The sequence below is a fragment of the Ctenopharyngodon idella genome, chromosome 7, assembly GCF_019924925.1.
Source record: "Ctenopharyngodon idella isolate HZGC_01 chromosome 7, HZGC01, whole genome shotgun sequence".
Taxonomy (NCBI): Eukaryota; Metazoa; Chordata; class Actinopteri; order Cypriniformes; family Xenocyprididae; genus Ctenopharyngodon; species Ctenopharyngodon idella.
Window position 1 is genome coordinate 30,089,744 of NC_067226.1, and position 72,089 is coordinate 30,161,832.

A 72,089-nucleotide genomic window follows, 5' to 3' on the forward strand; every position below is an offset into this window, starting at 1 on the left:
TGAGAAAGAGAGAGAGTGTGTGTGAGTGTTCAAGAGAGAGACACAGTTCTCAATGTTCTCTGTTACAGTCTTACCAGTCTCACATCTCTCTCTCTCTCTCTTTCTCTCTCTCTCTGTGTGTATGTGTTTACATGTGTTCAAGAGAGAGACAGTGTGTGGCTTTTGCGTTTTGGACCCAATGTCTCCCCTTTATTTGATCCATTGATTTCATTTCACTTATTCTCAATTTTCTCTGTTACAGTGTCACATTACTCTCTGTGTGTGTGTGTGTGTGTGTGTGTGTGTGTGTGTGTGTGTGCTCGCGCGCTTGTGCCTGTGTGTTCAAGAGAGAAACACAGTGTGAGACTTTTGCATTTTGGATCCCTGTTACAGTCTCATATTTCTCTCTCTCTCTCTCTCTCTCTCTCTCTCTCTGTGTGTGTGTGTCTATTTTGCAATCTTGATGGCTTACAGTCTCATGCTTTCATTGCTGTGTGCTTTTTTTCTTACTTTGTGGTTAAATAATTGATTTTATTTCACACATTTTCCAAAATTAGCTTTTACAGTGACACACGTTCATTTGTGTGTGTGTGTGTGTGTGTGTGTGATTATGTGTATAAGTGTGTGTGTGTGTGAGTGTGTTTTTCTGTTTTGCACTCTTGATGTTTTAGAGATTTACCCCTTCACTGTTGTATACTTTTTTAGGCTTTTTTTCTTACTTTGTGGTTAAATAATTGATTTTATTTCACACATTTTCCAAAATTAGCTTTTACAGTGACACACGTTCATTTGTGTCTGTGTGTGTGTGTGTGTGTGTGTGTTTATGTGTGTATAAGTGTGTGTGTGTGTGAGTGTGTTTTTCTGTTTTGCACTCTTGATGTTTTAGAGATTTACCCCTTCACTGTTGTATACTTTTTTTTTTAGGCATCGTGGCTGATTTGTAGATTGTACGCACAAAAAAATCTCTGTATTTTCGTATTTTTGCCAATTTCCCATTTATTTCCTATGGCGGTCACTTTTGACCGCGAAGACCCTGAGTGTGACTATTTTTTTTACGACCACTTAGCCGTGTCAAATCCTGTCCCCAATTTTTTTGTGTGTTCATATACCAAGTACCATAAAAGTCACAAAGTTTCGTACCATTCCGATGAAGCTACAATTTTTAAAAAAAAAAATTGTGAAATTTTTCGGTCAGAAGTGACCGAAGAACCCTGTTTAGCATTTTGGTTAGTTTTAAAGCCTATTAAAACAATTAAGCAATCATGTCTCATTTCCACACCTTGAGAGTACACAGTCCTGAATATATATTTATGTAAAGGGCTATATAGACATCTAGTGGCTACAGAATGGCATTACAGATTATTTTCTTTTATTTTTAACCAACATGTACAAGGAAAATTTATAATTATAGTTTACACACAACATTTAAAAATTCTACATATTTATTTTAAAATAGGCCTACATGTTGACTAAAACCGTGATCTTTCTTAATTTGCCTGACTGAACTTGGGGCGTTGGCGGTGGAAGTTCCCCTACCTAGACAGCGAACATCCCGTCAAGTGAAAGGGACATTATGGGTAGGCTACTCTCCTAATTTCTACAGATTCCAGCATTGCTAGAAAACTTACAACTGCGATCATACAAACCACTGCATTTTGAAGCTGTAATAAACACTACACTTTAGCTAACATGTTTTATGTGCTAGTCTTACCTGCAAATGATGTCGAGTCCTTTGATAAAGACAGTGTTTTCGTATCTGGAAGGCAGAGTTTGCACTGTACAACCATGTTGTTTGCATTTTCTTCTTTAAAAACAAAAAAGCAGCAAAATTTCCATGAATTAAAAGTGTCTTTCCCCGCGGGCAGCATTGTTAGACTAGCAGCATTGATTCAATCTGCGTCTGAGGAGATTTTAGACGGGTGTTATTTGCGCATGCACCAGCGGGTGGCTCACGTGAGTCATCAGGACCAGGAACTACTGTATAATCAAGCAGCGCTTAATATGGTGTTATTATGGCAAAATAATGACTTATTTAGTTTTAAATGAAACCATTGTAATCCTAATAGTATTCCCCCTTTTTTCAAAATGTAACTGTAATCTGATTACTATGTTCTTTGATGTAACTGTAACGAATTACAGTTACTGGATTTTTGTATCCTGATTACGTAACGCCGTTACATGTATTCCATTACTCCCTAACCCTGATTCTGTCTTAAGTGATACACTACACGATTTTTGGCTGTCCCAGATGAAAGATTGCCATTGTGAAACAATCGTGGCGATTTCTGTGATTGTGGCTCTTAATCGGTGGTCCTATGTCGTCCCAGGTGAAAAAAAAGCACACTTCTGAAGTGCTCTATTTTCGCGCACTAATTTCATACCTAATATACTAAAAATTCTGAGCCTGAGCAGTGTGAGGTCACTTTGCTCAGAGAATCAAAACGCTTGTCTAATGCAAGTACAGGTCTCTGCAGGACAGTAATAGGAGTTACCAGATCAGTGGGTGCGAGGCCATAAACAGAGGGGCGTTTTTGAGAGCGTTACTTGATTTGCCCACGTCAGAGTGTGGGTAGGGTTTAGGGATGGGGTAGGGTGAAGGGGATCATTTTCATGACAATAGAGCATGAATTGAGCAGTTAGAAGACTAGTTAGAAGGCTACAAGTATGTGTTTACAGGGCAATTACATAATAACATAACATACTACATTCACATAATATTTCTATACATTTGAAAACACTTTTCCACTTTGAAACAGTCCATTTTAAATGAACCTTGGCTCACAGGACACAACGATGCTTCTGGACCATGTTCACATATGGCTTCCTTTTTGCATGATAGAGCTTTAGTTGGCATCTGCAGATGGCACGGCGGATTGTGTTTACCGATAGTGGTTTCTGGAAGTATTCCCGGGCCCATTTAGTAATGTCATTGACACAATCGTGCCGATGAGTGATGCAGGCCAAAGGTCTTCGGCCTTGTCCCTTACGCACAGAGATTTCTCCAGTTTCTCTGAATCTTTTGATGATGTTATGCACTGTAGATGATGAGATTTGCAAAGCCTTTGCAAATTGACATTGAGGAACATTGTTTTTTAAGTATTCCACAATATTTTTATGCACTCTTTCACAGCTCTGCCCATTTATACTACTGAGAGACTCTGCCTCTCTAAGACATCCCTTTTATAGCTAATCATGTTACAGACCTAATATCAATTAACTTAATTAGTTGCTAGATGTTCTCCTAGCTGAATCTTTTCAAAATTTTTGCTTTTTCAGCCATTTGTTGCCCCCGTGCCAACTTTTTTGAGACCTGTAGCAGGCATCAAATTTGAAATGAGCTCATTTAGTGGATAAAAGTGTAAAAGTTCTCAGTTTAAACATTTGTTATGTTATCTATGCTCTATTGTGAATAAAATATTGGCTCATGTGATTTGAAAGTCTTTTAGTTTGCATTTTATTCAAATTTTAAAAAAACGTCCCAACATTTCCGGAATTCAGGTTGTAATAACAGTCTGAGTAATTCTGAGTCTTGAACTGTAAACTCTCAAGTGTTGGCTTTCTAAATATATGTTGGTTATGTGTCTTGAATTGAGGCTTCGGAGCTTGTAGCATAAATGGGCGTGCCAGATGAAGCCTCGATTCGAGGCTTGTGTTGGTAGCGTAGAAATCACGTGACCAATGACAAACGAAGCCTCACTTTCTGTCCAATTCACTTTGAGTGTCGGAATGTTCAAACCCCCAGATCTTACTTTACGAGTAGATTTTCAGTCAGACTTATTCATTTGTTTTTTTAAATACACAGTCATACAAGTAATATGAAGAATACAAATTATTTCAGGAAAATAAAATATTTGACATATGCAATTCATATAGGATATGTGTACATTATTCTTCTATTACATCATTTTGATATTCATACTGGCATTAAATGCCACAGTTTAATGGGTAAATGAATTTATCACAGAGAGAAATTCAACACACACAACACGTACACGCACTGTACGGCTTTTATTTGAGCACGTAACATATCTACTATGGAATGTGTGGTGGCTGCTGTCTCGCTTCGTCCAACGAAGCTTCTTTCACAGGATTTTGGCTGGTTTATTTTTTACTAAACACCAGATGGCGCTGTTTTCGACACTCTCGAAGCTTTGAATCTTTTCCCGGAACAATGACGGGAAAGCCTTAGTGCTTAATGAGGCTTCACTTGCCCATCACTACCTCCCGTGTTATTTATCTGTACAGTACTTAATGTTAGATCTGCATTATATAGTGTAGATTTAAAACATTTCTCAAGGAACATGTACAGGCATGTTTATCTAGTGAGTTAGACGCATACGCTGTTAACACTACATGCACTGGGCATGCAGAGCAGTAGTGTAATCATTTGTATAAAGTTTGAAAACACTGTGAGAATGGATATTGATGGTGTCCAGCGATACGCTACTCCTCTGCTACGTGACAAGAACATGCCCTGTCTCTATGCACCTAAGGAAGCTGTCTTACCGCAGTTACGGGGAATTGAGAAACAGCTTGATAAGGACAGGATCTGGCTGCAGCATACAAAGAGGAGCTGGCCAAACTAGTGCAAGCTGGGTGTGTTGTCAAACTTAGTCAGGAGCAGGTGGACAGAACAAAAGAAGCCTGGTACATCCCGCACCACATGGTGCAGCATAATGGGAAGAACAGGGTAGTCTTTAATTGTTCATTCTCATACCAAGGGCACAATCTGAACGAGCTCCTATTGCCTGGTCCAACACTTGGTCCGTCACTCCTGGCAGTCCTTCTGCACTTCCAGGAGCACTCTATTGCCATCAGTAGTGACATCCGTGGCATGTTCCATCAGGTACGCCTCTTGCCAAAGGATAAACCACTGCTGAGATACATCTGGAGAGACATGCAATGAGACAGAATCCCTGATGCCTATGAATGGCAGGTGCTGTCTTTCGGGACCACTTGCAGTCCATGTTGTGCTTTGTTTGCTTTACAGAAGCATGTTCTAGATCACAGCCAGCCTGGAGAGGACACACCGGTTTCTGTGGAGAAGTCATTCTATGTTGACAATTACCTTCAGAGCTTTGCTTCCCCTAAAGCGGCTAAGAAACTAGTCCTAGCATCTGGCGGCTTTGAGCTATGACAATGGGCTAGTAATGACCCTTCAGTTATCAGTTATCAGCCATCTGCCAGACTCCACTACAATACTGACCTGGCTTTTATCAGATTCTTGCCGCTTTAAGGTTTTTTGTGGGGACCAGAGAACCAGGACTTAACTGAATCTGATACCTGGCGCTATGTACAGCCGAGCAACAACCCAGCGGATGCCATTACAAGAGGAAAGTCTCCCTTGAATCTCACCAAAGACAGCAAATGGTACCAAGGCCCAGCTTTCCTCAGACAGACACCAACCAGCTGGCCAGAGATGCCACCATTAGCCCACGTAACCCAAGACAGTGAGCTGAAAAGGTCAATCTTCTTTGGACTGGTAACTTCTGCTTTATCATTACCAGATCCTCATTAATTTCACACCTTCTCAGACTACCTAAAGGCCCTCATACAATCCTTAAATGAGAGCTCACCCTCAATTGCCACTGCAGAAGACTATAAAGAAGCTGAGCTCACATGTATGTATATATATAGTTTTATTATAGTTATTATAGTTAAAATTTAGTCCTTTTGTCAGAATAATGATTTGAGATGAGAAAGTCCAAAAGTCATTAAGAAGTTTTATATATTAATACCAATGTAGCACAGAATTACAGATAATTATGACTTTAAAAATTATGTTTTTGTTGTCTGACTGTACATAAACCCCAGTACATCTGTCTCTTTTTTCCTTTGTTCTTTTCAGTCATGTGACACGTTTCATAACCCTAGTGCAGTGATTAAACGTTACTGTATTGTTATGCCTCATAACATTAGACACCATTTATTACCATTTTTGCCCATTCATTGTTTTATTTATAATATTTCAATATCCAGGAATATATAGCCTATATAACTTGTTCATGTTTAAATGTGATTGCGGACAGGCAGTTTAATCAAACAAATGACTAATCTAATTTGTGTTTGCACTGCAGTTCTTGCAAATATTTGCTTGTCTCTCCGATTTTTTTTTTTTTTTTTTATCTTTAGCGGTAACACTTTACAATAAGGTTTCAATAGTTAACATTAGTTAACTACATTAGTTAACATGAACTAATAATGAACTGCACTTTTACAGCATTTATTAATCTTTGTTAATGTTAATTTCAACATTTACTAATACATTATAAAAATCAAAAGTTGTATTTAACATTAGTGAATGCACTGTGAACTAACATGAACAAACAATGAACAGCTGGATTTTTATTAACTAATACTAAAAAATATTAACAATTACTAACAAATGTATTGCTCATTGTTAGTTCATGTTAGTTAATACATTAACTTATGTCAACAAATGAAACCTTATTAAGTGTTACTGCTATAACTTTACTTGAACAGGTTTCACAAAGTAAGAATAAAGTGCATGTTAATACTGGAGAGTGCATGTCTTTACATAAATTGATTTACTTTTTTGTGGTGTCCTGTAAATCCTTGACTATGGACTGCATATTTATTACTTCTCTTACTCAGACTTTTATGTTAGCTCCGTCTTGTCGGATTCAGTCTTTATAAAGAACATTCCGACGGAAACTTTTGAGCAGTGATATACACAGACAAGCCAAAAGCACAAAATCACAACACATTGTATGCAGGGGATAGTCAAATGCACAAATCTAAAGTAAAGCTTTTTCTGATCTAAAAAGAAAATCGATTAGTAGAAATGAAGAGTAGTGATCTCACCATGCATGAACACTGAAGCATTTGACCAGCCAGTAAAACATACCCCTGTTGAAAAAACCAGCATATGCTGGTTAGGTATGTTTTGCAGCATGGAAGCTGGTTTGAGCTGGTCAAGTGCTGGTCCTAAGCTGGTCCTGAACTGGAGCTAGTTGCTTAGGACCAGCACTCGACCAGCTTAAACTAGCTCAAACCAGCATATGCTGGGTTTTTCAACAGTGACACGTTGGAATATAAAATTGTTTATACACAGTCTAAAACAACTGTTGAAATAACCTGATTCAGATGAATGCATATAAATAGAACAATACCAGGCTTGTTCATCACAGTGAGAAAAGCAGCAGGAGCTTGATAGTGATGAGTTTGGCCTTCCATCTCTGTCCTCTGATCCTGATCAGATATAAAGCTGATATGTATTTAAAAAGTGACTGCATTTTTGGTGTAACGTATTTTACACCAAAAATGGAGATACACATATCTACATTAAGTCATTAAATATTACATCGCAGCAATAACAATAATCCTACTCGTGTTTCATCAAACACATAGCAGTAAATAGCACCACTGGATTAAAATACTTACAGCCAACATCCACCAATAATATAGCTAGATATAGTAGTGGGCGGGGCTACATAAAACCTTTACCAATCTAGATTTGAATCAAGCACAGTTTATTTCTGTCCAAATCATGGCTAAATGAAATCAATTTTCAGGAATTTGATCACAAAACATTTCATCATCTTTTGATAGAACTGAAACTGAAACTAAAAATGTTGCTAGGTTGCACAAAACCTGTGTTTGATTTCAATTTAATTAGAAATAAAACAACTCATCTCTTCAAATTAGTCCTTTTTCCACAAGAAGTGTTGTGGAGTGACTTTTGCTTGACTTTTCTACTTTTCTTCTAAGTTGTTTGTACTTATTTCCATCCATGCATTTTATGGTCAAGAAAAAAAAAAACATTTTGTTGATTGTTTATTATCTATGTGTTACAGAATTATTACTATTGTTACTTACTGTTACAGAATAACTATTTTTGACTAAACATAATATAATGCACTGGTAACATGCTTCAGTATGTTTATAGAGTACATGCTATGCTGGAGTTTACATGATATTTCTCTTTGGTCAAAGACTATAGATGTCTGTTTCTCAGCTTCATTCTTTGTGGTGTTCATTGTTGGATGGTGAGCTCAGTCTCTCCATACACCTGTCTGAGAGCAGCGCAGTCTAGACTGGCCATCAGTTTAGTAGAGCCGGCCCGGCGGGGACTGAATGTCTCCGTCCACGTTATAGAGGTGCCTGGAGCAATCAGACTGAAAAACACATCACACACACATCACAATGACACAAAACATGCAGTACAGATTTACATTCATGCATTTGGCAGATGCTTTTATCCAAAACAACTTGCATTTCATTCAAGGTATACATTTGAGTAGTTCATGCATTCCTGGGAATCAAACCCATGACCTTGTGAATCTCACAAAGAACATGTTCATGTCACATTTCACTCTTGCAAAAAGAAACCATTTTTTTTGCACTTCACACTATTCTCAACACTAATTAGTGTAATAATTAGGGTAATTTTAGCTTACATGTATAGTATTTTACTTGTATGTATTACATTTAAAAAAACGTAATATGTACAGATGTGTACAATTTTGATGTAATGGTGTCGGTCTGACAGTGTTCACCTGTACTGCTTGCGTTTTAAGGCCACGATTCCAGGACCCTCCATACGCAGATCCACATTCTCCAGATCGAACTTAAACGAGTTGGTGAACTCAACAGACACATACATTTCCTCGTTCACTCTTGGAGAACCGGTCACCTACAGAGAAACATTGTAAAGAGCCAAGAGAGAGAAAGAAGAGAGACATGAACGAGTCTCTAATCTACCAGTAAAGGGCAGCAGATTCATTTACATTCAGTTATCAAAAGCAACATTCAACTTTCAAAGTCCATTCAAACATTTTTTCAGTATGTGTGTTCCCTATGTGAAATATTAACTTAAAATCTCAGGAGTACCTCAAGTATATTTTAGGTCAAAGGGGTTTGTCTCCCCCAAAAAAGCAAATTAAATTTAAATGTAATTAAAATTAATACCAGACCTAATACAGTTTAATATGATTAAATGTATAATATTATTACACTTATTAAATTTATATTGTTTTTATATTTATATTTTATATTTAAGTTTAATAATACATTTAACATTATTAAACTGTATTAAGTCTGGTGTTTAATTTATTTGTTTAAACTTTTTTTGTCCACCAAAACTCTTTAACCTAAAATATTTACTTGAAGTACCCCCTTTTTAAGTTAATATTTTAATAATTTAACAGCACATTCACGTTCACAGTTCTGTTATGTAGATCAGTGGTCACATGACATGCATGTAAACAATTAAAAAAAATTTAAGTATTTATTTTTATGATTTAATTATTTCTTAGCTTTTTCAGTTCCCTCATCAATGCCAGTTTGTGATACCCTGGTTCTAATGTAAAGGAGAGGTACAGTAATAGAAGTGTACAAAGTCTGACCTTCACAATGAGTTTGGGGTTGTGCATTGTGATGACTTTCATCGCTGTTATGATCTGTCGCGTCTCTTTAATCTTTCCTGTAGTGATGAAGTAGATGTTTCCCTGTTCTACCAGTTTGTGCATGTAGTCCTCACCGCGCACCAACACTTTCTCCTCCTTACCTATCGCCAGCAGGAGGAGCATTTAATGCATGAGTATTGATACAACAATCATATTACACTCTCTCCTAGGGCTGGGTTGACAATATAAATTTCTCGATTTTAATCAGATCTCATTACTACATACCGATATAACTTCTAAAATCCCAAGAAATGACCTCAAAGTCTCAGCTTTTAAATTCTGTCAATTGTAATTTGTATTACAAAATTTAGCGTTTTGGTGCTCTTTAATGTGACGTGACAGATCGATGAAGCACCTCAGTTCAAGTGGCACTTGAACCAATCATCTTTTCCTCTTTACTACTAATTACAGCATGAAATAAACATGAATGAATCACTCAAGTGTTCAACAACTTGTGAACAATATACCAGGTAATGTTACATTTCCTCAGAAAAGCCATTCAAATTTCATTAACTTGATAGTTCGCTCAGTGTTCAACCATGGAAATACAACCAAAGTCCCTTTAAGACAAGTCATTTCACTCAGCGGCCATCTTTGAAACGCCTCTCGGGCATCCAAGTGCAGCTCCTATCTCTTTGAATAGGGAAACATCAAATTCTCTAAACCTGTTTGCCAAGCTTTCGATTAAATTTCGTATTTGAAATCACCAATGAAATCTGACAACAACGGTCTCATAATTTTTTTTTTTTTTTCAAATGCTCGAATCATGACAAAAAAACTGTATTTTTTAGGCGCGCTAAATGCGCGTCTCTTGTGCCTCGTTTCGGAGGCGCGCGTCTGACTGTTTCTATAGAAACCGGTGCTTCTACAGGCCGCTGCAGTGACGCCAAGACGTTGCCAGTTGGCGATTGGCTCTTATTTTGAAGGCGGGACTTATCCCGCCATATTGTGCGTGACACTTTCTCCCATTCAAAACAATACGTCTTGTGTTATTCTATAGTCTTTGATACAACTTGTGAACAATATACCAGGTAACGTTACATTTACCTCAGAAAAAAATGCTGAGTTAGAAACAACCCAAGTTGGGTTGAAATGGACAAACCCAGCAATTGGGTAGTTTTAACCCAGCTAATGGGTTGTTTTAACCCAACGGTTGGGTTAAATGTTTGCCCAACCTGCTGGGTAGTTTAATTTAACTCAACTATTGTTTAAAAATCACTGTATTGCTTGCTTAAAATGAACCCAAAGTATGTTGGAAATGAACATTTATTAATGTTAAATAAATGAACATTTATTAATAAGTTTAATGAATAATAATTAAACAATAAACATTTATTAAATTGCTTATTAATAAATGTTCAAATTTTGATTATTATTGTTGCCTCTAGTAATTATGTCTGAAATAAACCTATTTTGGGTTCATTTTAAGATAGCCGTGTAGTAATTTTTAAACAATAGTTGGGTTAAATAAAACTGCCTGGGTCAAAACAATCTAGTCGCTGGGTTTGTCCATTTTCAACCCAACTTGGGTTGAGTATTAGCTAGAAAAAAGCACTCTAGAGAGAAGCATTTTGCTAAATATATGCACTATATTACATATTCATTATATTTTCTTTTACTTCTTTTAGCTCTTCAAATCTTAATGTATGCTTGTAAAAATCCATCATGAAAACAAGTTATGACAGCCACTGTGTAAATGTTTATATTTCAAAAAATGAACTGGAGTAGAAACATAATTATGTCATTATTACTATAAAGTAATTACTGCTATAAAAACTGCCTTATGTTTAATTTAAATGTTAGTATACAAATCAGGTGTTAATTTTAACTTTAAAAAATTGTACCAACTGACAGGATTCCCGGTATAGTTTACAGCATTAGTTGAGTTTTTTTCTTGACATGTAACTGATAAATATCCAAATAAATCGATATCAAAATGAGATCTGAATTGCAAACTTGTGAATCAAAATTGAATCGAGAAATTTGTGCACCCAGCCCTACTTTCTCCTATGTTTACTCACTCTGCTGTGGCTCTAGTTTCACTTTGGGTGTATTAAACACAACCTCAGCGCCCGGGACTCCGGTGTAATACACCACAGTCCCAATGATGTACATGTCTACAGTGCGCCGCTGGTCACTGTGGTTGTTAAACTGCAGTGTCACGTTAAAGTTCTCCCCTACACGAACGTCCAGACTAAGGATCTCCACATCTACATCACCCTTAGAAAGAGAGGATTTCTCCCTCTGACAGCCAAACTCCTCTGCCTTCTCCAGCACAGTGCGCTCCTCTGGGGTCCCTGAGGAAATAAAGCTCTAAATTTGAAGTCGATCCTGGTTATCTGGCATTTATATCCAAGAGCAACTTCTCTCACCTTCAGGAAACTTGTATTGATTGGTGATGTCTCGACGTCCATTGTGCAGCACGGCTTTGGTCAGCACCATGCGGCCCACGTGAGTTTGATTCACCTTCGCTACGTCCAAAGTGCCATCTTTACGTCTATGATAAAAGACCACGTCACTGTTCACCTGCAGGAACAGTGATACAGTGATTGCAGTGGTTCCCCAAGGGTTAACAGCAAAAAGGCTCTTTCACATTGTTTGCATTACCTCAGCGAACACAAAAGGGGCATCAAACGGGTAGCAGATCTGGCCGTTTTTAACGGCAGCTACTGATGCAGGTCCACACCTGAACATACCTGACAGAAGAACAGCCTCAATAACATCACAGAACAGCAAACTGATACCGCGTGTGTGTTTGTGTGTTTGTCCTACCATCGCTTGTCTCCTGTGGCGTAGCATCCACAACCTGCCATCCTCCAAAGCCAGAAGGCAGATCGGGTCTCGCCATGTAGCACTCGTTCCAGCAATGATAATTCCTGCAGATGAAGATAAAGCAAGTCATCTACTGCATAACAAGTAGTCTTTGAGCAGTAGGGTTGGAGATTTACGTGGCCTTGGGATCAAAATACCACCAAAATGAACAAAAAATGCTCCTCAAATTCAGGCAAAAAAAGCCAGTGTACAAATTAAAGTGAAATGAAATGAATGAAGAGCGTCAATTGCAGCATTACATTTAGATCTACTCACATTGCATCACAATGCAGGGCGTAATCATTATTACAATATCAATATTATGCAATTGTGTAAATACATGTGTGCCATATATAAAACATTTGATCCAAAACAACGACAGTTCTTATTTCGTCCCTGCCAAATGTGTTACTATGACATGTTGTATGTAATTTTAATTCACTATAATATTTTAACTCATATTTAGTAAAAAAAAGAATTATGAAAGAGCGCAAACCAGATGGAATCCTTGGTACGATTCCGGTCCAGTTTTCCGTTTTCATCCAGAATGATGTCCATCTTCAAGTTTCCGTCATTGTCGTGGGCAGAGAAGAAGTTCGTCACGACCCTGCTGGGGATCCCGAGACAACGCAAGACTGTGGGGAGGAAGGAGATAAATCTTATTACACAGCTCTCTGAAATGCTCAGTTCTGATTGGTCAGTCGCAACAATCCGAGGTCAGTTATTCGCAGTGTTGGGGGTAATTTATTACAAATAACTCAAGTTACATAATCAGATTACTTTTTTCAAGTAACTAGAAAAGTAATGCATTACTTTTTCAATTTACAACAAAATATCTAAGTTACTTTTTCAAAAAAAGTAACACAAGTTACTTTGTTTTTTACATTTATTGACTGACAGCTCTCCTGTCCCTATGTTGAGAGAAATAAAGTGCAGAGGTATTGTGTGCACTGTGTAGTTAGTCTAGAACTACAATAACCGTGATGGGTTATTGTAGTTTTAGACTAAATGTGAATATGCATTTACTTATCTCACTTGCACAAAAACATTCAGTATTCCTCAAAATTAATTAAAAACAGTAAAATGCAATCTCAGAATTTTACACAAACATGTAATAATTAACTATACTAAATTACACAAATATACTTTATGTATTTAATCTCACTTTATTAACCAATGTCTTTGTGGCTGACCTTTAATGATTCAATTCAACCATACTAATAAGCAAAAACTACTTAGAAATAAGAGTGTTGAACTTCCTTCTCCTGTATCCTATTCTTCTTTAATCCAGAATGTCAGCACAGCTGAAAGGTTTGTTTGAGCTGCGCCCTCTACTGTACAGATGTAAATATGCATTTCCTTCAGCCTGAGGATTATTCATTTCACTTTTGGTATGAAAGGGCATTAACCAAAAACAGAACTTTTTTTGTTGTTATTAACCCTCTGGCGCTGTTCGTTTGGGGTCGACACTCGTGCTGTTTGGGGTAATTTTGTAACAAAATTATTATTTCTTTTTTTAAGAAAGAAAAAAAAAGTTTATCAATGTTTTTACTCAACATTTGTGGAGTTTTTGGAGAATTTATGATTTTTTTTTTAAATTTATATAAATAAATTAAAAAATATTTTTTAAATAGGTTTTTATACAAAAGCAGCTTTTTATGTAAAATTCACTTTATAAAAGACTCACATTTCTAACATTCATTCATGGGGATAACATGGATAATTTGACATGGTTTAGTGTAAGATTTTTGCCCATCTTTTGGACAATGCAGTTTTAAAAGTAAAAAAATTATCAGTTTATCAGATGGCTGCCGAGCTCCACTATTTGCTATGTGCTATTTGACTAACTGAAAGACAAGTTTTTTTTTGTTGTTTTTTTTGCAGTTGGATTTATATCTACATATTATGAAATCACACTTATAACAATAAAAATTTCTTTTTGTCAAAGTTTAGCATTTTTTTTGTCCTGAAAAAAAATCAGTTATATTACATATTGAGTAAAAATACTTGACATGAACATCAAAATGCAATGAACTGAACAGCAATAACAAATGAGCAAATAAAGCACATGGATTCTGTGTGTGTGTGTGTGTGTGCGTGCGTGTGAGCATGATCATTTTGCATTGTGGATGTTTTAAAGTGTGCCACTTCATTTCTGTCTGTGTTCTGCATTGTTTCTGATTTTGAGGATGAATTTTGTCCATTTTCTAAGCGGGGTCTCTGGAGACAACATGTAATATAACATTATTGAAAAACTGATTTTCTTCAGTTCAAAAAATGTTAAACTTTGACAAAAAAAAAAAATGTTATTGTTATAATTGTGATTTCATAATATTTAGATATGAATCCAACTGAAAAAAAACTTGTGAAAAGATGTCTTTCAGTTAGTCAAATAGCACATAGCAAATAGTGGAGCTCTGCAGCCGTCTATTGGATAAAGTAATTATTAATAATAATAAAGATAAATAATTAATAAAGATAATTTTTTTACTTTTAAAACTGCATTTTCCAAAAGATGGGCAAAAATCTTACACTAAACCATGTCAAATTATCCATGTTATCCCCATGAATGAAAGTTAGAAATGTGGGTCTTTTATAAAGTGAATTTTACATAAAAAGCTGTTTTGTATAAAAACCTATTTAAAATATTTATTTATATAAATTTAAAATATATCATAAATCCTCCAAAAACTGCATAAATGTTGAGTAAAAACAATAATAAACAGAGTAAAATTAAATTTGTTAAAATAAAAACAATTATTTTGTTACAAAATTACATTTTGTTGCCTGGGGTCTCCAGAGACCCCGAACAGCATGAGTGTTACTTTTTTTTTCACACTAACATAAAAACTGAGCGGCAACCTCCCCCAGTTTCTCTTGAAGCCAATACTAAAGTGACTTAAACTGCAATTCCTCGACTGGCCGCTAGGGACAGGCTCCAAAAGAGAGCAGAATCTCATTGAGCCCCATGTTAAAATAGCCAACTTTACAGCAGAAAAAATCGTTTACAGCCTGGATCAAATTGTGGTTTTGGTCTATACTGCTAATTTTGCCCTTTATGACAACTCTGAGGGGGGTAAAAATTTTTTATAACTCATCCGTTTAAATTATATTAAGCCTTAAACTTCTGCATAATTAAGGGCGTGGTACACTTGAGTGACAGGTGGAGTGCTGCTGCTGTCTGTGAGCCGTCATGTTACCTCAGCTAATTCCAGCTGCTGAATTTGGCATCTCTGCCATGTTTGTGCTTTTTTGGGGGGGGGATTATTTTATACAATTATAAAATAATAATATATACAATTATAAAATAATATGGCTTGCTGCGTTAATGGTCGAGACTCGAGACAGATGTGCGTCTGTGTACATGTGCACGCATGCGGAGGATAAACAGAATACACGTTGTTGGATCGTGGCATTGGCTAAAAGTTTTGTTCCTGAGTCTGAGATTTACTACAGTGACAATGGCGGGAGGATATAAAACTCTGACAGCACTGCTTGGATATTTAACTGCTGCATTGTGAAAAATTATACTTTGGACGCGGACTCATTTGTTTGTGACATATATACGATCATTACAACATAAACGCTGCTCGGGTTGCATCATTTCTTGAAGAACTATGATAGAAAGCAGATCATTCAGAAGAAATGTGATGCAAACAATGGATAATATATCAATATTTCATGGATTTAATGCTTTTGTGGACAAAAAGTACTGTTTTTTGTTTTTCAATGGACACTCATGGATATTTTACCCAAGTGCCACGGATTAGATTCATCTCGCGATCGCTATTTCATTATAAAGGTATGAAGTCCCGTTAGATTTTTCATGTTGTTATTTGCACACCCGACACAAATTACAATTACTGGTGGTGGAACATCTAAATCTTAAAAAAGACACTGTATATTGACAGTAAACATTTAGAACTTTCAAATGATGTAACTTATCTTTATTAACATTTTAGATAGTATCTAAGATAGATAGATAGCTTCTTAGCCTGCTAACATGATCACGTCGAGCTAGGCGGGCGTGGTTTCAGTAACCAGGCACCTCAGTTCCAACCACGTCCCGCCTCTTTGCCCATTTTCAGTTATCCAGGAGTGACGCGCTGCTAAGATGGCAGCGGCCTCATTTTTGCTTCAAAAATGCTCATCAGAAATCTACGGGTGACGTCACGGACACTACGTCCATATTTTTTTTACAGTCTATGATAAAAACAGATATCATTCCGATTTATATTTTTATTTGTAGATCTAGAAGGGTTGACAACCATACAAAGTCTCATGCCATTTAAATTTCAGAAATCATCATTGGGGGTCAAAAAGACCCCAAACAGCGCAAGAGGGTTAAAAAAAAAAACAAGCAAGCCTAGTCCAGATGAGGAAAAAGTAACACAAAAGTAATGTAACACATTAAAAAGTAACTAAGTAACGCAATTAGTTGCTTTTTTAGGGAGTAACTCGATATTGTAATGCATTACTGTTAAAAGTAACTTTCCCAACACTGGTTATTCGCCGATAATGACCATTGTGAAAAGCAACATCTTATAACAGATCGTTCATCCAGGTATTTGAGGGCGGAGCTTCTTTCACATCTCTTGTATCACACCACGGACGGACACATTCTTTCTCCTTTTATTTAAATGCAGCCTCAGTTATTGACTGTATTTACTGTAATATTAAACTGGAGAAGTTTAGTACTAATAGTAGGCCTGCAGGAAATATTGTTGAAGTGTTCGTCATGTTGCTTCAAATCAGCATTCCTATAATGTTGAGTTGTTAATAAAAATTAAGTTGAAAGAATGTTTCAAGTACACCATCCTAACCTTAAAAAAAATCCGCTAACATTAAGAAAACTGGACTGGATTTTGGACTGAAAAATTTGTAGGATAATGTACATCCAGCTGGTTGTTATTGCAAAATAAACCGCTTCAAAGTGATATAAGACCTGATCACCCTGTCAGGGTTTATTTTGCAATAACAACCAGCTAGATGTACATTATGCTGATCATGTGACCTATGAATTAATGACTTGTCCTGGTGAAGTGAGCTCTCACAGGAGTTGAAGACGGCAGCGTAGACCCAGCACTGGGCATAGCAGACCGGCGTTCCCTTGGTGCTAAGGTAGTCCAGGAGGATCTCCACGCTGCCGGTCCAGGATGTCGGCGGGACGCCGTATGTGTAATCTCCACTCCAGTTTCCCACCAACACACCGTTATCATCACGGGAGTTCAGCTGTTTTGAGCCAGGGAAGAGGTGAGGTCAACCATAAGTTCATGAAAGTTGAAAAAGATTTGTTGTCTTGCCAGTAGCACACATGATAATAAACATTTTTAGTATTAAGAGCTTCAGTGTTCAAAAGTTAAGTGTATTTTTGTTTTTTTCAAAAGAATACTCTTCTGTTCACCAAGGCTGCATTTATTTGATCAAAAATACAGTGAAAACAGTAATATTGTGAAGTATTATTTCAAATTAAAATAATTGTTTTCTATTGTAATATATTTTAAAGTTATATATTTTAAAATTATGTAATTTATTCTTGTGATGGTAAAGCTGAATTTTCAGCATCATTATTTCAGTCTTCAGTATCACATGATCTTCAGAAGAAATCATAACAATATGATGAATTGCGGCTCAAGAAACATTTCTGATTATTATCAATGTTGAAAACATTGTGGAAATTGTGATATATTTTCTTCAGGGTTCTTTGATGAATAGAAGGTGTAAAGAACAGCATTTGTAATGCATCCCTGCTGAATAAAAGTATTATTTATCTGTCAAAATATGACAGTTCAATGCTTTACCATTAGCTATGAGCATTTATAATATAGACCAAATTTGGCACAGCAAAGCTCATTTCCTAATAAGATGGTAAACAATAGGAGAAAAGGATCAATCAGTGTTTTGGACACTCTAGCTGCAGTTTCTCTGGTTCAAGTGTCTCAGTTTCTCACCATGGCCGAGGCGACGCGGGTCACTTTAATGACGTCACCACGGTTGGACAGTGGCATATCTGCTTTATCCATAATGTACAGACAGGCATCCAGGACACGAGGCTCAAACTACAAAACAAACAAAATACAGAATATTGCAATTTTTCTATTTACAAACATAATATTATTACAGCCTTTACTTATAATTAACAAGGATGCACAATATCCCTTTGTCATCACATATCAACACCCACTTAATGTTACAAATGAAAAATACTAATATTTATTAACAATATAAAATGTAATTAATTTTAGACAATTTTACAATAAATATTCATCATACTGTACATGTGATGCATAAATTCTATTTTATTAATTTTTAATTTATGCAGACAAATAGCATATAGAATTTTGGTAACAATTTACAATAAGGTCTAATTTGTTAACATTAGTCAATGCCTTAACTAACATTAACAATGAGCAATATAATTTAACTATTTACTATTTTAACTATTGTCAATATTAACTAATGTTAAGAAATGCAACTTTTGATCTTAAAAAATGTATTAGTAAATGTTAAGATTAACATTAACTGTGATTAATAAATGCTGTAGAAGTATTGTTTATTCTTAGTTCATGTTAACTAATGTTAACAAATGAAACCTTATTGTGTTACCAGAATTATAATATTGGTCATTAATCAATTATTGTCCATAACATTAAACTAATTATTGGTTTATCAATATTGGCTGATATTTTAATAAAAGTGCATGCATAATAAAAAATAACTGTTATATCTATTTTTCACAAAGATTAAATTGGTCCGAAGTGTGTTTAATAAATTGTGTAGGACACATTAATGCAGGCAGTCAGTTATTCTTGAACATTAGACAAAAGTGTGCAATTAAACACATTAATCTAAACATTTAAAGAACATAAAGAAGCCGCAGCAAATGTGATGCACACCTGTCCGTAATTCCAGGCACGTTCGGACACATCGTCATATGCTCCATGATAGATGATCCCCAGCTCGTTCATAACACACTCCTCACGCTCCTCCTCATCATCCAAGAACACAGGATCCGCTTTAAAAGAAACATGAGTTATCATGGCTCACATCTTCTTTTTTTCACATGCACCAAATTTAAATGTGCACAGACACTCCATATGAGCCTATATAATATGGGTTCTTCTCCCAGAAAGAAAGAAATTTAAAACCTGATGACCACGGGTTAAAAAGGATGTAGACATCCGTGTTCGTGTCCCTCCTGGTCCTGCGGATGCCATAGGGCGTCACCACCCCGACATATATCATGTACTTTCCCACAATGCACTCTGGTGAGGGTGTGATGCCCATCGTGACAACATTGCCGCTGGTCTCTATGACCCGACCCCTCCAGATACTCTGTCGCTCCGCAGTGGGGAAGACAGGAATGTAGGTGCCCTTGCTGTATTGAGGACTTGGTCCTAGTGCACAATGACAACAGAACACAGTAAAATATTTAATATTAAGAGCTTCATTATTGTGGACAAATAAAAGGCATAGTTTGTCCTGACCTATTTGCTCATAATGTTTGCCTGTCTAAGGAAAAGGGAACATTTCCAAAACATTTTCCAGTAAATAGCACCTTGCGTAACTAGTCATCTATTTGACTTCCTTCAGGTCGTGTGCTCAGTTTCCTAAAATATCAGTGCCAGTGTGCAAATATCTGGATGTGTTAAATATTATCAAAAAAAAAAAGAGAAGTGCACAAGGTTTTGCCACCAAAGGGAAGTGCGCCAACGAGAAGGGAAAGTGATGATGGTGCTCAGAAGTTGCAGAACAATGGCATCTCTTGTGAAATTTCAATGTCAAATACATGCAGAAAATGCACGGTGAATTACATTTATTGCTGTGCTGGACAATTTGCCTCTTTAAATAATTCTTAGGTATTGCAAAAAGGAGAAACTGATAATTTAAGTAGAAGGAAGCTTAAAAAAACATGTATGCTCTTAAAGGATTAGTTCACTTTGAAATGAAAATTAGCCCAAGCTTTACTCACCCTCAAGCCATCCTAGTTGTATATGACTTTCTTCGTTCTGATGAACACAATCAGAGATATATTAATAAATATCCTGACGCATCCAAGCTTTATAATGGCAGTGACAGAGATCAACGAGTATGAGCTGAAGAAAGTGCCTCCATCCACATTCATCCATCATAAACGTATGGCTCAGGGGGGTTAATAAAGGCCTTCTGAAGAGAAGCGATGCGTTTGTGTAAAAAAAATATCCATATTTAACAAGTTATGAAGTAAAATATCTAGCTTCCGACAGACCACCTTCCATATTCAACTTACGAAGAAAATGTAAAACTCTCACAGTTCAAAAAGCTTACGCTACGTCCTGCACCTTCCCTATTCAACTTACGGAAAAAGCTTAACTGATGCGACGCCAGTTCTGTTTTTTTTCTTAAGTTGAATACGGAAGGCGGTCTGGTGGAAGCTAGATATTTTACTTCATAACTTGTTATGAAGTAAACAAGTGTGCCGTGTGAAGTACGTTTATGATGGATGGATGTGGATGGAAGCACTTTCTTCAGCTCGTACTCGTTGATATCGTTCACTGCCATTATAAAGCTCGGATGCGTCAGGATATTTATTAATATAACTCAGATTGTGTTCATCAGAAAGAAGAAAGTAATATATTTCAAAGTGAACTAATCCTTTAAAAATAAAGGTTCCAAAAGGGGGGTTTCACAGCGATGCCATAGAAGAACCTTTTTTTTTTCTTCTTCTTCTTAGTGTGAAGAACATTTAAAAAAACTAAAGAACCTTTTTCCACTATAAAGAACCTTGTGTGAAAATGGAAAGATTCCATGGATGTTAAAAGTTCTTTGTGGAACCACCGATGCCAATAAAGAACTGTAAGGATGGATTTTACCAAGACTGAATTCAAGATTCCTATCCTGTAATAAAACAATAGAACTCTCTAATCTGAAGAAAGGATCTGCGAGAAAGAGCGCAGGACACCCGGCTCGACCTCCTCTCTCCCCCCCCCCATGCCGAGTTTCTGGCTCCTCACACCCTCTCCTTCCCCTCAGGCCATGCAAGTCTCACAAATCTGTTATCTTATCTGCTTTAAGTGACCTCAATGTAAATACTTCGGGTGCGACTGGTAAGATGGTATCACTCCTACATCAATAGGACAGACAAGAATAAAGAAAACAAAACCTGTTCTCCTGGTGTGGGAGATGCCCCAATAAAGATCTTTGTTAACCATTTGTTTTGATCCCCAAACCCAGGCGTGTGACCCTTTGGGGGCACGAGAAAAGGTCCAACAAAAGCTGCATAAATATTTGGGTGCTAAATGTTTACTGTCCTTTTGTTGGACTTGGGGTATTTAAAGGGATTTGGCAAACCACTCAAGGAAGAATCTGCATTCAGAACTTCCCGCACAATTGCTGTGTGTATCTCTCTATTTGCCAGGTATGCTGACTCTTTGAAATTCTTTTTAATATTTTGTTTTGAATTGTACTTTGTATTTTATGCTGATCAGTTGTGTGATGTACCCTTTTAATTCCTTAATTGATGTTTTATCCTGCCTGGCAAAAACAATAAATGTTAATCTTGATTTATCTTGGATTCTTCTAAAATCATTATGACTAGTAGATTATTGGAGTCCGTCATTTCCGTAAATCTGCGTCAGGACAGGTCAAGCCAGAGAGCCCCATGAAAGGAGCATATTGGCACATCATGGGACTTTTTGAGTTTGTCTGTTATTGAATTAGCAAGTTGCAGTATCGTGACTAAGAAAACTGTATTTTTGTATGAACAAGCATGTGGCGGTTCGACTCAAATGCATTAGTAAAACTCTGCACCCTCTGACTAGATCATAAACTGGCGAATTTATGTCCGTGAGAACGCAGCCGGCCGATGTGAATTTCTCTAAGCGATGATGAGACCGTAATGAACGAATAACTGAAATTATGAGATATCCAGAACGATCAAAGATCTAAATTAAAGCACAACTAATCTTATGATCAGCTGGTACATCGGAAAAATTATGAAACTAAGAGTCATTTCTAATTGGAGTCAGATTAAAATATTCACGAAGTCAGAATTGAATTGGAAACCAAAGTTGTATTAAATTAAGATGAATTTTACAGAAGTGCCAGAGGACGTACACGCGAAATACCTTCGACCAGACCACTAGATGCCGTCGTTGGGCTAGTGGGTGGAACCTTACAAAGTGGTGACTAACCCTCCGTGATCCTCCAGTCTCAGACGAGTGACGTCATCTGGCGCGACAATTCAGATCCAAACGGAACATGAGGTTTGAGATTCTTCTCTGTCTGCTGCTACTGTGGTAAGTCCATTTTTTGTTTACCTTTTTAGAAACGTTTGAGGGAAAATTTAGACGCACCTCATATAGACACATTTGTAGAACGGGTCGGTATACCCAGGATAGACCGGAACCGAAAAAACCCGGTGGTGTTTGAGATTATTAGAGGAACAACATGGCTTATCAGGGAAATGGTAGTTCGAGTGTAGACAGGGATATAATGGAATCTCTTGCCTTGCAAATAAAAGATCTCCTTTTTCGCCTGCGTAACAAGGGAGTAGATTTTGATTGGAACAATGACCAAATTCTAGCCTGGTACGTTACCGAAGGCCGAAAATTGGAAGCTAAATCTTCCTATCGAAAACTACTGGTCGCGATTGTTTATATGCTGCGCCGAAATGATTTGGCTACTATTGCAGAAAACGAACGTGTAATAGCGAACATAAAAGAGCTAGAAGCAGCGCGATCAGATGAGCTGAAAAAGCTCAGAGCACAGGTTGAAGCATCTGTGTATGAAAAACAAACTTGGGCAAGACAGGGCGACGCGATGGAAATGCAAATTAAAAAGCTTGAAAAGAAGCTAAAATTGGATAAAAAATATACATCCGCTCTTGAAGAGTGTTGCGGGTCTGCAGGGTTTCCCGTTGCTGCGGTTAAAATAGCGGCAATAAATTCTAAAATTGGAGACGAGATAAATGATAGTGACGAAGATGATGTTGCTGCTTTGGCAAGCAATGTTAAAGATCATTTGTCCCTGACTGAAGTTCGTAGCCGAACTTCAAGAGCAAAATTTAGTTCGGTGTTGCGCGATCCTTCCCCAGAACCTACAAGTGATATGGACTATCGCCCAAATAGACCTGAAGAGAGTCAGCGCAGTCCAATATTGACTCGAACTAAAACTGGCGCTGTTCTCAGAAAAACAATGAAAGTTGCTGTACTTAAAACAATGACTAACGCGGATGATGAAGTCACTACTATCAGCCGTCCTTTAACTTGCGAAGAATGTACCAAACATAAAGAAGTTGTGGGAATGATGCCAAGAAAAGGCCCTTTCCAACCCTACTGGGACAACTTAATGCTACAAGCATCAGTGTACAATTTAGAGGTCAGAGATGTTTGGCAAATTGCTCTCCTCACTATTCCAGAGGAACTAAAACCAAAAATGTCCCCTGAATTAAGATCTGGAGAAATTGTAATTAAGCAAGAAGGTGAGAATGAAAACGACGTGTACGAAAGGTTGAAAGAGACTCTATTAGAACTAAGGGGACCAACACACGCTGAGTGGAATAGGATTTTAGAAATAAAACAGGCCAACAAAGAGCCATTTGAAATTTATGCAGAACGTTTATGGGTGACGTACAAAGAGCACTCGGGTTTAGAAGATGCACAGCGCGATCAGGAAGTTTTACTTCAACTCCTGAAAAATAATGCAGGGCCTCACATTCAGCAAGCGCTAGTCCATGGAGCCGATCCATCTGAGAATACCTACCGGTCATTGGTGGATTGGGCTTCCAAAATAGAAACCAGGCTTAAACAAACCAAAGCTCGTTCCGTTTCAACAACACAATGGCTAGCTGAGGGGAAAGGCATTGAAAATCCTAACTCTAAGCCTCAACTTTTACCTCGCTGTTTTTACTGCAGGAGAACTAACCATCTCGCGCACGACTGTTTCAAATTTAAAAGAGCGCAAAACAATCAAAAGGCACATTCTAAAAATGACAGTGAAATCCTTAAACGTTTAGGAAATTTGATTGCAAAAAATAATGCTCCAGAGAGCAGCCCAAATCAAACCGAAAACCAGCCGCCAAACCAAGACAGCCCGTACAAAAATTTGCAGGCGGATCTCGCTGTCCTATTAGCAAAATACAACAATCCCCAATAGGGGTGTGTGGCCTCCATTGCTGTAGGAAGCGTTATCAAAAGCGGAAATCGAATCAAAATAAGAGCTAACCTTGGAGGCCGGTTAGTTAACATCCTTGTTGATACCGGTGCCGCCTGCTCCTGCACAAACATCCCGCTACCCTTAAGTACACGAACGATCCAAGTTAAAGGTATAGGCGATACTTTGATGACAGCCACCCAAACGCAGCCAGTCCAGCTCGATTTGGGCATAGTAGTGTTAAACGAGTCATTCTGGTATTTACCAGATAATAGCGAAGGAACTGTATTGGGAATGGATATCATGAGAAAGCATGGTTTTGTAATTCATTGTTTTGAAAAACAAATCGAAGTACAAGCTAACAAAACGGCAAAGAAATGCCTGTCTCAAGGCCATGCCGGCATTATGTCCATATCCAGTACAGATCCGACCCAACTTCTCATCAACAAACACAGCGATGTTTGGGCTAATCATGAACACGACTGCGGCCTCATTGACTTTGAAGTATGCATTGAGGGAGAGCCCCCTCCCCCACAAAAACAATATCGCATCAAGCCAGAGGCAGAGGTCGCTGTTCATGAGATAGTGAAACAGCTTGAGATTAGAGGGATAGTTCGGCGATGCAGTTCAACTACAAATTCTCCGTGTTTACCCGTTCCAAAACCTAATGGTAAATGGCGTCTTTGTATTGATTATCAACGTCTCAACAAAGTTTTACCTAAGGCAACACCTATAGTGGCAAACCCATCTACCATCTTATCACAAGTTTCAACCAGTGCTTCGTGGTTCACAGTGCTTGATATTAAAAATGGTTTCTGGTCTATCAAAGTCAAACGAGAAGACCAATGGAAGCTGGCATTTACCGTAAACCAAATGCAGTACACATGGGAACGAATGCCACAAGGCCTTCACAACAGCCCAGCCATTTTTCACAGAGCTGTGGCAGATGTTCTCACTCCCGTATTAGGGATTGGAAAAGTAGTTCACTATGTAGATGACATACTAATAGCCACAGAAGAACCGCTTGAGAGCCACTTGCAGCTGGTTGACACAGTGTTACAGATGTTAGGTGACGCAGGCTTTAAAATGAACAAAGAAAAAGCCCAAATTGCGCAACGGGAAGTACACTATTTAGGGTACACTCTGACTCAAAGTCACAGAGCCTTAACAGATGACAGAAAAAAATGTATTGCCGAACTGCCCCGTCCTCATACCCTAAACTCGCTGCAAAAAGTGTTAGGTACAGCAAACTATTTACGAGATTTTATCCCTGATTTTGCAAATACTGCCGCACCGTTGTATTCGCTTTTAAAAGGCAAAACAAAACCAAATGATGTCCTTGAATGGACCGATGAACATGAACAAGCCTTTACCGAGTTAAAACAACGATTGTGCGCCGCGCCCGCCCTGGGTTTGCCCAACCCATCAAAAGATTTTCATATTCAAGTAGACGCACATGAAATCACATTAAGTGGAGTCTTAGCTCAGGAGCATGGGGGAAAACTGCGTCCAATCGCTTATTACAGCCGGAAAAAATCTCTAGTTGAACAAGGATTCGACCCCTGTACACAGCAGGTACTCGCGGTGCATTGGATGTTAAAAACAACAGAGCCCATTGTCGGATTTCAACCTGTTGTTATACACACAATGCATACACCTGTACGAATGCTGTTACAAGGCCGGATAAAGGGAGTTTCCTCCCAAAGATTAGCGAGATGGTTAGCAGACATTCAAGCGCGTGAAATCACAATAAAAAACACACGAATCTTGCCACATCTGCTCGGAGATGTTGAGGGACATCCACACACATGCCAGCCTGAACAAAAGGCACAAGGCCTTGTACATGACCAGCCACTACCAGGCCAAGTGCAGGTGTATATTGATGGTTCCCGATTCTGTCAAAATGGTCATTTTTATACTGGCTGTGCAGTGTGGGCTCCTCATCTCCCCGATACAGATGCAAAGCAGCAGTTGTTGTTTAAATTACCATCTAACATATCTGCACAAGAAGCTGAACTTGTTGCATTGCTAGAAGCGATCAAGGCATATCCTGAACCGCTCTGCGTATATACGGACAGCCGTTACGCGTATGGTGTGGTAACAGATTTTATGGCTCAGTGGCAATTGCGGAACTTCCTCACATCTGCCGGAGCGCCTATAAAACATTTCACCACTATAACTGCAATCTGGCAAGAAATTCAAGCGCGAGAAGCCCCCATCTCCGTTGTAAAAGTGCGTGCGCACATCAACAAAAACCCTGATGTGCATGAGAAAAACAATAATATTGCTGACCAATTGGCTAAGCTGGCAGCAGTGAAAGGTGACCTATGGCAAAACGAAACACCCTCTGTTTCTGTAGCAAGTGCAGCGCAAGTTACACCCATAGACCTCAAACAGTATCAACAAGATCTGTGGGTCTCTGATGGAGAGCTTGTGCCACACTTGAAACATGATCAGATGGTTAACATAATCGAAGGCATAGTCATCCGAGACGGAAAATTTGTCGTTCCAGAAGCGCTTCAAAAGCCAATAATCAAATTGTATCATGAATATGCACATGTGTCTGCAACAAAAACGGCACAATTGATACAAAAACAATTTTGGTGGCAAGGAATGACAGCCGACATTGAAAGATGGTGCAACACCTGTCTGGTGTGTGCCACAATTAACCAGGGAAAGTTAGGCCGAACAAACCTGCGTAGGCCAGAACCGCCTAAAGGACCCTGGGAGTCCTTACAATTGGATTTCATTGGTCCGCTACCCAGTGCCAAAGGGGGGTATCGATATTGCCTCGTGATAATTGATAAATTCTCAAAATGGGTCGAAGCGATTCCCACTCGCAATAACACCGCAAACACAGTGGCACGTGTGATGGCGAACCAAATCATCCCTCTTTGGGGAGCACCAATTCAAATTGAATCTGATCGAGGGACTCATTTTACTGGACAGGTTATGAGAGATATGTGCAAAATGCTGAACATTAAGCAAAGATTTCATGTATCATTTCGACCACAGAGCTCAGGGATGGTTGAACGCATTAACCGGACTATCAAAGAAAATATCTCCAAGCAGATAGCCCAACACCAAAACAAGTGGATTGATGCTTTGCCCACTGTTCTGACTGTGCTGCGAGCAACCCCATCAAAAGCTACAGGCATTAGTCCATATGAGCTTATGACTGGAAGGGTGATGAAGTTACCCATTGATCCAGAGATTTCCCCAGCAGACCTGGGGCCTCTAATGCTCGCAACGCAGCAGACTGTATTGGTGCAATTGCAAGAAAGATTGAGGGTGTTGCACACTCAGGCTGATCTGAAACGACAACAGTCAGACCTGACAAATGATGCACAATTTAACCCAATCTCTGAAACAAAATTTTCAGAAGGAGATATTGTGATGGTACGCGTTTTTGTAAAACAAAATGCATTCTCCCCTAGATGGCATGGGCCCTATGAAATTAAAGCTGTCTGCAACAGCTGTGTGGCCGTGACCATCAGAGGAAAATTAAGATGGTATCACATGTCTCAGTGCAAACTGTTCAAAGGTTCATTAAATTAATTATGATCTTTCTTTTCCATAGGACAGTCACTGCAATTCCATGGAGGCCAGATGCCAGGGCGGTGTCTGGACCCACATGCATCGAACTGGGACAACGGGTCACACTCGCACACACCCTAGGATGTGGGAGATGGGTATGGAAATATACCAAGGGGCCATCCACACCCTACATTCCAATTACATACAAAGAAATAGTCACATGGCCTCCCGGATTAGCACCGGAACCAAATTGTGTAGCTAAAATCTGCTGTAAGTCAGGTTCTACTCATCTCCCAGACACAAACATCACAGGTTACACACTCGCACCAAAATTTTACCATAACATTACTACCTGGAATCAACTTAAAGAGTACCCAGGTTCAAAAATTGGTAGTCAAAACCTATTGTATAGAATCAATAACTATGGTGAAGATCCAAAAAAATGTTACTCCATTAAGGATCTGGAACCAGCAACATATAGGTGTAGGCACACTACAACACATAACGATACACATTTGAAGTTTACTGAACTTCTTTTTAACTTAACAAATCCTGAACCAAAAAACAGTTTGAAAACATTTGTTTGGACTGGACGAAAAGAAGGAACATACTGTGTGGGAAAATGTGAGGCAAATTTGGACGATTTTACTAACCCTCATAATTGTTCATGGACATTACATCATTGCTTTAATCTAACCACGTGCGGATATAAAAAGCCCACACAGTGTCCAAAATTATATCCCACCCCTCCAGGTGGCCTTATCAAAGGAAATGTAAACAAGACTTTGCTTCATGATGTCAATCTTGTGATAACACATGTGACGTATAACATCTCTAACATTTTGTCTGCCTATGTAGAACATTGTGACTATAATGATGAAACTTATACATGGCTACAGTCACGCATTGATGATTTAGTCTCTGATTACAAAAACAGACTTGCAGTCCAAATTCCACCTGCTCGTACTAAACGAGACCTATTTGGAAATATAGCAGGCCTTTTCGGGTCGGTTAATTCTATATCCAACACATACAAAATAACAGGTCAATCTCAATTTTCAACATGGTTGGCAAATCAGGTGGCCACTGGTTTTCAACATATCACCAATAGTAATGAAAATATTATCAAGGCGGTCAGATCTGAAGCGCAGGCGCTTCTGACGACCAGTCAAACAATTTTCAATCAGACCCGTACCATCGAGCATGACTTAGCCTGTAGATTGTATGCACAAGATTTGTTTACTGCAGCAAGACAAGAAATTTTAGATCTTCGTCTTCATAAGACACCTAGACATGTTTTAAATGATCTTATAGAAATTTTAGATCTGCATAGATGGCTTACTTCAGAAAAAATGAAGAACATTAACTATTCTGAATTGTTGTCAACATTAATGATGTATACTGGAAATGAATGTATTGGTTGTATTGGGTTTTTTGCCACTTTCCCTCTAATTCACCCTGATCAAGTCTACCTAAATTCCACTACCATACGCTCTATTGGCGTTGTAGTGAAAGATCAGATCATTAAATGGGACCATCTTACGGGGTATATGACTTTGAAGGGCACTGAAACCTTATTTACCACTCGCACCTGTTGTCATGAAACATCTAGCTACATTATCTGTACCTGCAATACTTTGCAACCTTTTTCTGCTAATGATTCCAAGCTCATTAATGTGCAGTCTTTGCATGGCCATTCCGATGCTGTCCAAGTGTCTCATACTCAGTGGTGCGTCGTAAGCGAGATGAATTCCTTCACCTACGGAGGTCTGACCTGCCCTGCAAACCACACTTTCTGCTTGGAAGTGAAAGAGGACTTTTCAATGGGCCAGATAAACATCCTGGGAAAGGTACCGCTAGACGTAGATGTTTCCCCATGGTGGGAGGACACTTTTTATGAGCAAAGCACACAAGCTTTGGTCAACACAATGGACTTGGTTCAAGGGATTATTTTACAGACCGAATACCACCTCAACCAAGCACAAGTGGAAGCAAATCTGGCGAAAAGAACTGCAGAGATCCTGTCAAGTTCCTCGACCCGCTCAGCTTGGTATGCTTACACCTGGTGGGACTGGATGTTTCGTGGATGCGCCATCGCCAGTATGCTCATCTTCTTATTCACTCTCATTCAGTGCTGCTACTTCAGATGTCTCCTCCGTGTGATGCGCACGTCAACCAATGTGGCCATCGCGCTCAGTCCACTACGGGTACCAGCCCTACAGAAACTACAACCGTAAGCAAGCTGCAAAAATCCATAGATAGTGGCCCCTCAGGGACTGCTCTGGATCTGCCCCAAGGGGCCAAGGGCGGAACTGTAAGGATGGATTTTACCAAGACTGAATTCAAGATTCCTATCCTGTAATAAAACAATAGAACTCTCTAATCTGAAGAAAGGATCTGCGAGAAAGAGCGCAGGACACCCGGCTCGACCTCCTCTCTTCCCCCCCCCATGCCGAGTTTCTGGCCCCTCACACCCTCTCCTTCCCCTCAGGCCATGCAAGTCTCACAAATCTGTTATCTTATCTGCTTTAAGTGACCTCAATGTAAATACTTCGGGTGCGACTGGTAAGATGGTATCACTCCTACATCAATAGGACAGACAAGAATAAAGAAAACAAAACCTGTTCTCCTGGTGTGGGAGATGCCCCAATAAAGATCTTTGTTAACCATTTGTTTTGATCCCCAAACCCAGGCGTGTGACCCTTTGGGGGCACGAGAAAAGGTCCAACAAAAGCTGCATAAATATTTGGGTGCTAAATGTTTACTGTCCTTTTGTTGGACTTGGGGTATTTAAAGGGATTTGGCAAACCACTCAAGGAAGAATCTGCATTCAGAACTTCCCGCACAATTGCTGTGTGTATCTCTCTATTTGCCAGGTATGCTGACTCTTTGAAATTCTTTTTAATATTTTGTTTTGAATTGTACTTTGTATTTTATGCTGATCAGTTGTGTGATGTACCCTTTTAATTCCTTAATTGATGTTTTATCCTGCCTGGCAAAAACAATAAATGTTAATCTTGATTTATCTTGGATTCTTCTAAAATCATTATGACTAGTAGATTATTGGAGTCCGTCATTTCCGTAAATCTGCGTCAGGACAGGTCAAGCCAGAGAGCCCCATGAAAGGAGCATATTGGCACATCATGGGACTTTTTGAGTTTGTCTGTTATTGAATTAGCAAGTTGCAGTATCGTGACTAAGAAAACTGTATTTTTGTATGAACAAGCATGTGGCGGTTCGACTCAAATGCATTAGTAAAACTCTGCACCCTCTGACTAGATCATAAACTGGCGAATTTATGTCCGTGAGAACGCAGCCGGCCGATGTGAATTTCTCTAAGCGATGATGAGACCGTAATGAACGAATAACTGAAATTATGAGATATCCAGAACGATCAAAGATCTAAATTAAAGCACAACTAATCTTATGATCAGCTGGTACATCGGAAAAATTATGAAACTAAGAGTCATTTCTAATTGGAGTCAGATTAAAATATTCACGAAGTCAGAATTGAATTGGAAACCAAAGTTGTATTAAATTAAGATGAATTTTACAGAAGTGCCAGAGGACGTACACGCGAAATACCTTCGACCAGACCACTAGATGCCGTCGTTGGGCTAGTGGGTGGAACCTTACAGAACCTTAGAATGCTTTAAAAACATTGAAAGACTTTTGGTTTACCATTTTGAGAGATAGTGGCGCTCATTTACACAATACTCAGTTTAGACTCATAAACAATTGACATTTAACTCATTGAAAAAATTAGGTTTTTAGAAAACCCATGTATACAAAACTAATAATAAAATGACTTGTGGGAAAAGCAGTGGCGGACGAAGCACACAAATCAAGTACTTGAGTAAAAGTACAGATACTTTTACTGGAGTAATATTTAATTACTCCAATAAAAGTATTAAAACCAGTGGTTGTGTTTGTCCATATTTGACCAAAACATGGGTTGAAACAACCCAGGATTTTTAGAGTGTAATAAAATATTACTCCAATAAAAGTATAAGTATGCATTTTCAATATTTTCCATATTACTTGAGAAAAAGTACAATGGTAATTGTTTTTTAATGTACTTAAGTAATAAAAGTAAAATGTATGATCTAGCGATGATTAGACGAGTACGATTCATTAATTCATTAATACGTAAAGTACAGCTACTTGAAATATCTAAACACAATGAAGTAAAACTACTTCTGGGTAAAAGACTTCTCAGCCTCAAATACGCCTGAATTCTTTGAAGACTCACCTATGACAAACTCAACTGCGAACTTGTCTTCGGCCGGTTTGTAGGGCCGATCGAAGGTGATCTTGATCTGGAACTCTTGAGCCCGACGCACAATGAGGAAGTCGCTGCTGTACAGGTGCGTGTGGTGCTCTTGTTTATTGACCTCGTGAGGTTGTTTGAGCATATTGACATCATGGATATCAAGAAACTCTGAGGAACAGAAACAGGACTGTCAACACATTACAGGCTCAGCCGTAAATTAGCCTTTTTTTTTTACAAAAAAAAAAACCCTACAAAAACAGCTGCATGACCCTCTCAAAGAGGATGTCTTTCATCTCTTTATCTCTGGGGGTTTGAAAGGAAGAGGATGACAAAAAAAAGTCAAGATGTTACAAGATAAAAGTGTTGCGTTTCCTGCAATAAATGTTATCACTGGGACAAGAGCTTCAGCTGAGGGCTTTTGACTAGATAAGACCAAGTAAGCAAATATTTTAGTAAACAAAGCCTTTCCTTTTACTGTTGCAAATCCATAAAGTATGGGTCACTTTGAAGAAACGGTACCAAGTGTGTCTGCATGAATCTTTACTGATAAAATAAATTAGATGCCAAACTAAGACACAGTTTTTGAATTTTTGTGCATGCAATGCAAAACAGCCTTTAAAACAAATTTTTTTTTTTAAATGTTTGTTTATTCAGCCAATTTTCATGTCCATTACATTTTAGTGGGTTATGCATCAAAAAGTTTAACTGAAATTATTTTATCATGCTTTCATTTTATATGTATGTTAATTTTAAATGCTTTATTCATTTTCAGAGGAAATGCAGAATTTATGTGATGATGGGATGATTTTCTCCTTTAAAAATAATGTCCAGTGTTATTTTAATATTATTTATATACTATTTATTAATATTTTATTATATTCTTATATTTATTTTCATTTTAGTTTAAGTTTTAGTAATTTTGTCATGTGCTTTTTTTATTCATTTATTTGTCATTTTTCTTCTTTTGTTTTTTGTAAATTGTTTAGTTCAGCTTTAATCCAGGTTTTAGTTAACAATAACAACATTGATAATGGCATGATCATATTGATAAAAAGACATCATATTTAAGTGAGTGACATCACTTTTTTAAATTTAAGTTTCTATTACAGTATTGACCTTGTCTAACTCAGTTCTCTGATTTGGGACAAAATAGAGATAAATTTTACACAGACAAAAATGGCAAGAATATTGATACTGACATATGACATTGTATTGCAATAACAATTGCTTGCCTGCCTATTCAACCTTAAAACATGTGATTTTTTTAAAAGCCACACCAAATATAAGAGATACTACCAGAATTTACTCTAAATACATTTCTTACTGTGACAAGATTGAAATATTCTAGCACTTTAAATTTACCATGAAATCAAAATGTACAAACCCGATTCCAAAAAAGTTGGGACACTGTACAAATTGTGAATAAAAAAGGAATGCAATAATTTACAAATCTCATAAACTTATATTTTATTCACAATAGAATATAGATAACATATCAAATGTTGAAAGTGAGACATTTTGAAATGTCATGCCAAATATTGGCTCATTTTCGATTTCATGAGAGCTACACATTCCAAAAAAGTTGGGACAGGTAGCAATAAGAGGCCGGAAAAGTTAAATGTACATATAAGGAACAGCTGGAGGACCAATTTGCAACTTATTAGGTCAATTGGCAACATGACTGGGTATAAAAAGAGCCTCTCAGAGTGGCAGTGTCTCTCAGAAGTCAAGATGGGCAGAGGATCACCAATTCCCCCAATGCTGCGGCGAAAAATAGTGGAGCAATATCAGAAAGGAGTTTCTCAGAGAAAAATTGCAAAGAGTTTGAATTTATCATCATCTACAGTGCATAATATCATCCAAAGATTCAGAGAATCTGGAACAATCTCTGTGCGTAAGGGTCAAGGCCGGAAAACCATACTGGATGCCCGTGATCTTCGAGCCCTTAGACGGCACTGCATCACATACAGGAATGCTACTGTAATGGAAATCACAACATGGGCTCAGGAATACTTCCAGAAAACATTGTTGGTGAACACAATCCACCGTGCCATTCGCCGTTGCCGGCTAAAACTCTATAGGTCAAAAAAGAAGCCATATCTAAACATGATCCAGAAGCGCAGCCGTTTTCTCTGGGCCAAGGTTCATTTAAAATGGACTGTGGCAAAGTGGAAAACTGTTCTGTGGTCAAACGAATCAAAATTTGAAGTTCTTTTTGGAAAACTGGGACGCCATGTCATCCGAACTAAAGAGGACAAGGACAACCCAAGTTGTTATCAGCGCTCAGTTCAGAAGCCTGCATCTCTGATGGTATGGGGTTGCATGAGTGCGTGTGGCATTGGGCAGCTTACACATCTGGAAAGGCACCATCAATGCTGAAAGGTGTATCCAAGTTCTAGAACAACATATGCTCCCATCCAGACGTCGTCTCTTTCAGGGAAGATCTTGCATTTTCCAACATGACAATGCCAGACCACATACAGCATCAATTACAACATTATGGCTGCATAGAAGAAGGATCCGGGTACTGAAATGGCCAGCCTGCAGTCCAGATCTTTCACCCATAGAAAACATTTGGAGCATCATAAAGAGGAAGATGCGACAAAGAAGACCTAAGACAGTTGAGCAACTAGAAGCCTGTATGAGACAAGAATGGGACAACATTCCTATTCCTAAACTTGAGCAACTTGTCTCCTCAGTCCCCAGACGTTTGCAGACTGTTGTAAAAAGAAGAGGGGATGCCACACAGTGGTAAACATGGCCTTGTCCCAACTTTTTTGAGATGTGTTGATGCCATGAAATTTAAAATCAACTTATTTTTCCCTTAAAATGATACATTTTCTCAGTTTAAACATTTGATATGTCATCTATGTTGTATTCTGAATAAAATATTGAAATTTGAAACTTCCACATCATTGCATTCCTTTTTTATTCACAATTTGTACAGTGTCCCAACTTTTTTGGAATCAGGTTTGTAAATGTTTTGTTTTTCATGGAATATTGCAGTGTTTATTATGAATGATTTATCCACACACATCATTGTTTTTAAAATTCATGTGCCTCTTAATCTTTAATCTAAATATCTTGCCCTCCCTCTTTCAGCAACATCTCTTCTCTGATGACGTGTTTATTGTCGTGAGGGCGGGGCAACCTGTCACTCACATGAGATCCACCAATAACAAACCACAACCTTCCAATCAATTCCCCATGGACAAAATCAAGCTCCGCCCTACATTTTTTCCTGTTCAAGAAGCCGATACAAAGTACAGATTTTCTGATTCTCACCCTTGAGTGGTGGTGGTCCTCTGGGCAGTAACATGAAGGGCTCAAACTCCTCCATTTTCCCCTCTTCTTTATTAGAGCTGATTCTGGCTCCTGCACTGCGTCCGCGGTAGGACACGTGTTTGGGACGAACAGCAGTTGTGGCGGCGGGGGCCGGGTTCTCTTGAGCAGCCATGGCAGGTACTGGTGTTGCGGCCACTTAAACTGCTTCGGTTGAGATACTAAACTCAGAAAAAAAAACATATACAAGTCAGCTGCACACATTGCATACAGACTACAATGATTAAAAACAATAAAAGAGTCTCTTCTTTTGTTTATCCCTGCATTGTTATAAAATGGGCTGCTGCACAGGAAGTGTGTCATTTATGGCATCTGTTTTGCATTGAGAATGTTGCACTGCATGCGCACAAAGATAAACTCAAAGCATGTGCTGCAGCACAGTTTTATTGCAGGATTTGGCCTTTCTTCCTTTCATTTATTGCAGCATATGAAAAGTCCAATGTAGAAACGTAAGCTAGACTAATGAGAAAGATGCAGTTTGGTTTTTCTTTCTTTCTGTCATTCTTAGAACAAGTGGCAATACATTACAATAAGATTTCGTTTGTTAACATTAGTTAACTGTAATAGTTGACATGAACTAACAATGAACAATATTTCTACAGCATCTATTAATCTTAGTCAATGATAATTTTTACATTTACTAATACATTTCTAAAATCGTTGTATTTGTTAACAATAGTTAATGCACTGTGAACAACAAATATTAATAAATGGTTTGAAAAATATATTGCTCATTGTTAGTTCATGTTAGCTAACGCATTAACTAACGTTAATAAATGAGACCTTATTTTAAAGTGTTACTGAAAAAGCATCCGCTTTAATAATTTTTTTTTTTTTTTTTTTAAATCTAGAAACTTGTGAAAACTATTAAACTTGTGGAAATAACAAATTGACTTGTTAAAAAACAATCTAAAAATAATCTAAACCAGATTTTTATTTATTTATTGTACATGAAATGGAAGTTGCACTAGACTTTTCTTCCCTATTGTGACGTATATCTGAATGAAACTGCTTCTCGAACAAGAATAAATGTAGGGCGGGACTTGATTTTGTCCATAAGGGATTGATTGGATGGGTGAGGTTTGCTATTGGTGGATCTCATGTGATTGACAGGTTCCTTCACGCCAGTAAACACTTCATCAGAGATGTTGCTGTAAGAGGGAGGGGGAAGTTTTTTTGATTAAAGATTACGAGGCACAAGAATTAAAAAAAAAAATAATATGATGTGCATAGACGAATCATTTATAATAAATACTGCAATATTCCACAAAAAAATAAGAATTGTGATTTTGATTTCATGGTGATTTTAAGAACACAAACATATGGGACTAAGTACAGTGTGAGGTTTTATATCACATCTTGTGATTCCCTCTTTGGTGATGCTAATGCTTCTGAAGGGAGATTGAAGGGAGAGAATAAAAAAATCATCTGGCAGGCAGAATTTTCCCATCCAATAGCCTATTCCTGTGTTTCCTGGCATTTAAATGTGGAAAACTTATTTTTATGATAGGCTGCTCAATGGCTGCTTTTACACTGTCAAAATATGTCACCACAGACACACAAACACTTGCATGATGATGGATTACATAAGCTGGGCGTCTCCTTGAATGAGGTGTGAAGTTTGAGGAGATGTTTGGCCGGCTGAACCCCACCGAAGCCGTGAACACAGTGAAGTCTCTGTTCACTTCTGAACCACTTAAAGTCACTGCTGAACACACTTTTCCACACTTTATCTTGGCAAGGTAAACTAAACGGGAAAATATTGCAGCTGAGTTTTTTTTAAATGTTTGTCAAGATTTTGTTTTCTGAGGTTACCACGAAGATATAAAACAGATGGTGGAAAACATATTAAAATAGTTACGTTTTGCAAACTACACAAAAAATTGGTTCTGCATGTAAACACTCACAGAATTACTTTCACAAACACATACACAAAATGCAAACACAAACCTGCACTAACATTCAAAATATAAATACACCAATCACTTAAAATATCTTCAAAATTCAAACATGATCTTTAAAGACAATAACTTGTCCTTTGCAAGTATTCAATTATTGCAATTATACATGCACATATATATTATTCACAAAAAAAAAAAAATAGTTGAAGATAATTGGATAATAGCGAATACAGTGGCAAGAAAAAGTATGTGAACCACTTGCAGAATCTGTGAAAATGTGCAAAATTTTAACAAAATAAGAGAGATCATACAAAATGCATGTTATTTTTTATTTAGTACTGTCCTGAGTAAGATATTTTACATAAAAGATGTTTACATATAGTCCACACGACAAAAAAAAAAAGCTGAATTTATTAAAATAGCCCCATTCATAAGTATGTGAACCATTGATTCTTAATACTGTGTGTGGTTACCTGGATGATCTACGACTGTTTGTTTGTTTTGTGATGGTTGTTCATGAGTCCCTTGTTTGTCCTGAGCAGTTAAATTGAGCTCTGTTCTTCAGAAAAAATCTCCATGTCCTGCAGATTATTCAGTTTTCAAGGATTTTTTGCATATTTGAACCTTTTACAACAGTGACTGAATGATTTTGAGATCCATCTTTTCACACTGAGGACAACTGAGTGACTCAAACACAACTATTAAAAAAGGTTCAAACATTCACTGATGCTTCAGAAGGAAACACGATGCATTAAGAGTCGGGGGGTGAAAACAGGATGAAGAGGTCCAAATTTTTCTTATTTCACTTGAATATCAATTTTTTTCATTTAGTACTGCCCTTCGGAAGCAACAGAAAATACTTTCATGTTTCCCGGAAGACAAATTAAATACCTTGATCTTCAAATTCCAAATGTTTTCACCCCCATCTATTAATGCATCATGTTTTTTTCTGGAGCATCAGTGAATGTTTGAACCTTTTTTAATAGCTGTGTTTGAGTCCCTCAGTTGTCCTCAGTGTGAAAAGACGGATCTCAAAATTATTCAGTCACTGCTGTAAAGGGTTCAAATATGCAACAAATGCTGGAAAACTAAGAATCTGCAGGACCTGGAGATTTTTTCTGAAGAACAGAGCTCAGTTTAACTGCTCAGGACAAACAAGGGACTCATGAACAACCATCACAAAACAAAAAAACAAACAGTCGTAGATCATCCAGGTAACCACACACAGTATTAAGAATCAATGGTTCACATACTTATGAATGGGGCTATTTTAATAAATTCAGCTTTTTTTTTTTGTCTTGTGGATTATATGTAAACATCTTTTATGTAAAATATCTTACTCGGGACAGTACTAAATAAAAAATAACATGCATTTTGTATTATCTCCCTTATTTTCTTAAAATTATTAACATTTTCACAGATTCTGCAAGTGGTTCACATACTTTTTCTTGCAACTGTATACTCTATTTTTTTTTTAAAAACAAAATAATACGCATGAAACTTAACAAAAGTGACAGTTAAGACCTTTATAATGCTACAAAAAATTTTTTAGTTCAAATGTATCGCTTTTGAACTTTCTATGCATCAAAGAATAAAAAAAAAAAGTTTCCACAAAAACATTGAGCAGCACAACTTTTCAACATTGATAATAATCATAAATGTTTCTTGGGCAGCAAATCAGCTTATTAGAATTTATGAAGGATCATGTAACACTGAAGACTGGAGAATTTATGCTTAAAATTTATATTTGATCACAGGAATAAATTACATTTTAAAAGATATTCACATATAAAACAGTTATTTTAAATTGTAAAAATATTTCACAATATTACTGTATTTTTCATCAAATAAATGCAGTCTTAATGAGCACTCAAACTTTTGAACAGTAGTTGTCAATTTCCATCTTCCCGAGTGAACTCTTTAATACTAAACATGTCAAAGCATACTAACCTGGTTTACGTTTAGGTAGAAAGGCGGCACTGGTATGCAGACACTGGAAGCTGGAGTCTGGGATCACATCAGGATGACTTCTGCCTTCACTTTTATACAGGGCTGGAATAATCCTGAGTGTGTGTCTGAAAAATCATGGTGGGTGTGTCTATGTATGCAGATTAGCATGACATTGTAAAAACAGAGGGTGTGTAGTGTGTGTGTGTGTGTGAGATTAGAGTGGAAGTGCAAACTACTGCATGTGTGAGTTTGTGTGGTTTGTAGCGACCAGAAATGCGACCAAATAAAGACACAAGTGTAGAATGTGTCACATCCTTCTCTTTTGGCACCGACTCAAGACTCTTATAATCAAATGTGATGCCCAAAATATTCAGTTTTATTTTTTGCAAAACTTCTATATTGCTGTGCAAAGACAAAATATAGTAACTTTCAATAAAAATTATAATTTTACTGAAATATAAGTGAAATCAGGTCTCTTAGATTGTGATCAATTCCTATGACAGACGATTTTGGCTAATCATGTTGAGATAAAAAAAAGTTGGAAAATTTATATAAAAAAAATATTATAATAATTCAGTCAAATAACATCAAAGCCATTTTTTTTTTCTAAATTCCAGTGCTTCAAAGTTACTGCATATTGCCTTTGTAAGGCTATATAAGTGCAGCTATGGGTTATTATACTAAAAAGTTCCCTGTATTTCTACAGTAAAACGTTACTCTTCATCAGATCAGTCTCTTTGCTTTCCAGTAAAAAGACATTCTTAAAGCAAGATATATTCACTTGGGAAGCAAAAGATGGTGCATAAGGATATTAAGACTTGTTTTCAGAGAATATAAGTTGAAGTTCATCTTGTTCCATTTTCTAATGTCCATTTTTGCACTGCATTATGGATCTTATGGGCAGTTTGAGTCATTGCTTCAGGCATTCAATATGGAAAAATCTTATTTTCTGTGAGAAAACATGCTGTTCGGACCCCATGGGATGCTTTCGGAGACTGTGAGTCACAGGCATGAGCTCACCTTTAGATTGGAGAACAGGCAACTTTCTTTCACCATGAACTTTAATGCAGAAGATGTAATGCGTTGGTACAATACGAGTGCTTGTCAAAGCTGTCTGACCATAGCAAATTACATGTAGTTGCAAAACAGAGGGTGGACATGGTCTACGGCTTATAAATGGGCTTTTCATGAAAATTTTTCGGTGGGCCAGAACTAGCAGGTCATGATATGTGCATATATATATGATCAAGACAGTTCCCCTAAAAAAAAAAAAAAAAAAGACACAAATAATTCTTCCTGATGACGAATAATGATTCAAAACAAAGCGTCATGATATAGAGCAAGTCAATGCACATATGAAATGAGTAGCACTGACCACAAGGCTCTTTTTTGATTTCCGCCATACCCATGCAAGCAGTACATGGCGTTTCCTGTGCAAGTTTCAGAAAACCACAGGTTAGTCACGTGACCAAGCTTCCACGTTCAGCGCTGTTCCGCTCTACTGTTGTTCCATGCATTGATAGGAAGTGAATCGATTACGCTTGAAAGATACTGGAGTGTAAAACGATGCCAATGTAAAAAATATAGCTCACAACGAAGAGCAAAGGAGGACGAAGACAGACAGACAAAGATGGAAAAAGAGAAGGAGGATCCCTCGTTCTTGGGTGAGCTAAATATGATCATGATTGAAGACGACATGCACACTATGTGAAAACATGTCTGAATGTCTTTGCATTAGACAAACAATACATCAAAGCAAGTGTTTGTATCTTCAGAACCTTTTTTCCTTCACTAACGACAAACCAACACAAAATATCACAATACTCTCTCAGAAAAAAGGTACAAAAGCTGTCACTTGGGTGGTACCTTTTGAGAGGGTACATTTTTGGACCTTATTTACCCCTAATGGGTGCATATTAGTACCTTTGATACTGCCCCACTGCCTTTTTTTCTGAGAGTGTACTGACTGTCCTCATTTTCAACACCAAAATGGCTTTATGTCAAATGCTTTGTAAATTTTAAATGTCTTTAATATCACTTTTGACCAATTTAATACATCCTTGCTGAATACAAGTATGAATTACTTTTGAATTGTAGTGCGACCATGCATTAAAATTAAACACTACTTATCTCTCACAGACAGGACGCCGCAGACAGTTGAGGCCAATGGAGGAAGTCTTCGTCACCAGCCATCTCCTCTTCCTGAACTTCGTGTGGTTTTACTAGGCCGCAAAGGTGCTGGGAAGAGCTCAGCTGGAAATACTATTCTAGGCCTGGCAGGAGGGTTTGAGGTGAATAAACCGACTGAGGAGTGTGTGAAGAGGCGCGCTGATGTGGCAGGAAGGCGCGTCACGGTTGTGGACACCCCGGGCTGGGAATGGTACTATCCAGTGAATGGGACTCCTGGTTGGGTGAGGAGAGAAACTAAGCGAAGCATGTCCTTGTGTCCGCCAGGCCCTCATGCCGTCCTTCTAGTGGTGCGATCCTGTACGTCAGTGACAGCCGAGTATCATCAGCAGATCGAGGAGCACCTGGAGCTGCTGGGCAAAGCGGTGTGGGATCACACACTGGTGCTGTTCACACGAGGGGACGAACTGAGCTCCGTTCCCATCGAACAGAGGATTCAAAATGGCGGCAAGGCCTTCCAGAGGCTCCTGGAACGTTGTGGGAACAGGTTTCACGTTCTGGAGAACAAGCGGCGTGTCGATGATGGATCGCAGGTGAAGGAACTGATGAAGAAGTTGGATGAGCTGATCGGAGAGAGAGGAGGGAGATATTATGAGACGGATGTGCTGCTTCTAGAGCTGGAGGTGGAGAGTAAACGGAGGGCACGAGAAAGGAGGAAGAAACAGAGGCTGATGGAGGCACAGACACTCAGAGGAACCATCAGAGCCGTACTGATGAGTGAGTGAACAGCCTGCGAAATGTGCTCTTTCTCAGTATTTTTGTCTTGTTCTCCAGTACAAATATCTAAACATGCTTAAAGGGTTAGTTCACCCAAAAATGAAAATTCTGTCATTATTTACTCACCCTTATGTTGTTCCAAATCTATAAGACATTCATTGATCTTCGAAACACAAATTAAAGTGTATTTCATGAAATCGGAGAGTTTTAAATTATTTATTTATTTATTCATTTTTGCGCAAAACAAAGCACTCTCGTCACTTAATAAAATTGAGGTTAAACCACTGGAGTCACATGGACTATTATGTCTTTACTACCTTTCTGGGGCTTGAAAGTGGTAGTTGCATAGTCTGTCAATGGAGGGACAGAAAGCTCTCAGATTTCATTAAAAAGATCTTAATTTGTGTTCCGAAGATCTTACGGGTTTAAAACGACATGAGGGTGAGTAATTAATGACAGAATTTACATTTTTGGGTGAACTAACCCTTTAAGCAAAGTCTGGTACCACTAAGATGAACAAATTTTTTATTATTATTATTTAAATTACATAGTTTTGGTTCAAAATGACACGAACAGAGGATTAAGGGTTAAATCAAGAAGCAAAATTACAATATTTTAAACCTAAAATGTATCTACATGTAAAGAGTATATGCTTAAATTATAGAAAACATAAATGCCCAGAGCGTAAGAAAAATAAACTTGTTTTGCCTTTGAATTATTTAATAAACAGATTTTTTTTTCTTGTTTTAAGCCTAAACTTATTTTGATTTTTTTCTTTCCTCAGAAAACATTGTCATGTATATTAATTAAAGAATGTTTAGACAATTGTACTGAAAAACAAGATAGATGCTTTTTGCAGTGCATCAAATTCAACAGACAGACTTTAGTTTTTTTTTTCTTTTTCTTAATGTACAATGTACAAAAACCTCAAAAGTTTACAATGACTTCACTAGAGAGTTATCATGTTTCTCACTTTAGAATACTGATCCAAATAATTAATAATTCCTTCTGAAGGATTTGGTGATACTTCAGTCATTACTAGTGGGTTACCACGATCTTCACTTTAGAATTAATTATACATTATGCATCATTGATTATGAACCTGTATATAGTAGTTCTTAGTAGTTCTCTGGGAGGTATGAAAAAACAGTAGTTACTGATTAGCTAATAGTGAACTACCACATTCAACTGAGCACTATTACTTACTAATTCATTAATCAGAGTTTCTTGTTAGTTAATAGTAGTATAATAATTATATAATAATGCATTACTCATTTGTTCCTGTGTAGTTATTCATTAATGAAGGATCAGTATTCTAAAGTGTTACCATATGTAGAAAAAACAGTCACATGTACAGTCATGTGAAAAGAAAAGAATTCTATGGTTTTACGTATATCAGAATAATAAATAATAAAAATCATTCTTAAAATTAGGTAAATACAACCTCAAATGAACAACAGCACATGACATATTACACCATGTCATGGTTTATTTAACAAAAGACGTGTGACAAACTAAGTACACCATTTCTGCTTCCATAGGAATTAAGAGTGTAAAGTAGCAGTCAGGCACTGCTAATCAAGCATCAGCAGGGTTAATTTTAAGACCTGCTAAAGACCAGATGATTTTTATTTATATGTCCTGATAAGTAAAACCATAGAATTCAAAAGGGTGTACTTTCTTTTTCACATGACACCGTGTCTACAGCGGATGATCACAACAGCATCAGCTAAAAGCTGTCTACACGGGACACGACAAAGCACCCGTTGCAAAGCATTTGTCCTTTGTGTCAGTACGTCATAAATAGAATGCGGCACTAGTTTTGTCGCTTGCGTCACACCGCACCCAGTGTAGACAACATCACTATACATCACTATACCCATTATAATGGGTTCTATTGTCTTTTGTTGCTTCGCATCGCACCGCTCGCGTCCGGTGTAGACACGCTGTGACTGTATATTAGTACTGTTACAGCAAACAATTTCTTTTTTTGCTCCTTAAAAAATAATAAAAATACTGAACATTTAAAGGGTTAGTTCACCCAAAAATGAAATTTTTGTCATCAATTACTCACCCTCATGTCATTCCACACCCGTAAGACCTTCGTTCATCTTCAGAACACAAATTAAGATATTGTTGATAAAATCCAATGGCTCAGTGAGGCCTCCATTGACAGCAAGATAACTGACATTTTAAAATGCCCAGAAAGGTACTAAAGACATGGTTCAACCTTAATGTTATGAAGTGACGGGAATACTTTTTGTGCACCAAAAATATATTCAACAATATCTAGTGATGGGCGATTTCAAAAGACTGCTTCATGAAGCTTCGAAGCTTTACGAATCTTTTGTTTCGAATCAGTGGTCAGAGCGTGTATCATAAAGTCATGTGAACCATTGAAATTTGGAAACGTTTTGAAACACTTATGACATACCGAAGCCTCATTTACTGAAATCACGTGACTTTGGCAGTTTGAAACACGCTCTGAACCACTGATTCGAAGCAAAAGATTCGTAATTTCGTAAAGCTTCGAAGCTTCATGAAGCGGTGTTTTGAAATCGGCCATCACTAGATATTGTTGAATAAAGTCGTTATTTTGGCTTTTTTTGGTGCACAAAAAGTATTCTTGTCGCTTCATAACATTAAGGTTGAACCACTGTAGTCACATTAACTGTTTTAAATACGTCTTTAGTACCTTTCTGGGTTAATTATCTTGTTGTCAATGGAGGCCTCACTGAGCCATTGGATTTTATCAAAAATATCTTAATTTGTGTTCTGAAGATGAATGAGGGTCTTACGGGTGTGGAACGACATGAGGGTGAGTAATTAATGACAGAATTTTAATTTTGGGGTGAACTAACCCTTTAAAGTCAATCATTATGTAAATCTGAATGATGGAATTTTGTAAATTTTATGTGTGATCTGAATGCAGGCAGACACTACAATTTTGTAAGATTTTAATACAGGCCTACATAATACATTAGTACAGTGAAGTGTATAACCTTTGTTTGGCAAAAAGACTTGAATTACATAAAAATGCATCTAAATGATATGTCAACAAAAGAAACAAGTAACAGCTTCATTTATTTGTTTTTGTGTATTGTGTCTCCTGTCCCTTCTAGATGACAATCCTCAAATTGAAGACCTGGATGAGAGGAATCTCTTCTCCAGAGGTTCACGGCGGCTCCCGGAGCTAAGACTGGTTCTGCTGGGAGAGAGAGAAACGGGGAAAAGCTCGGCTGGAAACGCCATCCTCGGAGGACCAGGATACTTTCAAAGTGGAGAGGCAACGGAGGAGTGTTCAAGACAGCAGACGGAGGTATCTAATAGACTGGTGACGGTGGTGGATGTGCCTGGATGGGAGGGCGGACCAGAGGGAACAACTCCAGAGAGAGTGAAGCGAGAGATTGGAATGAGCGTGACGCTATGTCCTCCTGGACCTCATGCGTTTCTTTTGACATTGAGAGTGGACGCACTCGTCCAAGCACAGTCGGTGCGGGAGCACTTGGAGCTTCTGGGAGAGACGGTTTGGAGACATACGCTTCTTCTGTTCACGAGGGGCGACCAGCTACGAGAGGGAGTCACGATTGAGCAGCACATCCAAGGAGGAGGAAAGGAACTTCGCTGGTTGGTGGAACGATGTTCAAATAGGTTCCACGTCATCAGCAGCAATTCTTATTTGGAATCACGGAATTCCAAAACACAAATAACAGAACTTCTGGAGAAGATTGAGAAGATGGTGGCGGGAAATCGGTGTGAGGCCTTCTCGCCACTAGTGCATGAGATTCAAGAGTTAGGGAGACAAAAAAATGAAAAATTTCAATTGAAGGTCAAGGAGTTTAGCGAAAAGTTTCAACGGCAGGAGGAAGAACTGAAGAAGATGAAGGAACGAGAGGTCAAGAGCATTCGGTGGTTTTTCGATAGACGCAAAAAAGACAAAGTACAATCTCCTGAGAAGGCCGAAAGGGAAGAGTCACCGTATAAGGGCGAAGATGACAGGAGAAGTGTGATGGGCGAGCTGGAGGAGAGGATGGCGTGGTTAACGGAAGACAAGGAGCGAGAGATACAAGAGCTGAGCGCTGAAATAAGCAAAGTCATGGTGACTTACCATCAGGGACTGAAAGAGAAAGAGCAACTGCTAATGAGATTAGAGGAACGAGAATGCGAGGGGGAAGAACTTAAAGAGAAAGTGGAAGAGCTTCAAATAAAATTGCTGGAACTGGAGCGCTTGGGTGCCATGAAAGAGCAAGAACGAAAAGAGAGAGAGAACGAAATTCAGCGAACACACTTGGACGAGATGAATGAACTTAAAAACAAATTGTTGGATGCTGAAAAAGAGAATGATAGTATGAGAAGAAAGGCTGATGAAACTCAAAAAGAGATGGATTCATCACAACGCAGGTATGAAGAAGAGGCCAGGCAGCAAAAGCAAGAGATGGAGAGCAAATTGAAAGAGAAGGACAATGACATTGAAAACATTTTAAAAGAAATTGAGGAGGTGAAATTGAAGGCTGAGAGCAGAGAAAGAGAACAAAGCGAGAAATTCAGGGAAAAGGTTGAGAAGAGAGAGAAAGAGATGGACAAGCTGAGAGAGATGATGGAGATGATGACAAAAGAGATGGAGCAGCTACGAATGTCCTATCAAGAGCAAGTGAAAACAACAGAAGCCGAGAGAGAAATGCGTGGAGACGTTGTGGAGAAATACAACACGCTCATAGATAAACTTGTAGGGAAAGACAAAGAAATAGAGCAAACGATGAAAGACAAGGAAAAAGAGCTGAATCGAAATGCTAAAACACAAGAGAAGCTTCAGCAAAAAGAAGACGAAATAGTCAAATTAAGACAAAGAGATCAGGAAAAGGACAGAGAACTGGAGACATTGAAGCAAAACATTACCGAAAAACAGAGGGATATAGAAAAGTTAAAAGACACTGTTCAGACAAATACTGAAAAACACACAGCTGAACTTAAAGTTTTGGAGGAAGAGTTGAAAGCAAAAGAAGATGAAATGGACAAATTAAAACAAAGAACCCTAGAGAAAGACAAAGACATTGACAAACTAAAGCAAAACATTTCCGAAAAACAAAATGCTATTGAAAAGTTAAAAGACAGTGTTCAGGCACATATTGAAGAAAATGCTGCACAACTTAAACATCTACAGGAGGAATTCAAAGTAAAAGAAGAGGAAAATGAAAAATTAAGACAAAGAGACCAAGAGAAAGAACGAGAAATTGACATACTTGGGCAAAACATTAGCAAAAACCAGAAAGACAATGAAAAGTTAAGAGACCGTATTGAAGAAAGTGTGGCTCAACTGAAGCATTTAGAGGAAGAGCTGAAAATAAAAGAAGAGGAAATAACCAAATGTAGACAAAGAGACCTGGAGAAAGACAATGAAATTCACACACTAAAGAACAATATTATTGGCCAACAGCAAGACGCTGAAAAATTTAAAGTCAGTCTTCAGTCAAATATTGAAGAAAGTGCTGCTCAATTGAAGCGTTTAGAGGAAGAACTCAAAATAAAAGACAAGGAAATAATCAAATTAAGAACAAGAGACCTGGAGAAAGACAGAGAAATAAACACACTGCAGGAAAACATTTGTGAAAAACAAAAAGACATTGAAAAGTTAAGAGAGAATATTCAAGCACATATTGAGGAAAGTGCAGCTCAACTAAAACATTTAGAGGAGGAGCTACAAACAAAAGAAGATGAAATAACCAAATTAAGACAAAGAGACCTGGAGAAAGACAATGAAATTCACACACTAAAGAAAAATATTATTGGCCAACAGCAAGACGCTGAAAAATGTAAAGTCAGTCTTCAGTCAAATATTGAAGAAAGTGCTGCTCAATTGAAGCGTTTACAGGAAGAATTCAAAATAAAAGACGAGGAAATAATCCAATTAAGAACAAGAGACCTGGAGAAAGATAGAGAAATGAACACACTGCAGGAAAACATTTGTGAAAAACAAAAAGACATTGAAAAGTTAAGAGACAATATTCAAGCACATATTGAGGAAAGTGCAGCTCAACTAAAACATTTAGAGGAGGAGCTACAAACAAAAGAAGTTGAAATAACCAAATTAAATGAGAGAGACATGGAGAAAGACAAAGAAATGGAGACACTGCTGCAAACAGTCCATGAAAAGCATATAAGAGACATAGAAAAGTTGAAAAACAGCATTCAAGCAAATACTGAACAAGGTGCTGCTCAACTAAAACTTCTAGAGGAGGAGTTTGACGTAAAGATGGAGGTCTACAAAAGAAAGAATACAGTGATGGAAAAGGAGATGGAAAATATAAAGAAACAGTATGAGGAAACAAGACTAATGATGGAGATGAAAGAGAATATCATCAATCAGTTACAACAGCAACACGCAGACAATGAAAGACGCTCAGAAGAGCTGAGACAACAGCACAGGGAACAGCAAGAACGAAACGACGTCTTACAAAATGTGAACACAGAACTGGAGAAAGAATTCAAAGAGCTGAAATGCAAGTGTGAGGGACTTCAGACTCAGTTAAAGACTTCAGTTGAGCGCTATGAGATACAGATGAAAGAAACAAAAGGGTTAGAACAACAGCTAGAAGAGTTAAAACGGCTGCTGGATGAGAAGGAGAAAGAGAAAGAGAGTGATATGCAAGACATGAAGGTGTATTATGAGAAAAGACTGATAGAAAGGCATGAAGAGCATGAGACAGAGAGAGAACAAGAGCTTTGCAAAAGAGAGAGGGAGGTAGAAAAGAAAGAAGAGAAATTAGCACAAAACAAACAAGATTTGTTAATGAGAGAGGGTGAAATTAATAGGAGAGAGCAAGCGCTAACAGATGAAAAGCAGGATTTGGAGGTGCAAATGTACAGGATTAGAGAAGAGGAGAAGAATCTGGAAAACGAAGGCGAGAATAACAAACGTTTGGCTGTAGATCTGATGAGAATGAGAGAAGAGACTGAGAAAAAAGCGGAAGAGCTTATGGTTGAAGAGGAAAAATTAAAGGTGCAAGAGCAGCAAATAAAATGTAAAAAGGATGAGCTACAAGCAATGGAGAGGATATTGGAGAACAAGGAAAAGGAAATGAAAGATCTGACTGAAAAGCAGGAGAAAAATATGGACAACCTTAGACAGCAGCTAGAAAGGAGAGAACAAGAGCTGTTTGAAACGGAGGAGAAATTTGTTGAAGAACAACACAGGCTTAAGGAAGAAGAAAAATCTTTGGAGATGCTCAAAACAAATCTGGAAATTAGAGAAAATGAACTTAATCAACGGGAGCAGATGTGGGAAGTAAAAACCAAAGAACTTTCAAAGAGCTCAGAGGAACTTGAAAATAACAAACACAACATGCAAAAACGGCAAGCCGAGTTGAGCAATAAGGAAAATGATCTTCTGCAAAAAATAAAAGGATTGCAAGAAAAGGAGCAAGAACTTGTCAAGAGAGAGCAGGACCTTGAACTCAAAGGTCAAAGGCTGATGGAGCAACAACGAGATATGGAAAAACAGGACAATACTCAGCAAAACCAGACAGCTTCACCTGATGAGCATGACCTGGAGCTTGAGAGCATTAGAGAAGCATTAAGAAAAAGGGAGCAAGAGCTGATAAAAGCCGAAGAAGTGCTTTCTCAAAAAGAGCAGAAGCTGAAAAGTGAAGAAATCTTTTTGGAGAAAAGACAGCAAGTCATTCAAAAACGGGAAGAACAGCATGAAGACTTGTTACACGGTCTGAAGAAACAGCAGGATGTTTTGAAAGACAGAGAATGCTCTTTAGATACCAGAGAAACAGATCTGCGTCAACTAGAATTGGAGCTCGCTATGAGAGATAATAAACACCAATATTTGCAGAACCAAGAATTAGATCTAAAGAAAAAAGAGAGCAATGTTGAGGCCAAAACACAAATGCTAGAGCTACTAAAAACAACACTAGATGGGAGAGAAAAAGAGCTTGAGGAACATCAAAACCGACTGGACAGCAGAACGCTGGAGCTAAATAATGAACAAGACAAGCTGGAAAAGAAGCGAGAGGAACTTGAGAAATGGGAGAAGTATTTGTATAACACAGAGCTCAAATCGATACAAAAAGAGCCTTTCTCAGGGTATCGCCAATGGAAAAACAGCACTGAAATTAATGGGACACACACAGAAGCCGAAAAAATCCATCGACTGTATCAAGAAGTAGGAGTGGATGGTGGTATTTGTGACACAACAGACACAAGAAGTGAAGAGCGATTGGAGTTGGCTACTATAAACTGTGCAAACAACAGATCAGTAAAGAACCAGAGGGTTAAACGAACACTGGAGGCCAAGCACAATGAGGAAGATGGTGAGAGTGACAATTCTGAAAGCAAAAGTGAGGAAGACTTCTTTGAATCATCAAGCACCAGTTTCCAACCTACCAGAGGTACACCCTTTCCCGTGTCTGAACTAAGGCTGATGCTTTTAGGAGACTCCTGGTCGCCCCGTCACCCAGCGAAATGTACCATTGTGGGGCCTGATGCAAATGGAAGCAACCCTTGGAGGGGAGAAATATCCGGCAGGCAAATCACCATTGTAGAGCCTCAGGGCCTGAAATGGAGATCTGGGACTGACAGTAAAGGCACATTTCAAAAACATCTCTCTCAAAGTATCTCTCTGTGTCAACCTGGACCACATGCATTCATCCTGGTAATACCTGCTTATGTATCATTCACTGGTCAGTACATGCGTGCAGTGGAACGTACCATGTCAGCGTTAGGAGAAGCATCGTGGAAGCACACTGTTGTTCTGCTCACCTGGGGGGAAACATTAGGAGAGAGTGTCCATCAGCATGTGAAGAGAAACGGTGACCTGGAGCGGCTGGTTCTGAAGTGTGGAAATAGATGCCATGTGCTTGACAACGGACATCGGGAATCTCACGTGGTTAAGTTGCTGGAGAAGGTTGAGGAGTTGCTTGGAGTAAACAATGGACATTACTACAAACTGGACTGAAATAGAGAATTTAAAGTGAGCCTTTATGACTGTGAATAATATTTAAATTATGATATAGTCTGGTAGATTGTCTTGACATTCTCGGCTTTAAACATATACGTATATACGTGATTAGCAGTACAAATGAAAATAAACAAGATTTTAAAAAGATTTTGTGTTTATCTAGAGTGAATACTGGTAAAGTGGAACAATGGGTAAAGTGGGACAGTTAAGCTTCATAGTTTATGCTTCCATTACAAAAAAATCAACACTAAGCTCATCATAATCAAGTATGCGATAAAAAAAAATATAGGTTCTGTGGCTATGACATAACTTCCGGGGGGTGTGGCACACCATATTCAACAACCTTGCAGTGAACTGTGATGATAAGTAAAATGACAGCATTCTGAGGTGAATAATGTTAAGGTTATAAAAATAAAAAAAAGTAACTCATGGATCGTTTGTAATTGTTATATATTTTTTACAGGATGTTATGGTGAATCCGATTTTTTTTTAAATCACATTCATATTAAAGGATGTTCATGTCTTTCTCTCTTTAGTCAAAAAAAAAAAAAAAAAGTTTTTGAGGAAAACATTCCAGGATTGTTCTCCATATAGTGGACTTCAGTGAGGTTCAACAGCTTGAAGGTCCAAACTGCAGTTTCAATGCAGCTTTAAAGGGCTCTACACGATCCCAGACGAGGAATAAGGGTCTTATCTAGAGAAACGATCGGCCATTTTCTGAAAAAAATAATCAAATTGTATATACTTTTTAACCACAAATGCTAGTCTTGCACTGCTCCTGCAATCAGCATTAAGTTGTAAAAAGTTCTCAGACATCCAGGTTTTAAGTTCCTGAAGACAAGAAATAACAGAAAGGGGTGGACAAACTGAGTTGGGTTTAACCGTAAAATAAATTTGAATATCATCAGCGTAACTATGAAAATTGAGACCATAACGTCCCTTGATCTGACCCAGTGGCAGCACATAAATGAGAAACAAAAGGGCTAATATATTTATATTGTAATTATACTGTTATTGTGTATTTAATTCATTAGGCCTGCACTTGAATAACAATTGAATGTGTTTGAAGTGTCCCAGTTTGACAGTAGTGCCTGGAAAAATGTGGTTTGGTGTTAATGTGTGTTTAAGGAAGAGTCATCCATCCTGTGTTTGTTTCTTTCTTTTTTATTCTGTATTGTACAGCTAGCAGAGCTCTATTTAGAATAGTATCATATGAGGGGCTAAGACATTTGGATCAAATTACCAGAAAAATTATCTGAAAGTGTCCCACTTTACTGATATTCACCCTACAAAACGGTAGGCTAATGACAGCAAACATGCAATATAGGCCTACTGTAATTCAAACTCTTATCAGACGGTGGCGCACTTGTATAAACGTTCCACTAGGTCATTTCACAAACAATACTGTTATTCACAGTAGCCCTTTTTTTTTATCATCTTTAGCTAATCTATTAGCAAATATGAGAAAGAAGACGCTATTTTTAATACCATACAATGAGGTGGTAAGTACATGATTAATTTCCAAACCACCTCACGTAACAGACCTTTTCATGTGTAACGATCCTTTTAGTCTAAAAATGAATCATGAAGAAATTTAGCCGAGTTCCTCATAATGTGCTGCGACTGCGAGTTTGGAAATAAAGACGACATTACATTTATAAAGGTAGATTAGTTACATTTAACACCGATTCAAGAATATTCAGGGATTCTCCGGAACATAAACAGATGGTTTTTCCATTAGTGCCTCAGTGAAGTGGCGTCTTGCTGTGCTTCCGCTGCGATCTTGACGGGTAAATTATTACCTTTAAAATGGGTGGTCTGTTTCGTCTGAAAGAGAAACCCTTTCCATCGAGTGAAAAACACACATTTAAAATGAAATTCTCTTTTTGGCCCACACACAGAAAACCCAAACGCTTACCTATAATCTGAGGTAATTACGCGATGGCGTCGGATAGCCTAGTATTCCTCCGCCTCGCTATTACGCGAGTCAGATGAAATGTTGAAAAACAATTCACTAACAGCGTTTCATTTCCCCCCCCCACAACGTTTCTGTGTGTCTGTTTTGGGTCTATTTCCAAGTCTTTTGAAAGAATCTAATTCATCTCTTATGACAAGTAGAGATTTTAATTTATAAAACCATTTTTATAGATTTTAGGAAAATTAGACAAAATAATATGCACTCTAACTGAAAGTGTGTCTGGGTGCATTAGTCGACTCCTTTCATTTGTCCATTAATTTTTATATTGGGTTTTCTAGTCATTATCTACACTATAGACTTTTAAGGTTGGCTAATGAACACACGGCCATGCTAACATCATTTCATCAGCATAAACTTCAAATTTCTGTCTCCAAACTGCTAGACAGATGTGCATTCATTGGCATGCTTATTGAGTAGTAAATCCTGCTATCTCTAATGGATGATAAAACCTCTTGACAATCTAATTAGCCTAAATTCACTGCAATTAGCATATGTGCCCATTTCTCTTTTGGTCAGATCAGATCAAGCAATGTTGAGGTTTATAGGCCTATATGAGGATGTAAAACACTCACTTCATTCATGTTTCACCTTATTATTACACAGTTTTAGTTTGACTGCATGAAACCTTTCCCAATTAATGTAGATTTTTCCAGTTTCCAAACATGCAAAGTCACAGGTCAAAGGTTTACTGTCATTTCTTTCCTAAATGGTAAACAGGCATCTAAATACAGTGACTCCTGGAAACACTATGCAGAACTTGTAACAGAACATGGAGCCTAACAGAATATGCAGATAAAATGGGCACTTTTCACATTTCTGGGTTTGTAAAGCTGGGTCTAAGCAGGGTAAACTTCTATAGGGGTATAAGGGAGAATAAAAAATTATTGTAATTTTAAGTGTAAAAAAAGTTAAAACCTGTTAACTAGTTAACAGTAAGGTCCCTTACAATATATAGGAGGAAACTGTAATAGATCTAACCTTAAGTTTCGAGCAAGTTTGCAGTAAAATACTGTTAAATGTACCATTTATGAAAGTAAAAATAAAAAATCATTATATAATTTAGAGTGAAAACTGTGAATTATACTGTAATAAATTTCCCTCTACGTTTTTACTTTACACAAGTGTTTTCAACATACAAAAAAAAATGACACTGAAGACTGGAGTAATGATGCTGAAAATTCAGCTTTGATCGCAGGAATAAATTATATTTTAACATGTATTACAATAAAAAAAAGATGATAATATTTCACAATATTACTGCATTTTGATCAAATAAATGCAGCCTTGCTGATAACTGTTGAACAGTGGTGTAAATGGACACAAATTCTTAATTCTAAAATGTATAGATTTATGAAGTTCATTATTGCAAAAAGGTCCATCCATATATGTCTGGTAGACAGATAAAAATGATAATATTAAACAACAGTAAAAGGGTAAAAACTTCTCATTATGATAGAAGAGGTTTTAATACATTGATTCCAAATAATGCTTTATTTTTGTAGTAACCTATTTGGCATAGGCCCATCAACCGTTGAGAGACCCTGACCCCCAGATGCCCTTTAAAATGCCCCTTTGGTGCTTGTATTTCCCCGTTTTCAAGAACTTCAGATGCTGTCTTCAGCACAGTGTGCAGCGAACTTACAAAGGTTAAACCAATGTCTCTGAGGGCAGACATATCAATTCTGATGGACCATGAGGAGCAACACTCTAAATAATGTCTTCTCATAAATGTTGATCTAAACAATTTTTCCTTTACCTAAAATCATTCGTCACACTCAGAGAAAAATACAAAACTGACCTCAGATCAGCAAATTTGTGAGTAAAGGCCAACCTTTAGCAGCATTTACATATGGACCATGAAGCAAAGACAATTTTATGCAATTTTAGGAAATCCTTTTTTATTTTTATTTGTTTTTTTTTTTTTTCATTTCTGACTTAAAGTTACAGACCTGGATAAGCATGTGGGCAAATGATTCTACAGCTTCACACTTCACAGATCAGTGCATCATCATCAATAAATAAATAATAAACACATGAAATTTTGAAGTTTGATAAAAGACTATGGTTTCCAAATTCAAGTCCCAAGATGTCATAAAACCTGTCAAATACAGATGAGGGTTCAAAATTAATTTTAGAAGCAATAATTGTCAACTAGGGCAACCAAGGAAAACAGGAACAAAACATGGAAATAGTGAACACAGATGCAACAAGAATAAAGGAAGCTTGTGATGTTCCTCATTTGTAAGTCACTTTGGATAAAAGCATCTGCTAAATGAAGAAATGTAAATGTAAGGCTGGTATAACTGTTCTTCACAACCACTAATTCTAACTATCATTTATGCAAAATAACATCCATATCATGTTTAATACTTTGGAAACAAATTGATCATTCTTCAGAAATCTATATCATAATACATTGAATATTAACAGAGAACATTTGTAAATCTAAGGGAGGAGTTTCTGTGGTTTTGAAAGAAAATTGTTTGTTGTTAATTAAAAGAATGGTATTCTGTATTGATCTATTATTTTTTAACTGAGTACTGCTTTGTAATAATACACCTCTGCTGAGTATTTAAAAACAAACTCATGTTTGAGACGGTATATGTTTGAGGTTTTTTTTTTGTTTTCACGTGAATACATTAAACAATAGCCAAGTCATAATTTAAAACATTTTGTATCAACATTTGTATGGCTCTGACAATTGAATTTTACAAAGAACTTAGCATTTTATTATATTATTTTGGATTCAGGGTAAAAAAAAAAAAAAAATGCTCTGGCTACTAACATAACCTAGCTTCTCTGATATAATGGGAACGAGCATTGTGTGAATAAGCTTTGGGGAAACTCCATTTTCTCCAAATGCTGAACCCTGATTTGTTAACATTTGCGTAACTGCACGAACATATAACATTCCAGCCTGCCAAAACGGATGGTGACGTCTGCCTATATACACCCATCAGGCATAACATTATGACCACTGAAGTGAATAAAACTAATTATCTCTTCATCACGGCACCTGTTAGTGGGTGGGATATATTAGGCAGCAAGTGGACATTTTGTCCTCAAAGTTGATGTGTTAGAAGCAGGAAAAATGGGCAAACGTAAGGATTTGAGCGAGTTTGACAAGGGCCAAATTGTGATGGCTAGACGACTGGGTCAGAGCATCTCCAAAACTGCAGCTCTTGTGGGGTGTTCCCGGTCTGCAGTGGTCAGTGTCTATCAAAAGTGGTCCAAGAAAGGAACAGTGGTGAACCGGTGACAGGGTCATGGGCGGCCAAGGCTCATTGATGCATGTGTGGAGCGAAGGCTGGCCTGTGTGGTCGATCCAAGAGACGAGCTACTGTAGCTCAAAATGCTCAAGAAGTTAATGCTGGTTCTAAAAGAAGGGTGTCAGAATACACAGTGCATCGTAGTTTGTTGTGTATGGGGCTGCATATGCTGACCCCTGTCCACTGCCGAAAGTGCCAATGGAAGGTGGCCTGGTTTGATGAATCACGTTTTCTTTTACACCACGTGGATGGCCGGGTGGGTCGCTTACCTGGGGAACACATGGCACCAGGATGCACTATGGGAAGAAGGCAAGCCGGCGGAGGCAGTGTGATGCTTTGGGCAATGTTCTGCTGGGAAACCTTGGGTCCTGCCATCCATGTGGATGTAACTTTGACACATACCACGCATTGTTGCAGACCATGTACATCCTCTCATGATATTCCCTGGTGGCTGTGGCCTCTTTCAGCAAGATAATGCGACCTGCCACAAAGCAAAAATGGTTCAGGAATGGTTTGAGGAGCACAACAACGAGTTTCAGGTGTTGACTTGGCCTCCAAATTCCCCAGATCTCAATCCAATTGAGCATCTGTGGGATGTGCTGAACAAACAAGTCCGATCCATGGAGACCCCACCTCGCAACTTACAGGACTTAAAGGATCTGCTGCTAACATCTTGGTGCCAAATACCACAGCACACCTTTAGGGGTCTATTGGAGTCCATGCCTCGATGGGTCAGGGCTGTTTTGGCAGCAAAATGGGGATCAACACAATATTAGGAAGGTGGTCATAATGTTATGCCTGATCAGTGTAAGTCGGCACTGAGTGCCATTTCATCAGAATCATTCACTGATAAGTGACAGCGTCGACTCGCGTGCAGCTTTATAGCACGGAAATGCTCGTTCCCGTTATCTCAGGGAACCAAGGTTACGTTAGTTACTGGTGCGTTCCCTTTTGAAAAGGTCTCTCACATTGCGTGAATATATTTTGGGGAACATTGTCCAATAGCTCTGTGTTATATAAGCACAGAACAAAAAGCAGTCCTGTGAACCCAGCCCCAGGGCGGCCACTGTCTAAAGCCACACTTTAGGACTGTGCGTCAAATCTTCTGACACTGCCAGAATTTCGTTGGAGGTAAAATTTGATCGCAATGGTCATTAATTAGCTGTTGGTGAACAACAAAGACTTTTGATCGTTAGTTTTAGACATTTCCTTGTTCTTAAGAACTTCAGATGCCATCTGCAGCACAGTGCAGTGAACTTATAAAGGTCAAACCATGTCTCTGAGGGCAGACATAACAATTCTGATGGACCATGAACAGCATAATGTCTTCTCAAAAATGCTGATCTATAAACAGTTTTTCTTTACCTAAAATCAATCATCACACTTGGAGAAAAATAGAAAACTGTCCTCAGATCAGCAAATTTGTGCATAAAGGCCAACCTTTAGCCATATTTACATATGGACCATGAAGCAAAGACATTTTTATGCAAGGTTTTTTTTTTCTTCCTTTTTTTTTCTCATTTCTGACTTAAAGTTACTGATTGGTAGGGTGCATATTGCATCTCGACTCAGACCTGGACAAGCACGTGGGCAAAATATTCTACAGCTCATCAAATACCACTTTATTCACACTTCACAGAACAGTGCATCATCATCATCATCATCAAAAAAAAAAAAAAAAAAAATGAAATTTTGAAGTTTGAAAAAGGACTATGTTTAACTTTTGGGGTTTCCAATTTCAAGTCCCAAGATATCATAAAGCCTATCAAATATAGATGAGGGTCCAAATTTAACTTTAGAAGCAATATTTGTTAACTAGGGCAACCAAGGAAAACAGGAACAAAACATGAAAATAGTGAACACAGATGCAACAAGACTAAAGGAATATTAAACTAAAAGTCCTTAAACACAGATAACAACTGTAACTTTAGCTCGTGATGTTCCTCATTTGTAAGTCATGCACTTTGGATAAAAGCATCTGCTAAATGAAGAAATGTAAATGTAAGGCTGGGATAAGAATACAGACTGTTCTTCACAACCACTAATTCTAACTATCATTTATGCAAAATGATATCCATATTATGTTTCAAACTTTGGAAACAAATTTCTCTTTCTTCAGAAATCTATATCAGAATACATTGGAATACTAACAGAGAACATTTGTAAATCTAAGGGAGGAGTTTCTGTGGTTTAGAAAGAAAATTGTTCGTTGTTTATTAAAAAAAAATGGTATTCTTTACCGAAACTGTGACCCTAAAACCGTGATAAAAACCGAACCGCAAGTAATTTACACCCCTAAGTTTTACCTTGAGCAGGGAAAAAATTAAATCAAGATACTCTCTTGGTCCTGTAGGATGAATTTTCTTCTTTCTTTTCCAGTGTCCGATTAGGTTGACTCTCCTTGAACGAAAATCAACTCCACTCAGGAAAAAACTTGACCTGTTTAAAAGGCCAGAAATGCACAACTGCATTTAGTCAACATGAACAGTTAATGCCCCCACTTCACAATAAACATGCAATACACAATACTAGCTGATGGAGGGAAGTCCTTAATGTACTGGTTTAGACACTATTACAAGAGAGGTATAAACAGTAAATCATATCATATGTTGGACGTGATCCTTATGTTATATAGAGGAGCGATTTTTCTACTGAATTGGAATATTTGCCTGTGATTGAGACTGTAAGCAACTTAAGCACCTTAAGTTAAGACTTAATGGACCTCAAGTTTTTCCCTTAAGTATGAGACTTAAGGCATGATTTCCCTTTACTATGGGAATGTTCATATAAAATCTTTGATATAATACAAACAGTTCTCTAAGGGAAACCACTAAGTGTTTCACGACAGCGACCCAGGTTTTGCCATTATTGTTGCCATGGACATGTTATTTGGTAATACAGATAGGGTATGCTACGTATGTAATTTGAACAGTGTTTATAAACACTTAAATTAAAATGTTTATCATATAAAGCGGATGATCATGTCTCGTTAGAAGACTTGGATTTAACCTGCTCGCTCCGTGTAACACTTAAGGTGAAGTTTTCCAAAATATGTTATACTAAGGAAATTTACACTTAACACATCACATGTGGAAACTCACATCCTTCTACTCCAGAAAAAAATGAAAGCATACAAAACTATGGAGGCATACTACTTTTTTGTTAGTGATTGCATATGCAAGTTGCATTAACTTTTGACAAAGTGGTCACTGCACACACAAGCATTATCCAACTTGGCTCCTCCCGACCGCAGACGCAGGATTAAAAGCCACTTTTTCCTGCATTTTTCAATCATGCATTATTCCACCTGATGAACAACAATGTTTGATACACGATAAAAGCTCCTTGTGGTTTTTCGGTTTGATCGATTACAGCAACCATAAACAACGCAAAACATAGGCATTTCATAGTGCTTCCCTATATAGAAAAGCACTTCCTGCCCTCCATCTGCATTTCGCGCCACCTCGTGATGTCATGTGCAAACAACCTAGAGCTTGGGAATCTACGTCATTGCGCATTGCACTCTGGGTAGTCACCGCGGGCAGTTTAAAAGGTTAGTTCACCCAAAAATGAAAATTCTGTCATTAATTACTCACCCTCATGTTGTTCCACACCCGTAAGACCTTCGTTCATCTTCGAAACACAAATTAAGATATTTTTGATAAAATCCGATGGCTCAGTGAGGCCTGCATCGCCAGCAATAACACTCCCTTTTTCAATGTCCAGAAAGCTACTAAAAACATATTTAAAACAGTTCATGCATATAGTGGTTCAAACTTAATATTATAAAGTGACGAGAATACTTTTTAATAATTTTATATTAAAAATTTTATATAAAATTTTAATATAAAAAATAATTTTCATTTTTGGGTGAACTAACCCTTTAACTATTCAGAACAAACAAGGGATTAACAAACTATCACAAAACATGAAAACAGTCATGGATCATTCAGGTAATGACAGACTGAGATTCAAGGGTATGTACATCTTTGAATAGGGCAATTTTTATAAATTAAGTTATTTTGTCTTGTGGAATGTATGTAAAAATCTGTTGTGTGAAACAGCTTATCCAGGACAGTATTGGCTGAAGTACCCAGATTTTGTCATGTTCGCACCGCAGGAACTAGGAACGATTTTAGGAACTCCTTTTGGGGGAACTAAATTAGCTCCTACTTCAGAGTAGGGTCTAAACCAGCTCTATAGGAACTATCAGTGACGTAAGTGTATGTTGATTGGTCAAACGAATGTCAAACACAGACACCTGGCATTTTTAAAAAGCCGTGTAAACATATTTACCTCACAAACATGGAAAACAGCGATAACGGCATTTACTTGTTGTCTGCAGGGTTGTGTTCTTTTCTCCGCCTCGATACTGAAAGTTGTCATAGGAGATTTCGTCTCTTAGCCCCTCTTTTTGCTCTTTCAGTCGCGTAGATTATGCGTTTACATTCCATTCTCTGTTATCAGGAAACCCACAATACACAACAAAACAGCTCCGATCCATTCACTGGTTTTTAGCGTTGGTAAATGCCGCGCTTAAAGACGCCGCTGTCGGCCGCTTCGCAGTTCCTATTCCATGTGCGAATGCAACCAGGGACATGGCCCAGGGGAGAAATTAGTTCTTGGGGAACTTGGGATTACCACCCATTTAAATGTATCTGTAATGAAATACAGTTATTCATATTTTGTATTTTAAATACGTAACTAAGTCATATGTATTCTGTTACTCCCCAACCCTGGACTTACCTGCTCGGCCAGAATCATCTCAAAGTCGTGCATCTTCGGAAGCAGAGCCGCGTGGAAAGTTACAAGAAATGCCGTGCACACCGAAATGGGGTCTCGCACAATCAACGCACACGACCTCCCACACCGCGATGATGCCATTTTTGCTGTGCTCACCTTCACTCTCATGCAGACATGGCGAGTATAAACCAAGCTTGAGACCTGTCAGGACGCGCAGTTTTGTTTTTTCTCTTTGCAAAGTTCTGAAGCCATAAAAGGTGACGCTTTGAGTCATTCCTTAAATTAGTAAGAATGAGAAAGGTGTAAAAAAAAATATAGCCTATATTATTGAAAATGTATGAGGAAAGTCCTCTAATGAGTTACCAGCACACCAAGCCGACGTCAAAGAACTAGCGGCGATGAAAGCTGACTATGTTGTCGGCTGCGTCTCGGCCAAAAAGCTGCACTTGAACACACCAATAGGACTAATGCCCAGTTCAGACTACACGATTTTTCGTGGGGGTTTGTAAACGACAATGGCCGTTGGGATGCAAGATTCGATCGTTTCAGCTCATGTAGTGTGTCATAGTGAACGATAACTGATGCTGCGTCTGCGATGCTTCACAACGTCACGACAGAAAGACTAGCATGTTTAATTTTTTTTCGGTCGTCCACGACGAGTTCTGTCACATATGTGAAACTGGCCAATAGAAGCACAGAAGCACCTTCCTACATGCTTTCAAACATGCTGAAAGGAAAGAAAGACAATCATTCCTGCTTTGTGGAGCAATGGCAACAATACCCCTGCATTAATGACGTTTCCTCAAGGGACTAAGTTACCGCGACAGAGTGAGAAAAGGTAAATAAAACACGTTACCTCAGTTCTCTTTGGAGGAAATCCAAATATCCATGCAATCCAGATGTGTGTCCACTTTTGGGCTTTTCTGACGACAAGACAGACCAAAACACGCAGCTAGCCATTGTTTGTTTGTTTACGCTCATGGCACCTTCTGTCAGTCAATAGTCCCGCCTTCTCGATGACAGCATGCACGTGGTTAAATACGGCAAGCGATGAATGGTCAGGTAGCAACGTGTAGTCTGACATGTTTCTTTTCCACGACACAAGATTTTAGGAGTCAAAATCGTATAATCTGACACAGTGACTATTGTAACCGACAAAAACATTGTGTAGTCTGAACCCGGCATAAAGGCGATTGTCGTGTCAACTAGCATGTGCGTTCTGCGCCTGCGGCTAGGTAAATATATTAAGTAATAAGTACAAGTAAGCGATTGCTTACCGTTTTGAATATCATTCACGCTGATCACTTTCTTCAGTCCAGTCAGCTCATGTTATTATGAAAACATTTGTGCATTCGAATGCTCAGGTAAGATGACGTCTGTACGTCTGGACTTCTTTGCTCACTTTCATCATTTTGATTCTTGCACACTGACTTGTTTGCTACGCTGAACAGCGAATCAGAGTTCTCTCTCTTACCGATGGCCCGATGCCGATTCAGTATGCTGAGTCGGCCTATAACAACCTGATGGTATCTGACTAGAGCCAATGGTGTGGAACACACCGTAAATACTAAGTGGACTGATGCTCGAAAACAGCCGGACATTGCCTATACAGGTAGGCCTATTGCCAGCCCACTTCCCCAGACGCCCTGACCCAATTTAATCTCTGGATATCAGGGAGTATAAAAGAGCGTTGACTGACTTTCTGGTCACATTACTTACAGTACATCAACACTCTTGGAGTTACCAGTGCATGTTTGGGATGTCAAGTTCATTAGTATAACAATTAAACAATTAAAGTTCTATAGTAAATCTTATTCCAAGACGAAAATCTTTGAGAAATACTAAATAGTAATACTAGTCAAGTTGAGAAATTTGATCAAGTCAAAAACTGAAAAAATACCAATGATCTGGAAAAGAAAAACACATTTTTCTAAAACAAAAGTGAGATTAATGGAGATCTAAAATGAGATACTCTTAAATGGTTAGTTCACCCAAAAATGAAAATGCTGTCATCAGTTATTCATTCTTATGTCACAACATGTTTGAGCTTCCTCAAGAACCAGTGAGGTTCATTCTCATGTCTTATGCAGCATGTTTGAGCTTCATTCGTCGGCGTAAGCAGATACATTGCGAGCATGCTTAAAGCATGGAGCAAAGCCTAGATGCACATGGTGAGTTCTTTCAAGGTTTACGGTTAAGGAGAACTTCAAGGATTTAGCTCCTGGTTTAAATGGAGAACAAGTTCAAATATTGACTTCATTATCTGCATTGTTTGGATTTGTTTCTTTATGTAATGAGATATGATTATTAGTTTGTTGCTGCTATTTTGTATAATGTTAGGTGTATTAAATCATTGATTTATCTTTATTAATTTGTATTTGATGTATGTTTGTCTTAAGGTTTATTTACGTTGTGTTTTGTTTTTCTTTTATACAAGTTCTTACAATGATTCATAATGTCTCATGGCGTTTAACAATGATCTTACTGCAAATCCACGGTGGCAGATGTTGAAATTAAGTTTATTGTGAATCTTCAGTTGAAGAATCCACCTTTTTTAAGCCAGGGAGCTATACACTCGCAGTTTGATATTTTCTCATCTATTCTGTCCTTATTTAAACCTCCTGTTTTCACCTTTTTCTTTGGGTGTTTTGTTGTTTACGCTGTACACGCATCTCTTGTTTTGGTTTATCAGTTATCTTGTTGTGTCTCCCTGTTTTTTTTTTCTTCTTCTTTCTTCCTTTCTTTTTTATCTGCCCAGTTATTACCTTTGATTCCTTGACTGTCTATGCTCACAGACTAGTGGCTTGTTCATTAGGATTTCAGACTCTCGCTCTGGACTATTACTCATATACTGCATCACGCCATCTATTACCATTCTCAATGAATAAAGATTTTGTTTGAGCTTCTAACTGCATTTGGGTCCTTCATTTCAGTGAATCCTGACATCTACATCATATCTTTCGTAAAAGTGAATTATTTTGTCCATTTGCAAATATGAAGTACAAATTAATAGAACAGAATTTTAAACATTATATTTAATTTAGTTTATCCAGTTGTTCCAAGTGTTCAGTGAATTTGGTAAGGGTTTGTTTGTTTAAAGGATTCACTTCTAAATGAAAATTTCCTTATAATTTACTCACCCCCATTTCATCCAAGATGTTCTTTGTCTTTCTTTCTTCGGTCAAAAAGAAATTAAGGTTTTTGAGGAAAACATTCCAGGATTTTTCTCCATATAGTGGACTTCAGTGGGGTTCAACGGGTTTAAGGTAAAAAATTTTAGTTTCAGTGCAGCTTCAACGGGCTCTACATGATCCCAGACGAGGAATAAGGGTCTTATCTAGTGAAACAATCTGTCATTTTAAAAAAAAAAAAAAAATTAAAAATTTATATACTTTTTAACCACAAATGCTTGTCCTGCACTGCTCTGCGACACGCCGCGCATTACGTTGAAAGGTCACGCGTGACGTAGGCAGAAGTACCGCTGTAGGGTGAAAAACTTAATCTAATTTTCTCCTCCAACTTCAAAATCATCCAATATCGTTATTTTACCCTTTTTTTTTTGTAAAGGACATTTGGCTTAATCTTTGCACGTTTGCTTTGTAGACACTGGATCGGTACTTCTGCATGACCTTTGTAACAGGATTACATCATGTGTGGCAGATCGCTAAGCTAGTACAAGATGAGATTGTGGTTAAAAAGTATATAAATTAGAAAATGACCGATTGTTTCACTAGATAAGACCCTTATTCCTCATCTGGGATCGTGTAGAGCCCTTTGAAGCTGCACTGAAACTACAATTTGGACCTTCCACCCGGTGAACCCCACTGAAGTCCACTATATGGAGAAAAATCCTGGAATGTTTTCCTCAAAAACCTTAATTTCTTTTTGACTGAAGAAAGAAAGACATGAACATCTTGGATGACATGGGGGTGAGTAAATTATCAGGAAATTTTCATTCAGAAGTGAACTAATCCTTTAAGCATGTTAGTACTAAATATTATTGCTGTAATGAATAATAAAAGTAATATTATAATAAAGTATAAAGTCTCATCTAAATGGAACACTAAATAACATAATGGTGACTTCAGAAAAATGACACTGTTAAATAGTTTACACACATGGTTCATTTAAATGCAATGCTTTTATTAAATGTTAAACATTTGAAATTCTTGCATGATGAAGTAAATCACAATCTTTTACTGATTACAAAAAGCCATATGAATAGTTTTGAAATAGAATCAGAAAACATTATTTGAAAAAGACAATGCTGAGTATATATATTCCCCATGTTTAAAATCATTGAGCAAAGATCAATGGAAAGAAAAGCTTGAACAAAACACAATCAAAGGTATAGCAACTGCTACACTGTTGGTAAAATCAGATAAAGACCAACCAAGAACAATCTGTCTTAACATCACAGATCAGATTCTTTAGTGTTCACTTTGATATCGGTGTAAGTGACTCCTTTGTAAGTGCCCTCGGTTTCATACTCTAACACACTGCCGTTCTTGCAAGTGATCTTCACTGTTCCAGTGTAAGGCAGGTCAAAGGTGGCTCTTCCAATGGTGATGTCAACATCCACCACCTTTGCTGGTGGCACATCTACAGTGGTAGTCAGAGTTTCGGTTATCTCGTCTGTCTGCTCCAGTCTGTAAGTGCTTTCTGCGCCAATGGTGACACTGTATCCTGTAGAAACTTCTAGAATCCCTGGAATCCCAGCCTTCACTTCCACACCAAATGTTTCTGTAAAGCTGTAACTCAGTGACCATGAAGCTGTTTTGGTCACTTTTTTTGAGATTTCGATTATTTGCTCTTGATTAGTGGAGGTTTCATTCTTGTAAGTGGCAGATTTCAGCTCTTCCACTGTCACCTTTGGTATCAGTTGGTTGATAGTGGGATAACTGACATTAGTGAGAACTGTCGACTCAACTGCATTGAGAAACATGAATCCCATGTTGTCAATGTCTCCCCCACATTTTCCCTCAATGCCCAAACAATACCCAGAGCCGACATCGATAGGGATTTCTGTTGGTAGTTCATTATCTGTCATTTTTGCAAAAAAAATTCCACCCTCGTTTGTCTTGAATTTGATGGCTCCAAGACGTGTTCCCTCTCCGTTGTCCCAAAGGGACAGTGAGGTGAAACGCTCACCAAGTTTGAACGCGTACTCTTGATATTGGCCTGCTGGTTTTCCAAAGGTTTTACTTTTGCCATCTGAAAGCCAAACCTTGACAGCCTTCACCTGCACTCCTCCCACCCACACCCCGATCTTCTCTAAACTGGCACCGTTATCTTTACCAATCAGTGAAAATGGAGCACCTCCTTTACCACCGACTTTTTGCAGAGTTGTTGGGTAGGCGTCGGACATCTTTAAAGTAGATCTGAAAATGACACCAGATATACATCAATAAAATACAAAAATTAACATCGGAGATCTAAATCAATCTAATGTGTCTTGTGTTTAAAAATGTTTTTTAGAATTCTTTAACATTTTTGGGAAATGTTTGTTTTCAACTTTTTTTTAAAATAACATGTATTTGCTTCCCCTCCCATTTACATGCATATATACTATATTGTATAGTCCTGTAATAAACTCCTGCTAAAGTATCAAGCTACATGAGATACATCTTAAGTCCCCATCAATGAAAATATACTTACATAAGTGTAACTGTAGTCTGATGAACTTGTCAAGATCAGCTCGTCTGGTGAAAGTCAGAAAGGTGAGATGTGTTTGCTTGGGTTGCTTCTTAAATAGAGCTGGAAAAACACACCCAGAGACCCTGATTCAGAGTCATCTGCGAGAAGTATGAAAATGATGTAACTGGAATTACTTATATACTTACATACTTGAAAGGTTGTTCATTAAGGTAGTAAAAATGCTTTTCTACCAATACATAGTCCTGACTCTGAGAAAACATTTAGGCTTCTGTTTACTATTAACATGAGCAGAGCTTTTACATGTATACCAAAGTATTTGTGGTGTTTATATACTGAAAACCTTATATTGTTGAGATACAGAAGTTCCTATTATTCATCTGGTAAACATGGCACTAGCAACACCAAATTCATGGGGTTACTTCCCAAGGAACACACAAAACTTGCTAAGATGTATACCTTAAATGCACTGCACATCCATTTGGATTAAAGCATCTGGCAAATGCATCAATGTAATGTAAATTTTACTAAGTTCTGTGGACAGAGAAATGCTGTCCACCCTTATGATTGATTATTAGGGCTAGAGCACCAGTGGTGTGAGGACCCTATTGTAATTGCTCGGTCTATTATTCTTCTTTCTCCAAAATGAATCGCATTTTTGAGGGCCTAAATATGTTCAAAAAATCATGAAACTTTGCACACGTGTCAGAAGTGGTGAAAATTTACGTCTGATCTGGGTTTCAGAATTAGGTGTGGCAAAATGGCTCGATAGCGCCACCTACAATTAAGCGCCCTTCGCGCTATGTTTCATGTACAAGTATGAAATTTGGTACACACATGTAACAGCCCAATACCTACAAAAAAGATGTTGGGAGCAACATCTGAAAACCCAACAGGATGTGAGATATTTTGAATTTTCTCTGCAAAATTTTTGCAGTTTTTGCCATTTCCAGATGTTGTACTTTAACGAGCTCCTCCTAGAGCTTTAATCAGATCAACATCATATTTGGTCAGTCTAATCTAAAGGCCTTTGTGACGTTAAATTGCGAAGATCTTGAGTTTTCGCTGAAGGGTGTGTCCGTGGCGGCCTGACAAATTCTGATGTTTTGCCATGAAACAGGAAGCTGTTGTAACTCGGGCATACAATGTCCAATCTGCCCCAAACTTCACGTTTGGTAAGAGTCCAGGCCTGAAGACATCTACATGCCAATATTCAGTTAGTCATAGTGCCACCTGTTGGCATACTTTACATTGTAATTCACTCCCTGAAACACATTTAAATATGCCATGAAATACCAAACATGCTAGAAACACGTTAAATCATGCAACACTTGGCTAAGTGCTAATGTATGTGATTAACGCCACAAAACAGTTGTTGTAACTCAGGCACACAATGTCCGATCTGCTCCAAATTTCACATGTTTGATAATAGTTGTGGCCTTAAGACATCTGCAATGTTCAGTTATAGTAATAGCGCCACCCACTGGCAACAGAAAGTGATGCATACAACACTGTGATGCACTACTAGCAACCTACTAAAATATGCATTTGAGTGCTAAACATGCTACAAACATTCTAATAACATGCTAGCAACACTTAGCTGAGTGCTAAAGCATGCTATTATTGTCATGAAACACAAAGTTGTTGTAACTCAAGCATGAACTGGCCTGAAGACATCTACATGGCAAAAATTCAGTTATAGTCATAGCGCTACCAGCTGGTAGCAGCAAGTGTGGCAAATACAATTGCCTGACATATTCCTCCTATATTTATGTACTTAAATGCATATTTCCCACTATGCTCTGTTTTCCTAAGCCCACCAGGTGGTGGTGGCATGGGTGCGAGGGCCCTTCTATCGCTGCTTGCAGCTTTAATTACAACTTGTGTTTTTATTCAAACCATGATGACTTATGAAAGATAAGGTGAATTTTTCGAATAGATGTTTTAGCTCAATTTAGAGAATTTTAACAAATAGTTGTGTGTGAAAGCTGATTACTGCTCTTTTTGATGAACTCGATGAGCCTGGCTTAATTCAAATAATGTCTTACTCAGTGAATTCCTTGCATATTGCAACATAGATTGTATTGTGTTGTGTAACATAAGGGAGTTAGTCAGGTGGAGTGCTGACTAAATTTCTGGTCATACATCAACACTCTTTACTAAATTGCGTTGCATCACACTGCATTTTTGGGATGAGTCAAGTTCTTTAGTATCACAATTAAAACTTCTAGTAATACAAAAATCTTTGGGAAATTTAAAGAAACTCTAATTTAAAAATTTGTCAAATTGAGTTTTACAGAGAATCAATCTAAATGGGTCAAAAACTGAATGACTATGATCTGAAAACATTTTTCTAAAACACAAGTTAGATAGAGATCTAAAATGAGATACTCTTAAGACCTGTTCACACGATTATTCAAAATAATTCTTCACAAATAGCCAATTTATGTATTAATATAGAGATATGGACGTGGAGCAGTTGTTGACAAAAGCTGTTTTAAAACTGTGGACATAATGAAAGTGTGATTGGTGAGCATCTAAACAAATTGATTTGAAACATTTATCAGTCAACAATGTAATACATTACATAATTCTGAAGAAGAGATGTATGAAATGAGATAAAGATTAAAAGATGAAGATTTGTTTCACAGGAATGAAGACTGAGGTTTTGAGGCACACCCAGATTCAAAATCCCCACATTCAGAATGTAGTGTTGAAATATGTGACGAAATATTATGGGGTCAAAAGTTCCAGTATCTTTACAGTAATTAAGATTATTTAATGTTACAGTTAATGGCCACGTGGTTTGATTTTTGCAGATGAAAATAATGTATTATATAAACAACAACAAAGAATACAAAAAAAAAAAAACTATTACTAAAAACTGTGACTTTTTTTTTTCCCAGTACCTTGTTTGCCCAGTACAGTGCAGTTTTGGCTTTCAATAATTTGTTTATATAAATGCATAAACGTAAAAATGAAAGAAAAGTGATATGAATATTTCATTTGAACTAAATCATTAAAGTGAACTTTGTCAATTCAGTTTTCCTGGGTCCTGTTACATCATGATGATCAATTGGGCTTGTAGATTTCGATTGCCAATGCTAATATTGATCTGTGATATAATTTTCAGATCTACTTAAAAGATGTTCAACCCATCAATGCTGCAAAAAGTCGGTGGTGACTGAGGTGCTCCATTTTTATTGACTGGTGAGAATTATGCCAGTCTGAGAAATGTGCCAGTTTAGAGAAGTTCGGGTGTGGGTGGGAGGATGGCAGGTGAAGGCTGTCAAGGTTTGGCTTTCAGATGGGAGAAGTGAAACCTTTGGCAATCCAGACGGGCCGTATTAGGAGTATGTGTTCAAACTTGGTGAGTATTTCACCTCACTGTCCTTGTGGGACAACAAAGAGGGAAGACGTCTTCGAGCCATCAAATCCAAGACCAACCAGGGTGGACAATTTTTTTTTGCAAAAATGACAGATTATTCACTACCAACAGAAATCGATGTCAGTTCTGGATTTTGTCTAGGAATTTAAGGACAATGAAGGGCAGATGTACAATATTAATTTAAATGTACAATCTGTCTTAACATCACAGATCAGATTCTTTATTGTTCACTTTGATACTGTTGTAAGTGATGCCTTTGTATTGGCCCTTGGTTTCATACTGTAACACATTGCACCAGTGTAAGGCAGGTCAAAAGTGGCTCTGCCAACGGTGATGACAACCTCCACCTTCTACAGTAGTAGACAGAGTTTCAGTTCTCTCATCTGTCTGCTCCAAAATATAAGTGCTTTCTGCTCCAATGCTGAAACTGAATCTTCTACAAGCTCTGGAATCCCAGCCTTCACTTCCACACTAAATGCTGGTGTAAAGCTGTTACTCATTGACCATAAAGACTTTTTTTTTTTATCACTTTCTTTGTGGTTTTGATTGTTTTCTGTCGATTAGCAGAGGAGTCATTCTCATGCCGTTATACACCCCTAAGACCTTCGTTCATCTTCGGGACACAAATTAAGATATTTTTGATAAAATCCGATGGCTCAGTGAGGACTCCATTACCAGCAAGATAATTAACACTTTCCGATGCCCAGAAAGGTACTAATATTTAAAACAGAAATGTTTTAAATATTTGAGTTGATATGAAGGTAAAACAGAGACTGAAACATTTATCAGGATAAAGATATATAAAACATGGTAAAGATGTAGTTTTCCAGGAGTGTTTGAAGAACACCTAGATTCATCAGCCCTCCACCTTGAAGATAAAGTGTTGAGATATGTGAGAAAAAAATGCTGGGGGCAAAAGTTCCAGTGTTTACAGTAATTCAGATTCATTTTCATGTGACAGTTACACATCCTAATGGCCATTTGTTTTGACATTTGAATATTCTACTGCTGTCATGAAAAATCTATCTTGGTCTTTAAAAAGCTCTGAAAGTATTATTTTGTTATTTTGTTATTTTGTCATTTCCTTTAAAGCAAACATCCTAAAAGTTTCTTTGGTCTGTGATTGGAAAACACTGTTTTGAATATTGAAACACGTTTAGGAAAATGTTCACGTCTTGTAGGTGCCATTGTATTATGAAACAATAGCCCAGAATAGAATAGAATAGAATAGAATAGAATAGAATGGAATAGAATAGAATAGAATGGAATAGAATAGAATAGAATAGAATAGAATAGAATAGAATAGAATAGAATTTTTGTCAGCCATGGTTATGTTTTTAGAATGGCAGTTCAATAAGTAAAATAATCTTTAGACAAAATGTAAAAAAATCTTTTAAGTGTTTTTGTTGAGTATAATATTAGTATCATAATATTATCAGGCTTTTATGGTTCATATAATATGATATAGTAAGAATATGAAGTTCATACTTCATAGGCCCACACTGAGCAAAATATGTGCAGATGTTGCTATTTATATGGACAAAAAAATTAAATAAATTAACTTTTTTATAACTGTTAGGTGTGTTATCAAACAAAAACAGAAGAATACTAGAGAATAATCAGTAGAAACACAGAAGATCATAAACCAGACATATAAGAGAACTGACAACAAACTGAACTAAACAGACGTATATAAACAAAGCCACTAGATGACAAGCCTACAACCATTAGCCAAAAAAGTGTAACGGCTAACGCTAACGCTGCAGTAAAGACTGCCAATACGCAGGAAAGGAGAACAGAGGCCATTACATGATAGGCTGAGAGGTGCCGCACGTGA

General features: G+C 37.7%; 3 protein-coding genes across 3 annotated transcripts; 1 reads left to right on the forward strand and 2 right to left on the reverse strand.

The window, feature by feature from the left end:
• Positions 1-7,451: 7,451 nt before the first annotated feature.
• f13a1b (coagulation factor XIII, A1 polypeptide b) lies at positions 7,452-39,564 on the reverse strand. Its single transcript, XM_051901551.1, has 15 exons — positions 39,354-39,564; positions 35,446-35,663; positions 32,140-32,328; positions 19,367-19,615; positions 19,115-19,233; positions 18,170-18,277; positions 17,273-17,450; positions 12,715-12,853; positions 12,180-12,283; positions 12,015-12,103; positions 11,780-11,933; positions 11,429-11,704; positions 9,348-9,508; positions 8,499-8,635; positions 7,452-8,117 (listed from the first exon to the last, which is right to left on the reverse strand). Exons 2-15 carry the CDS (start codon positions 35,615-35,617, stop codon positions 7,976-7,978), a joined length of 2,217 nt encoding a protein of 738 aa, XP_051757511.1. The 5' UTR covers positions 35,618-35,663; positions 39,354-39,564; the 3' UTR covers positions 7,452-7,975.
• Positions 39,565-39,802: 238 nt separating this feature from the next.
• Positions 39,803-51,366, forward strand: si:dkey-185m8.2 (trichohyalin). The gene is made up of 3 exons (XM_051901536.1): positions 39,803-41,017; positions 41,493-42,257; positions 45,380-51,366. The coding sequence occupies exons 1-3, from the start codon at positions 40,984-40,986 to the stop codon at positions 51,214-51,216; spliced, it is 6,636 nt and encodes a 2,211-aa protein (XP_051757496.1). The 5' UTR covers positions 39,803-40,983; the 3' UTR covers positions 51,217-51,366.
• A 13,965-nt stretch (positions 51,367-65,331) lies between these two features.
• LOC127516728 (aerolysin-like protein) lies at positions 65,332-66,995 on the reverse strand. Its single transcript, XM_051901585.1, has 2 exons — positions 66,868-66,995; positions 65,332-66,590 (listed from the first exon to the last, which is right to left on the reverse strand). Exon 2 carries the CDS (start codon positions 66,575-66,577, stop codon positions 65,624-65,626), a length of 954 nt encoding a protein of 317 aa, XP_051757545.1. The 5' UTR covers positions 66,578-66,590; positions 66,868-66,995; the 3' UTR covers positions 65,332-65,623.
• Positions 66,996-72,089: the final 5,094 nt, after the last annotated feature.

Coding starts and splice junctions, on each gene's coding strand:
- LOC127516728 (XM_051901585.1), bottom strand. CDS start 66,577: ATGTCCGACGCCTACCCAACAACTCTGCAAAAAGTCGGTGGTAAAGGA.
- si:dkey-185m8.2 (XM_051901536.1), top strand. CDS start 40,984: ATGGAAAAAGAGAAGGAGGATCCCTCGTTCTTGG. Junction 41,018..41,492: donor GGAGGATCCCTCGTTCTTGG/GTGAGCTAAATA, acceptor TATCTCTCACAG/ACAGGACGCCGCAGACAGTT. Junction 42,258..45,379: donor CATCAGAGCCGTACTGATGA/GTGAGTGAACAG, acceptor TGTCCCTTCTAG/ATGACAATCCTCAAATTGAA.
- f13a1b (XM_051901551.1), bottom strand. CDS start 35,617: ATGGCTGCTCAAGAGAACCCGGCCCCCGCCGCCACAACTGCTGTTCGT. Junction 18,278..19,114: donor GTGCCTGGAATTACGGACAG/GTGTGCATCACA, acceptor TTTGTTTTGTAG/TTTGAGCCTCGTGTCCTGGA. Junction 12,854..17,272: donor CGCTGCCGTCTTCAACTCCT/GTGAGAGCTCAC, acceptor TCCTCCCCACAG/TCTTGCGTTGTCTCGGGATC.